The sequence below is a fragment of the Chiloscyllium plagiosum genome, unplaced genomic scaffold, assembly GCF_037043375.1.
Source record: "Chiloscyllium plagiosum isolate Xiang-an unplaced genomic scaffold, Cpla_swu_hap1 HiC_scaffold_40, whole genome shotgun sequence".
In the NCBI taxonomy this organism is placed as follows: Eukaryota; Metazoa; Chordata; class Chondrichthyes; order Orectolobiformes; family Hemiscylliidae; genus Chiloscyllium; species Chiloscyllium plagiosum.
In genome coordinates, this window is record NW_028270178.1 from 15,989,105 (window position 1) to 16,061,193 (window position 72,089).

The window sequence follows — 72,089 nt, forward strand, 5'->3', positions numbered from 1 at the left end:
AGTAATCAGCCACTCGCCCCCTCTAGCCTTATTTGCCATTCTATAGGACCATGGCTGATTAGAGACTCCTCATGTTCACTTTTCTCTCCTTCTCCCCACAAGCCGTGATTCCCCATCTGATCAACAATCTATCTGTTTCAGCCTTAAATATACACAAGGACACCACCCTCACAGCTATCTGGGAACAGTACTATCCCTGGGACAAGTAGTCATGAAGGTACAACAATAAGCGTAGCCATGCACCATCCAGTACTTTCAAAGGATGGTCACCACAATCGATAATCAATGACTCGATTGTTCATGACTAATCACATCTGTCTCTGTTACTGTCCAAACGAATAAGACGAAGGATGCTTAATGATTTGGCTCGTTAACTAGAACTGAAAGGAAGCCAAGACAATTACAAGGAATCATGAGTTATGTTTGTTCCTCTGTGGGTCTGCCAATCACTGTCGTTCTGTGATGTTATTCCATTTGTTCACTTTAGTGAAAGGTGTATCTCTTATTAAGCTGCGTCATCTCCTCATGAACACCTGAGTGAAATGGGGCAGCATAAATCTCTTCAGTGAACGTTGTTCTGGTAGTGTTGCATCACGTTTATTTTGTCCTCAACGGGGAACATGTTCACCTTTAAATAAGGACGATTGATTGCTCTCAGGAGCGTTGCAAGTGGATGCATCAATCTGGTTGCATTTCCAAACTTCTTCAGAGAATGATGCAGCCAACAATTATACAGATAAAGACAATTTACTATCCGATTCTAGCAGCCTTTGGCATTCCTGGTAAGTCAGTAATATTCTGTTGTTCATGCAATCATTGAATTGTCACAGCGCAGAAAGGGATGTCTGACACCCTGCTACGGCTTTGTGACAGTGTCTGACAATATGCGTGGTGAAGATCCGTTAGACACATGAAAAATAGGGGCAAGAAAGTTAATTCAGTCCTTCAAATTGGATTGCATTTGTAAACAAATTGGTGACCTCCAACTCGCAGGTCGAGTAGGCAGGCAATAAAGCAACTGGAAAATTCTCACTTATTGCTAAAGTGATGGAGTACCAAAATAGGGAGGTGACGCTGCAACTATACAAGGCATTAGAGAGTCTGCACATGGATCACTGCTTAACATTTCGGACCCCTTACCTAAGGAAGTGTGTCGTTACATTGGCGGCAGGTCAGAAGTGATTCACTCGATTGATGCCAGAGGGTTTGGTCATTAGAAGCGAAACTGAGTGGTTTAATCCGATACTCTCTTGAATTTAAAAGATTGAGGGGAGAACTAATTGAGGCATATCGAAAGTTAAACGGAATCAGCAGAGTAGTTGTCGATTGGATATTTTCTTGCTGGCACAGTCGAGAAGAGAGTCCACAGTTTCTGGACAAGTGGGGGATCAGTTTAAAACCACATGCGAAGGACTTCTTCCCTGAAAGAACCATGAATCAGTTTAATTCAGACTCACATTGCACAGTCGACGCTGGGACAAATAATATGTTTATGGAAGGGTTCGAAAGAACTTGCAGTGAGGAATGTGCTGCTGGGCTCAGGAGAGTAGGCCACAAAGTGAGACCGCGATGAATTAGATATCATGGTTAAAAATGTGGGAACATGATCGAGGAGCTGAATGGCCTCCACCTGCTCCTAGTACTTTTCTTGGAGTTTCTAATAACCTCTTCGGCTTCACATCCTTTTAACTGTACGGTAGATGTAAGTGAAGACTATATTCCAGCTGAGGCCGAAGTAGTGTCTTACACACCATGAACATAAATTCTTGCACTTGTACTCCCTGTCCATAGCAATTAACTGAGGTGACTCAGAAATCACTCTCTTGACCTTCTCTGCCAATGTCAGTGACACATGCACAGAACTTCCTCTTCATCAGCATTCCATGACAATACATTACTGAAACATATATGTCTTTGTGACAAATTAATCAATTTGTTTTGTACTATTCTTCACTGCTTGTTTAAATTCAAGATTTTCATGTTTAAAATACTTATGCAATGCAAGAGAGCAGAGTACGTGATGTTATGGTCGAGAGTGTCGTGCTGGACAGCAGGTGAGGCAGCTTCGGAGGAGCAGGAAAATCGATGTTTCGGGCAAAAACTCTTCAACATGAGGTTTTGGATAGGGGGAAAGTTAGAGGTACAGACTGGTATTTTTGATAAGACGTGTGAATTGACGGTCTTTGGATACATTTTGGGTGACGTGGGAATGGAGGTTTGGGCAGTTAAATGTTCCTTCTGCTGAATGTGGGAGGTAAGTGTCAAAACCAACGTCGCTGCATCTGTGGGAGTGCACCCAACTCCAGCTCCTCGAAAACTGTTGGATGGGGGGCTTACCAGAGGGAACCAATGAGTCTCAGGCATAGTGTCTGTCCCTGTTGCTCAGAAAGGAAGGGGGAAGAGATGCAGACCGTCAGTCATTGTGGAATCCACAGTTTGGGGGAAACAGGCAGAAGGTTTTGTGGGAACAAGAGAGATTCACGGTTGGTGTGTTGCCTCCTAGGTGCCAGGGTTTGTGATGCCTTTGATCGTCTTTTTGGGATCCTTGAGGGGGAGTGGGAACAGACCCAAGACGTGGTCTACAGAGGCAGCAACAACACAGGTAGGTCGAGAGATGGGAATTTAGGGCAGAAATTCGGAGATCTAGTTTGGAAGCACAGAGCTCAGACAAGGACGGTCGTTATCTGTGGTTTGTTGCTCGTACCACGTGCCATCAAGGCAAGGAACAGCGAGAGACAGGATTTTGAACACACAGCTATGGGAATGGTGCTGGTGGGAGGGTTTTGGACTTCTGGATAATTGGTGCTCTCTCTGGGCTCGGTGCGACCTCCCCAAAAGGTATTGTCTTCACCTGGGCCAGAGGGGTACCAATATCCAGTAGGTGTGGGGGGGTTGGGGGGACGGGCGTTGGGGGGCATGAAAGAATTTGTAATGCTTTCCGGGCTTGATTTATCGAATTCAGCGTTGGAATGGAATCCCAAATTGTAGTACGAGAAAACAGGATGTTGGAAGTAGTGAGGTCCGAATTAAGTTGTCCAGGTCGCAAGATGGCACCGACCAGCTAGAAATTGTTTTGAAGTGTGTCTACTTCAATGCCAGGAACATCCGGAATAAGGTGAGTGAACTTGGAACATGGATAGCTACCTGGGATTTCAATGTTCTGGCCTTTTCGGACACTTAGGTAAAGCAGAACCAGGAGTGGTTATTGCAGGTTCTGGAATTTAGATGTTTCATTAACAACAGTGAAGGTGATAAAAGAAGGGACGGGGTGTTTGGCATTGTTACTCAAGGACAGTGTTACATTTGGAGAAAGTACGTTTGAGGACAAGTCTACTGAGGTAATCTGAAATGAGGCTAGAAACACGAAAGGAGAGGTCACGCTTTTGGGAGTTTTCTAAGAACTCCAAGAAGTTCCAGAGTTAGAGAGGAAAGGATAGAAAAGACGATTCTCGATAGGAGCGAGAGTGACATACCAGTTGTTAATGGGGACTTTAATTTTCTAAATTATGACAGGTAATACCATAGTTAAAGTACTTTAGATCTGTCAGTTTTTGCACAATGTGTACAGGAGGTTTCCTTGACACTGTATGTAGAGAAATCATTAAGGGGCGAGGCCACTTTAGATTTGGTTCTGTGCAATGAACCCGGCCAGATGTTAGATTTGGAAGGAGGTGAGCTTTTGGTGGTAGTGACCACAATTTGTTTATGGTTACTTGAGTGATGGAAAGGGTTAGTTATATACCGTAGGGCAAGAGTTATACCTGCGGGAAAAGCAATTACAAAGCCATTAGGCAAGATTCAGGATGCAAAAGATGGGGATGGAAACTGTAGGGGGTGGGCACAATTGAAATACGGAGCTTTTTCCAAGGAACAGCTACTGCATGTCCTTGATAAGAATGTATCCGTCAGTCGGAGGAAGTTGTTGAGCGCGGGAGCAATAGTTAACGAAGGACGTTGAATGTCTTGTTAAGTGGAAGAAGAAGGCTTATGTTTGGATGAGACGTGAAGGCTCAGATATGGAACTTGAGAGTTATTGTTTAGCCAGTAAAGACCTGAAGAAAGAACAAAGAAGAGCCAGGAGGGGACATGACAACTCGTTGGCAGATAGGATCAAGGAAAACCCAATGGCTTTCCATTGGGTACAACAGGAACAATCGAATGGCGTGAGTAAGTGTTAGGGCCAATCAAGTATAGTCAGGGGAGGTTGTGTGTGGAGTCAGAAGAGATAGAGAAAGCGCTAAATGATTATTTTGTCCGTATTCACAACAGAAAAAGACAATGTTGTCGAAGAGAATACTGAGATACAGGCTATGAGACTAGTTAGGATTGAGTCAAGATTCGAGTAGTGCTGGAAATGCCCAGCGCGTCCAGGAAGCATCCGAGGAGCAGGAAAATTGATGTTTCGGGCAAAAGCATTCATCAGGTATGAGGTAGGGAGCCTCCAGGCTGTAGAGATAAATGGGAGGCGGGTGGGGCTGGGGAGAATGTAGCTGAGAATACAATAGGTGGATGGTCGTGGGGGTGAAGGTGATAGGTTGGAGACGAGGGTCGAGCGGGTAGTTGGACATGTGGGACAGGTCATGAGGACGGTGCTGAGCTGGAAGTTTGGAACACGGGTAAGGTGGGGGGGAGTTGAAATGAGAAAAACTGTGCAGTCCGCATTGATGCCATGGGGTTGAAAGGTTCTGAGGTGGAAGATGAGGAGTTCGTCCTCCAGGTTTTGGGTGGCAAGGAAGTGGCGGTAGAGGAGGCCAAGGACCGGCATGTCCTCGGCAGAGTGGGAAGGGTAATTGAAATGTTCAGCCATGGGGCAGAGAGGTTAATTGGTGCAGGTGTCGCAGAAATGTTCTCAGAAGTGTTCTGCGAGTAGGCATCCATTCTCCCCAATGTGGAGGAGACTGCATTGAGAGCAACGGATACAGTAAATGAACTGTGCAGGTGAAACTTCGGTTCATGTGGAAGGCTCATTTGGGGCTTTGTACGGAGGTGGAGTGGGAGATGTGGACGCAGGTTATGCAATTCCTGCAGTGGCAGCGGTAGGTGCTGGGAGGGGAGGGTGGACTGTCAAGGGCATGGACCTGACCAGGTAGTCGCAGACAGAACAGTCTTCATGGAAAGTATATAGGGGTGGGGAGGGAAGTCCGCTGTGTTGGTGGAACCCGTTGGAAGGTGGCAGAAGTATCGGCAGATGATGCAATATATACAGTTGTTCATGGGGTGGATGATGAGGGAATCTCCGTCCTTGTTGCAGTTGGAGGAGTGGGGTTCGAAGGTGGAGGTGCAGGGCATGGCTGAGATGCATTGGAGGGCATCTTCAACCACGTGGGAGGGGTAATTTTGGTCTTCAAAGAAGGAGGCCATCGGGTGTGTTCTGTGGTGGATCTGGTCCTCCTGGGAGCAAATGCGGTGGAGATGGAGGAATTGGGAATAAGGAATAGCATTTTTACAGGAGGTGGGTTGGAAGGAGGTGTAATCCATCTAGCTGTGTGGGTATGGAGGTTTGTAAAAAAATGTCAGTGTTGAGTCAATCACCTTTGATGGAGATTGTAGAAACAGCTAAAACAAGCTGACCGTTCAATTGCATTAGTGTGTTTTTCTTTTTCATTTATTCATAAATATGCCTGTTTGACTGTTTGTCTTGGCGCCACAGCACTAGCTGTAACTAGTGAGGATGAGGATAAAACTCAACCATTCGTTAGATCAGTTTGCTTTTAAAAAAATGCTCTGCTTAAGTTGATATATTATGAACAAATTGTTTAGTCTTTAGTTTGAAAAATAACACTTATGTATGGTATTGGTTATTCACAACGTGTAAGTCTGGCAATTCAAAGAGTCTGTTGAAGAACCATTGGAATCATTGAGCATATTAATTTTCTTGCATGGTAAATACAAGTAACTGCATAGGGACACTGATTTGATTTGGCTGCCAGTCTTAGTATCTGAACAAATGCAACGTCCATCATGGAGTTTCAATAAGTTGAAAGGAATTTACTGTAAAATGCTGGAAACAAGCCAACATAGCATGCTAATAGCATGCTGGCCTTCATAACAAGAGGAATTGAGTATAGAAGCAAAGAGGTCCTTCTGCATCTGTACAGGGCCCTGGTGAGACCGCATCTGAAATATTGTACGCGGTTTTGGTCTCCAAAGTTGTGGAAACACATTCTAGCTATTGTGGGGGTGCAGCGTAGGTTCATGAGGTCAATTCCCGGAATGGCGGGACTATCTTACGTTGAAAGATTGGAGCAACTGGGCTTGCATACCCTTGAGTTTAGAAGGCTGAGAGGGGATCTGATTGAGATGTATAAGATTATTAAAGGATTGGACACTCAGGAGGCAGGAAACATGTTTCCGATGATGGGTGAGGCCAAACCGGAGGACACAGTTAAAAAATAAGGGGTAGGCCACTTAGAACAGATTTGAGGAGAAACTTCTTCACCCAGAGAGTGGTGGGTGTATGGAATGCTCTGCCCCAGAAGGCTGTGGAGGCCAAGTCTCTGGATACTTTCAAGAAAGAGTTGGATAAATCTCTTAAAGATAGTGCAATCAAGGGTTATGGGGATAAGGCAGGTACAGGATACTGATTGAGGATGATCAGCCATGATCATAATAAATGGTGGTGCTGGCTCGAAGGGCAGAATGGCCTAATCCTGCACCTGTTATCTATTGTCTATATCAGTCCCTCCATTCTGACTATTCAATGATTTGTTATCCCATCGTGCACTTTTCATTACTCGTATGAGGAAAATGCATTGCATGAAATTCTGAGTCCCAAACATTTCCGTATTTCATCCCAAAATTTGCAGACTTTTGTTGCGATTGATTCCTTTTATGACTTTTATTCATTTATCTTACAGCAAACCTGATGACAATGATAATTCTCTCCAGGGGAAATTGTGGCCTTTCCAAATGTACCTCTGCCTATATGATGGCCATGGCAACAGCAGCTTTGCTGGTATTGATCATCAACATTACTGTGTATCATATTCTCAGTGATCACTTTCCAAATTCGTTCCTTTCCTACACTGGTTTTTGTAAGTTCAATAATTACATGAACTCAGTCAACCTGTACCTGGCAGTGTGGTCCACAATCTTGTTCACATTTGATCGATATGTAGCTATATGTTGCGAGAGGCTGAAAACAAAATATTGCAGAGTGAGGACAGCGTCTGCAGTTATAATGATCACCGCCACTCTGGTTTGCCTGGTAAACATACCGTTTTTATTTGCACATGAACCTGAAAAGGTAATTGATCAGTTAGAGTGGGGTTGTCGCACTAAGTTGAACTTCTTCACTTCTCCTTTGGGTACAGCATTCTCCTGGTTACAAAGTATTTTAAATACTTTGCTTCCATTTTCTTTGCTATTCACATTTAACTGCTTGACCATCAGGCGTATTCTACTCGCCAATAGGTCTCGCAGAGCTGTCCGGGGACACAATAGTCAGAGTCAAAGGGATCCAGAGATGGAAAGTCGAAGGAGGTCCATTATTTTACTCTTCACGATATCGGGAAGTTTTATTCTTCTCTGGCTGACAGCTGCTGTGAGCTTTTTATCTACGAGGATTACAAATACTACACATTATCGTGGTGGTTATGCAGCTCCTGCCTACATTGCCACTGAAACGGGCTACCTGCTCATGTACTTGAGTTCATGCAGTAACGTGTGTATTTATACTGTCACACAAAGGAAATTCAGGGAAGAACTGAAGATAGTGCTGACATTCCCTTTGTCATTTATTCTGGCGCTGGTCAGTCAAAACAAAATGTAATGGACAATAAACACTATCTCCAACTTCTTTGTACTTCTCTGCCTCCGAAAGTTCTGATGAGCATTTCTCTATGTCCAAACATCAAGAAAGAGTGAACAGTGCTCAGTTTTGCAACATATCTCATGCACGATGTTTTGTAAGTTACTCATATCAATGAAATAAAACGAGTCAAATTTGTTACCGTGTTTGTGCATCATTCAAGTCATCTTGACATGAAGGGGGAGGATTCTACTCTCATAAACTCAGACCTTCAGATTTCACATCAAGTCATTTCTCTTTCCAGCTTAGATTACCAAGAACGCCCTGCCGTCTAAAACTGTCCCCTTTCTGCAGCACAGTGAATCACAGAGTGATCTCAACCAGTGTGGGAGGAGCTGATGGCCCTCTGGGATGATGGTGAATTAAGCACTAAAGGGATTTTGTGGAATGGGTGCGTGAGACTGGGAGCAATTCAGATGAATATTCTGATATGGGACAGAGAATCATACAAATAAAATTGAGTACAACAGACGATTCAAACTGAAAGTGATTAAGTGAAGGAATAATGGTTCCTGCAGGAAATTATGTTGGCGAGATGCATGGTCATGTCAAGCTGATTTGAACGGTGCCCACACATTGAAGCTTTAGTAGAAAAGGTTGTGGAAACATTAAACAAACAGAATGTGGGACAGTAGATTACATTTGGATTCTCCATGGTGATACATGGTCCATGCAGATCGTACTTTTCAACTGGTCAGTCATGTTTTCCCATGTTGTCAAGCGAAGGCCAAGTGGTGCGCTGTTTAATCAATTCATGTCTCGGATCATGCTTTCAGGATTCTTAAGAGGGAGGGGGAGCAACCCCGAGTCGTGGTCCACATCGGCACTAACGACATAGGTAGGAAAGGGGATGGGGATTTAAATCAGAAAAGCAGGGAGCTAGGGTGGAAGCTTGAGTGAGACCAAACAGAGTTGTTATCTCTGGTTTGTTGCCTGTGTCATGTGCTAGTGAGGCGAGGAATAGAGAAAGTGGAGTTGAACATGTGGCTACAGAGATGGTGCAGGAGGAAGCGCTTCGGATATCTGGATAATTGGGGCTCATTGTGGGGGACATGGGACCTCTACAAACAGGATGGTCTACACCTGAACCAGAGGGCTACCTAATCCTGGGGGTGTGGGGTATATTTGCTAATGCTTTGCAGGAGGGTTTGCACTAATTTAGGAGTGGGATGGGAACGCAAATTGTAGTTCCATTAGATCTCGCAGCGCTGTGCGGGAACGCAACAGTGAGAGCCAAAGACATCCAGAGATGGAAGGTCGAAGAAGATCATTATTTTAGTCTTCACTATATCGGGAAGTTTGGGAGTAGTGTGGTCAGAAATATGACTTCGAGGTCACAAGTGCGCACTGGCAAACAAGAATGTGATTTGAAGTGTGCCTACTTCAATGCCAGGAGCATCTGGAACAAGATAATTAAACTTGCAGCATGGTTTGGTACCTGGGACATCGATGTTGTGGAACTTTCAGAGAGATGGATAGAGCAGGGACAGGAATGGTTGTTGCACGTTCTGGGATTTAGTTGTTTCTGTAAGACTAGAGAAGATGGTAAAAGAGGGGGAGGTGTAGCATTGTTAGTCAAGGACATTATTATGGGATCAGAAAGGATGTTTGAGGACTAGTCTACTCAGGTAGTATGGGCTGATGTTAGAAACAGGAAAGCAAAGGTCACCCGGTTGGCAGTTTTCCGTAAGCCTCTGAATAGTTCGAGGGATGTCAAGAAAAGGATAATAAAGATGATTCTGGATCGAAGTGAGAGTAACAGGGCAAGTCATATGGGGGATTAACTTTCCAAATATTGACTGGAAATACGACAGTTCGAGTTCTTTAGATGGGTCAGTTTTTGTCCAATGCGTTCAGCACAGTTTCCTGTTACAATATATAGATAAGCCAACAAGGGGCGAAGTCACATTAGATTTGGTACATGTTAATGAACCTGGCCAGGTGTTAGATTTGGAGGTAGATGAGCACTTTAGTAATAATACCCACAAATCAGTTGTTTTCTTTAGCATTGGAAAGGGATAACATATATTGCAGGGCAAGATTTATAGCTGGGGAAAGTCAATTATGATGCAGTTAGGCAAGGTTTAGTAAGCATAGGCTGGGGAAGGATACTGCAGGGAATGGGCATAACTGAACTGCGGTGCTTAATCAAGGGACAGTTATTATGTGTCCTTGATAAGTATGCACATATAAGGCAGGGAGGTAGTGGTCGAGTGAGGGAGCCATGGTTTACTAAAGAAATATAATCTCTTGTCAAGAGAAAGAAGAAGTCGTATGTTCAGATGAGATGTCAAGGCTCCATTTAGATGCTTGAGCTTTACAACCTAGCCAGGATACACCTGAATGTAGATCTAAGAAGAACAGGGGGTGGGGGTGGGGGAGGACATGCGAGTTCTTGGCAGACAGGATCAAGAAAACCTTAAAGATTTCTAAAGGTATGTCAGGAATAAAAGAATGACAAAAGTAAGATTAGTGCCAACCAAGGACAATAGCAGGGATTTGAGCGTGGAGTACAAGGAGATGGGGAGATGCTAACTGAATATTTTTTGTCGATATTCACAAAGTCGCTGAGGAGAATATGGTGATACAGGCTACAAGAGTAAATGCGTTTGAGGTTAACAAGGAAGTGGTGAAGGTAATTCTGGAAACTGGAAACTTAGATAAGTCCCTTGAGCCTGATGAGATTTATCCAAGGATTATCTGGGAAGCCAGGGAGGAGATTGCCGAGCGTTGGCTTTGATCCTTATGTCGTCATTGTCTACAAGATTAGTTCCAGAAGACTGGAGGATAGCAAATGCTGACCCCTTGTTCTATAACGGGAGCACAGATAACCCTGGTAATTATACACCAGAGAGTCCTACATTGGTTGTGAGTAAAGCGTTGGAAAATCTATGAGAGCTAGGATCTATAATGATCAAAAAATGAACAAGTTCATTTGGCATATTCATCCAGTTTTGTGAAGGGTAGGTCGTGCATCAATATCCTTGCTGAGTTTTTGAGAAGGTGACCATGCAAGTGGATGACAGTGAAGTGGTTGATGTGGTGTTTATGGATTTCAGAAATATATTTGATAAGGTTCACCACAGTAAGCTATTGCAAAACCATAGATGCATGGAATTGAGAGTGACCTAGCAGTTTGGATCAGAAATTAGCTAACTAAAAGATGTCAGAGGTTAGTGGTTGGTGGGAAATGCTCATCCTGGAATTCAGTTCCCCGTGGTGTAACGCAGTGCTGTATTTTGGGTCTACTGCGTTATTTTTTATAAATGCCCTGAATGAGGACATAGAAGGATGAGTCAGTAAAATTGCGGATTGGTTTAATTGTGGACAATGCCGAAGAATATTTCAGGCTACTGAGGGACATAGACAAACTGCAGAGTTGGGATATGAGGTGGCAAATGTAGTTTTAAGGTGAAAATTTCTGAGTTGATTCACTTTGGAAGGAGCATCAGGAACACAGAGTACTGGACAAATGGTAAGATTCTTGTTAGTGTAGATGAGCAGAAAGATCTCAGTTTCCATGTACATAGATCCTTGAAAGTTGCCACCCAGATTGATAGGGTTGTTAAAAAAGGCATACTGTGTGAGCTTTTATTGGTGGATGAATTAAGTTTCTGTACCATGGGTTCTCGTTGCAGCTGTATAAAACACTGATGCAGCCACACTTTGTGTATTGCGGACAGTTCGAGTCACCACATTATAGGAAGGACGTGGAAGCTTTGGAAAGAGTTCAGAGATAAGTTACTCCAATGGTGCCTTGTGTGGAGGGAAGACCTTACATGGAAAGGCTGAGGGATTGAGGCTGTTTTCATGCGACGGTAGAAGGTTGAGAGGTGACATAATTGAGACATATAAGGCAATGGGAGCGTAACATAGGGGGAATGTTACATCCTTTTTCCTCATATGATGATGGCTCAGATGAGTGGCCATTGCTTTAAATTGAGGAGTGACAGATATAGGACAGGGTTTCAGAGGTAGTTTATTTACTCAGAGAGTAGTAGAGGTGTGGAATGCACTGCCTGCAATAGTAGTAAACTCGCCAAATTTAAGGGCTTTTAAATGGATAAACACATGTATGAAAATGAAATAGTGGAGAATACATAGGTTTCAGATAGGTTCCAAAGTCAGCACAACATCGAAGGCCAAAGAACCTGTACTGTGCCCAGGCCCCGAGGAGATCGTCTGGGGACTTGGATCAAAATCACACCACGGTACATGGTGGAATATGAACTCACTAAAAACCTGGTGTTATGATGTGGGAGGGCCAACCCCCGTCACCCAGAAAAGCTCAACTCACCTCGTAAACTTTTAAAATCCAGAGAACTTCTAATTTCCTGTGTTCAAAGGAAACAAAAGTTAATTTATTGTCCTAACTCTAATAGTGAACACTAAACAATAACAATGAACAAATCCAACCTGCCTTATTAGTAACTATCTGACCCAAACGCTATAAAAACGATGTTCCAATAACACACTCATTAAACATTACATTAACTTCATCTCGATTCCAGACAGACTCTGTCTTTCCCGTTGTCTTCAGTCTTCCATCTACTGATCTCCCTGGGTCACCTTCTGTCTTCTTATGGTGAATATGCTTTACATGAAAAGGCAGCTTTGAAAGTGAGTGTTTTTATAATTTCTTTTGAGGGCAAGATATTGGAAGGGAAGTTAGCTCTACAGCTCTATGGCTATTGCATGACTGATCGATGGCAGTTGTTTTCTGATTGATTTTCAAAATTTCCATTTTTTAAAATTTGGCAGACATTGTACTATCTCATTGTTTCGCTGTTGTCAAAACAATAAATTCTAACTCGATTGGGTTTTAGTATCCTGGGCATAATTTAAACTAATCTTTAACTTTGGAATGTTGTCAAAACAGCAACCAAAATTCAATTTCACAGCCATTGGACCCATATCTGTATTTGGGAACCACCGTTCTCCCAGCCTTTCCATTCAGGCAGCTGACCCTGCACTTTATTTTTACTTTAATACTCAGAAAACACGCTCTATTTTGAAGTGAATGGACATTCACTCAACTTTGTAACACTGAAATGAACAGTGTAATGCGGACCTGCATTTGTGGTTGATGGACTGGAATACAATCTGAAAACAAAATATATCTACTTCACGAATGCCCCTTAAGAAAGGAAGATGGTCGTCTTTACCTGGTGATCGAAGCAGAGTCACTGAGTCTTACAGCACAGAGACAGGGCCTTGGCCCCAAACTGATCCATGCTGACCAGAATGTCCGTCCACCATAAGATTGTCCATGGCAATAACTGGATTTCCCTGCACTTGGCCCATATCCTTCTGACAATTTCTTATCCATGCATTTATCCAAATGTACATTTAAATGTTGTTATTGTACACGCCACAAACACCTCCGCTGGCAGTTCATTCCATAAGTGCCCCACATCTGTGTAAAAAAAAGTTCCCCCTCAGGTTCCCTTTTATTTTTTTCTCTCTAACCTTAAACTGATGTCGTCCAATCCTCGATTCCCCAAACCTGGGAAAAAAGACTGAGCACTTCCACCCTATCTATACCTCTCGTGATCTTATACACTTCTAGAAGATTTCCCCACAGTCTCATACTCTCTAAAGAAAAGAAGACCTTGCTTGACCAAACTCTCCCTATAACTCAGAACTTTGAGTCTTGACAACACCCTTGTGTGGTCTATATATAATTAATTACTTATGGCAATACAGCCGACAGTTAACTAACTAAAGGGAAAGTATATGCTGGGCTGGTCAGTGATAGCCACATCTCATCAAAGAAAAAAGAAATATTCCTTGAAGTTGTGATTCGCACTGCCGTTTGATGGGATATACTTGCAAAATATTCAATTGGAAATGACGACTAAGGATGGGTGATCAATGCTGGACAGCCATCACTGCACACATCCCACAGATAAATCAAAATGGACACGATAATTTACCGGTCATAGGCAATTGATGGAAAAGTTATACTAGGACAGTTTGGAAGGATCAAAATAGATCTGTGGTACAAAATTTGGGAAAATTATTTTCGGGCAATGAGGAATGTTTCTTTCTTTAACTGGTAAAGTGGTTGCAATTTTAAATAGAACGTGGAGATGTACGTACAAAGGAGATGACAAATTGAATTATTCCTTCAAGCAGATGCAATAAGCAACATCTCCTCATTGCTCTCTTTTCTTTAGAAAGGACAGCTGTGTCTATGCCAGTCAGAACGTCATTGTGGCAGAATCCAAGCAGGAAGGTGTAGAGCTTCCAGTCTGGCAGAAAGTGAGGACTGCAGATGCTGGAGATCCGAATCGACAGTGGCGTGCTGGAAAAGCACAGCAGGTCAGACAGCATCCGAGAAGAAGGAGAATATATGTTTCAGACAAGAGCCCTCCATCAGGAATGAGGTTTGTGAGTCGAGGATGTGGACAGATAAATCTCATTCCTGATGAAGGATTCTTGCCGAAATGCCGATTCTCCTGCTCGTCGGATGCTGCCTGACCTGCTGTGCTTTTTCAGCACCCACTTGAGCTTTTAATTTGTATGCTCCCTGACAAAACTGAAGGAATGGGGTTATAATTCCCAGGCATGGTGATGAGTGGCTTGGAAGGGAACTTGCAGTCAATGGTGTTCCGAAGAATCTGCTGTCCTTGTCCTTCTCGATGATAGTTGTTTTAGTTTTGCAAGGTGTCTTAAGAACCGTTGGTGTATCTTGTAGGCAGCGCACATTATAGTGAATGGGAAACTGAATGAAACTGTAAAATTCTCTGTCTGTTTCTGATAGACAAAGTGCACACAGCACTCAGCTACAACATCCTGCCTTATGATTTTATGGTTCGATACCATTTCTTGCTGCATTTTCGCTTTCTCCTCTTACATCGGTCCGCCACAGTCTTAATATGTAACTATTATGTTTCTTTCTTCTTAATGCCACCTCCAATCATTTTCTTGAGCGTGTTTGTACATTAATCAAGTAGCATTCGCATGTTGAACAGGTTTTGCGTTAAATGAATGCCCGTTGAACACATTCTCATCGATAACTGTAACTTTATCAAATTACATTTTGTGTCAGATTTCTATTTCCATGATCATTGCATCTTCCCACTACATTGAGCTTCGTTAACATGTGAAGTAGTCGGAACTGTTACTGCTTTGCCTTTTTACTAACACTCATTAATGGAATCAATAAAGTGTAGCACTGGAAAAGGCACAGCAAACGAGGCAGCATCTGTAGAGCAAGAGAATCGGTGATTCAGGGATAACCCTTCATTCTGATTTCTGCCATATTGAAGTTTCCTTGATCTTTCATCATACATACAGAGTTAAACTCATGTTTGCAGAAGATATCCTGTTCTCAGTCTCTAATTTTACTGAATTTCAATTTGGTTCAGTACAGATTCCTACCTTAAGGATCTTGAATATCTTTACCAAAATATCACAGCTTCTTTTCAAAGGGAACATTAAATCTAATGTTGTGATGATCTTTGCAAGAGTGAGGTTCGCTTGGTCTTTCATGATGGAATCAGTCTGTTTGACTGCTCCATGAGGAGTACACAATTGTCTGCCCTCTAGTGGATTAAGAGTATATTGCTGTAAGTCTGTTCGACAGCTCCATGCACAGTTCACAATAGTCTGCCATCTCGTGGATTGAGAGCATATTTCAGTAAGTCTGTTCGACAGCTCCATGCACAGTTCACAATAATCTGATCTCCAGTGGATTGAGAGCATACTGCTGTAAAATCTTCACTGGAAATCAATTGAAATTTAAAAAAGATTTCTTTCTGTTCTTCATTGTATTACTTGTAAACTGCAGTCTCTGCTCCCAGTCCAAATAAATCCAAAAAAACTGTGAGTGGATATGGAGAGGGATATATACACCCTCGATTGTGCTCTTTTCATTTATCTGTGCAAAACTTGTGATTATTTGTTTAAACTGTAAAAATGTGGTTTATATTCATGGTCACTCTGTGACAATGCATTTACAATAAAGAGAAAGCAAGTTCCTGATCCCTAAACAAATTGTCATATTGATTCTGAGGTATGGTCCTAGATGATAAGACTGACTGGGTGGTGAGACTGTTCGACATTAATACAGAGCACGAATTTTGTTCACTGGAGAATTCTCATCATTTACTGATTTTTGCTGTTGATGTTGAGGTTGTTCCAATGATAATCGGCGTGACTTTCAGGATTTGATGGAAACAGAAACAGTGTGCCAAACTGCAATACGTCAATATCAGATGGTCAACTGTCCTTTCACTGAACTGAACTTTGTCACATGTTCCAAGTCAGGCTGCACTCCCCGCTCATTGATTTAATCAATCAGATGCTAAACTGCAAATAAACTGTGATCAGTGGGAGAACAGATTTATCTTCATTTGGATAAGACTCATGCTCAACACGCTTCCTAATTTAGAGTGATAGAGCTGTTTAACAGAGAAACACACCCTTGGCACAATTCGTTCATGCCGGCCAGGCATCCTAAATTAATCCACTCCCACTTGCCAGCACTCGGCCCGAATCCCTCTAAACCCTTCCTATTCATTTTCCCATCTACATGCATTTTAAATGCTGTAATTGTACCCGCCTCCACTACTTTCTCTGGCAGCTAGTTCCGTACACGCCCCACCCCTTACGGAAAAAGTTGCCCCTTTGCTCCCTTTTAATTTTGAACACTCTCACCCAAAACTGAACCCCCTATTTCTGGACTCCCGCATCCCAGGGAAAGAGATTTTGTTTATGCACCCCATGCCCCTCATGATTTTATTCCCCTCTGTAAGGTCACCCCTGAGCCTCTGACACTCCAGGGACAACAACCACAATCCTGGAAACTTCCTTGTAAATCTTTTCTGAACCCTCACAAGTTTCACACCACCCTTCCACAGGAGGGAGAGCAGAATTGCACACAATATTCAAAAAGTGGCCTCGTAAATGTCTTGTCCAGATTCAGTATGATCTCCCAACTGCTGTACTCAATGGTCTGACCAATAAAGGGTGTTGTACCAAGTGATACAATTGATCTGTTTTCGAGGTTGGTCATCACAAATGGAAACAGACCGGAGACTAGGAACACAATGAGGAATTGATAATTGATGGGGTGTAACAACCCCATGGGGAAGGGAATCTCAGTGTGTACTGTAAAATGAATGGGGGATTGTTACTGAAATGGGAATGGCAATTCCATGAAAAAGGAAACCAGATGAAAAAGGAAAAGGGAATCACAGAATCTCTGCACTGTGTGAGAGACCGGTTGGCCCTTATTGTCCACACCAACCCTCCGAAGTGCATCAAACCTTGACCCCATCACCCTGCATTTCACAGTGTGAAGTTTCAAAATGTGAAACTTCACACAGTCAGTGATCAACGAGCTCGATTCCCTCATCCCATCCTGCCCTGACCTCCCTTCGTTCACTGGGACACAAGAACAATGCCGTGTTTGTATGTGTGAGAAAGGGAAGGAAAGAGAGAGAGAGAGAGCAAGAGATAGAATGTGTGTGGGAGAGAGTGATATTGAGATGGCATATGAGAGAGAGAGATCGTTAGAGTATTTGTGTGAGAGAGGGGAGAGAGCGAGATGGATTGATATAAGAGAGAGAGAGAGATTGCATTTGAGAGAGACCAATACTGAGATAGCGCATGTGAGCGGGGGGTGGGGGGGGAGGGGGGGGGGTGGTGGGGCGGGGGGGGGGGGTAGTGAGTGGAGATATAGATTGTGTATGGGAGAGAGAGAGAGAGAGATTGTTGATGAGAGAGTTGGCAAAACTGTGCAGACCGAGCGTGAGATTGCGTTTGAGAAAGGAAAAGATACTGACATTATGTTTGAGAGAGATGCGGAGAAAGAGGGAGATGGAAGTGGTGCTGGAAAAGCACAGCAGGTCAGGCAACATCCAAGGAGCAGGAAAATCGATGTTTTGGCAAAGGCCCTTCATCAGGAATAGAGGCCGGGATCCTGCAGAATGGAGAGATAAATGAGAGGGGGTGCCGGGGTGTGGAGAACGTAGCATAGACTACAATTGGTGATTGGGAATGGGAATTCAGGTGATAGGTCAGAGAGGAGGGTGGGGGAAGGTAGCAAGCAGTGCAATGGAGGTGGAGATGAAGGTGATAGGTCAGAGAGGAGGGTGGAGTGGATCGGTGGAAAGGAAGATAGGCAGGTAGGACAATTCATGAGGGTGGTGCTGAGCTGGAAGGTTGGAGCTGGGGTGAGGTGGAGGAAGGGGAAATGAGGAAACTGGTGAAATCCACATTGATGCCATGAGGTTGAAGTGTTCCAAGGCGGAAGATGAGGTGTTCTTCCTCCAGGCATCGGGTGGTGAGGGCGCGGTGGTGGAGGAGGCCCAGAACCTGCATGGCCTCTGCAGAGTGGGAGGGGGACTTGAAATGTTGAGCCACAGGGCGGTGGGATTGATTGGTGTGGGTGTCCCGCAGATGTTCCCTAAAGCACTCTGCTAGGAGGCGTCCAGTCTCCCCAATGTAGAGGAGACCGCATCGTGAGCAACGGATACAACTTACCACATCCCCTCATCATTCCTCTTTCTACTTCGAGTCATAGAGTCCTGCAATACGGAGACAGACCTTTTGGCCTAAACTGGTCCATGCCGACAAAAATGTCCATCCACACTTACCCCATTTCCCCACTCTCGGCCAATATCCTAATAATCTGTTCCTATCCATGTATTGGTCCAAAATGCCCTTTAAATGTTGCTAATGTACCCACGTTAACCACTTCCATTGGCATCTCATTCTATATGCGTAATTCCCACTGTGTAAAAAAGTTGCCCCTCAGCTTCCCCTTTATTCTATCCCCACTAATCTTAAACTGATGCCCTCTAATCCTCGCTTCTGCAACCTTGTGAAAAAGACGGGAGTGCATTCACCCAATCCATGCCTCGCATGGTCTTACACACTTCTGTGAACTCCCCCCTCAGTCACCTTCACTCTAAATCATAAAATGTTCGAGCTTGTCCAAACTCTCCCGAAAACCTATTCCCTTCAGTCTTGGCAACGTCTCTGTAAATTTCTTCTGCACTCTTTCCAGTTTACTAACAGCCTTCCTACAACAAGGTGAGCGAAACTCGACACAATAATCCAGGTGTGGCTTCACCAACGTCCTGTACAACTGCAACATTACTCCCCAACTTCTATACTCAATGCCCTGACTGATGAAGGTCAGTGTGCCAAAAGCCTTCCTCACTGCCCTCTCTACCTGGGACTCTCCCTTCAGAGAACCGTAAACCCGAACTCCAAGGTCCCTTTGTTCCACTACACTCCTTTAGGCCCGACCAGTCACCATGAAACTCCTACCTTGATTTGACTTTTCAAAATGCAAGACAACATGCCTATCGACATTAAACTTCCTTTCCTTTTTCTCGACCCACTTCCCCAGCTGATCACGGACCTGCTGCAGTTTCTCAGAACCTTCCTCACTATCCATGATATGGTTTATTTTAGTGACATCTGCAACCTTACTAATCATGCTTTGTCTATTCTCATCCAAATATTTATATCGATAACAAATAGCAATGGGCCCAGCACTGACCCCTGAGACACATCCTTCCACTATTACCTCTGCGTCCTACCATCAAGACAATTGTGAATCCAATTTACCATCTTCCCATGGATTCCATACCATCTCATCTTCCAGAGCAGCCTACCATGTGGAATCTTATCAAAGGCCTTACTGAAATCCGCATAGAACACGTCTACCAGCTGCTCTCATCAACCTTCCTGGTCACTTCAAAGAACTCGCTCATATTTGTGAAGTAAGATCGCCCACACACAAATCACTTTGTACTGAACCTTGTGCTATCCCTATCCTGAGAGTGTTCAATGTGGGCAATGCAGAGGGAGATTTACTCTGTACCTCACACCGTGCTGTTCCTATCCTGGGAGTGTTCAATTGGTACAGTGTAGAGGGAGCTTTACTCTGGATCTAACCTCACTGTCTACCTGCCCTAGAGATTTAGATGGGGATGATTTAAATATGGGGAGTCTGGTGAAATGGCCAGAGAACAGAAATGATGTGAGAAGTGAAGTGGTCCTTGTTGAACGTTAAACAAAATATAAGATAAACTAAATAGTCAAATGTTACGTTGGGAGCAGGAGCACAGAAAGCTGCTGGTTCATTTCTGTTCCTTTACATATCTCCAAGTTTCAGATCGGGGCTGAATTACTGTCATAATGGGGAATGTCTCATAAGCAGTTTACTGTTCTGCATTAATGCATCATCAAAATTCCCTTTGCAGAGTTAGTAAATGGAGACAGCTCTTTGAATGTGATTAAAATGCAAATTCCAGAAACTGATAACAGTGAATGCATGAGAAAATGTCACATTCCAGCAATGTCCTCATCACCTTCTAAGCCAGCAGAGGGCGAGGACTGAAGATGCTGGAGAACAGAGTCGAAGAATGTGGTGCTGGGAAAACAGAGCAGGTCAGGCCACTTCCGATGAGCAGGAGAGTCGATGTTTTGGCCGTAAGCCTTCATCAGGAATGACGCTTGTGGCCCAAGGGGACTGAGAGATATAGGGATGAGGGTTTGGAATGGGGGTGAGGGAAGGTAGCTTGGAATGTATTAGGTAGATGAAGGTAGGGCTGATGGTGAAAAGTCAGAGAGGAGGGTGGAGGGGATAGGTGGGGAGGGTGGTGCCGAGTTAGAAGGTTGGGACTGGGATAGGGTGGGGGAGGGGAAATGGGGCAACTGTTGCCAATCACATTGATCCCCTGTGATTGGAGAGTTTTACCCTCTCTTCTTTGCAACACACAGTCCTCCACTCCAAACCCAACCACACTGTCAAACCAGCAGACAAATGGGGGAGGGGGGTGGGCGGGAGTTGGGCTGTCTGCGCCGGTTTGGCAAACCGACCTCAAGACTGGTGAATCCAGGCACCAACTCACTGACACCTCCTCCTACCATCCAGCCCACCATGACCTCGCCTCCCATCACCAACCCATCATCTCCAAGACCATCCACAACCTCGTCATCTCTGGGGATCCCACATCTTCATAGCCCGGGGACGCCTCACTGCCCGAATCTACCTCTTACCTCAGATTCACAATCCTGACTGCCCCGGTCGACCAACTGTCTCAGCCTGTTCCTTACAACTGAACATATTTCTGCATGGCCTTCAAGCAGTCCTGTCCCCTTTAGTTCAGGAAATCCACACCGACGTCGGGACACCACCCACACCCTCCAATTCCTCCGTGAATTTCGTTCCCCTGTCCCCTAACTCCTTGGAGATGGGCATTCATGGACATGGACATGGACATCCAGTCCCTGTGCACATCGATCTGACATTACAAAAGCCTCAAATCCCTCCGTTTCTTCCTCTCATGCCTTCTCAACCCGAAACCTTCCACTGACAGTCTCATTCGTTTGGCTGAACTCGTCCTCACCTTAAACCATTTCTCCTTCCAATCCTCACACTTTCTCCAGATGGAAAAGGTAGTCATGGGCACCCACATGGGCCCCGCTATGTCTGCCTCTTCATCGGGTACATGGAACAGTCCATCTTCCGCAGCTACACTGGAACCATTCCCTACCTTGTCCTCCTCTACATTGATGACTGTATCAACGCCAGGTTGTGCTTCCACGAGGGTTTGAGCAGTTCATCGACTTCACCAACACCTTCCACCCCGACCTTAAGGACATCTGGACTCATCTCAGACACCACCGTCCTCTTCCAGGACCTCTCTATTTCCATTCCCAGCGACCGACCCAACATGGACACCCATGACAAACCCATGGAAACCCGGAGATACCTGGACTGCACCACTAGGATCCTGCCTCCGGTAAGAATGATGCTGTTTATTCCGACCTCGACTCCCTTGAGGACCAATTCCACCACAGAAGATTCCAGATGGCCTCCATCTTCAAAGATCACAACTGCCCTCCCACGTGGTTGAAGATGCCCTCCAGAGCATCTCCTTCACTTCTCACACCACAGCCCTTGATCTCCACCCCTCCAATTGCAATAAGGACAGATCCCTCTGGACCTCACCTTGCACCTCACAACTCTCTGGATGCAATGCATCATCCTCTGTCATTCCCACCACCAACAAACAGGCCCCACCATCAGAGATATCTTCCCCGTTCCCCCCCACCCCATTCCATCGGCGTTTCGGACACTACCTCCACGATCCCCCTGTCAGGTCCACACACCCCAATCAACCCACCCTCCCCTGCCACTGCAAGAAGTGCAAAACCTGTGCCCACACCCCACCCCTCACCTCCATCCAAGGCCCAAAGGATCCTTGTGCATCCGACAGAAATTTACTTGCACACCTACAAAACCTCATCCACTGTATCCGTTTCTCTCGATGTGGTCTCCTCCACATTGGGGAGACAGGACACCAATTTGTGGATCACTTCAGAGAACATCTCTGGGACACCCGCACCAACCCACCCCACTGCCCTCTGCCGGAACACTTCAACTCCCCCTCCCATTTCACCCAGGGCATGCAGGTCCTGGAACTCCCTGGTCAAATCCTAACCACCCAACGCCTGGAGAAAGAACATCTCATTTTCTGCCTTGGGATTCTGCAACTATACGTGATCAATGTGGATTTCACTAATTTCCCCATTTCCCCTCCTCCGACCTTATCCCAGTCCCAAACTTCCAAATCGTCACCGCACTCTTGTCCTTTCCTACCTGTCCATCTTCCTTCCCAACTTATCCCTCCATCCTCCTCTCCGACCTATCACCATCACCCCCACTTTCATCTACCTGTCGCATCCCTCGCTACCTTCCCCCCAGCTCCACCTCCCTCCCATTTATCTCTCAGCCACCTTGACCCACAAGTCTCATTCCTGATGAAGGGCTTTTGCCCGAAACGTTGATTATCCTGCTTCTCGGATGCTGCCTGCCCTGCTGTGCTTTTCCAGCACCACACTCTTCGAATCTTACTTTCCAAACTCCAAGTATCTGAGAGACTCAAATATACAAAGATTGAATCAGCTATCTGTTTTTCAATATCAAACAACCTCAAACCCCTTGATTACATTCTAGTCTGTAACTCACTCCCTGGTATCTGTTATTCTGTATGTAAATGACCCCGAACTCTTGTGTTAAATTCTAGTCTGTAACTCACACCTGGGTATCTATTTTTCCATATATAATCTTCCCCAAACCCCTTTATTCGATATCAGTCTGGAACTCATTTCCGGATACGTATTATGCTAGGTAAATACGCACCAAAACCTTTGATTAGATTTTAGACCTGAATAAGAAGTCAGCAGGGGCATGGGGGCACGGTGGCACAGTGGTTAGATCTGCTGTCTTACAGCATTAGGGTCCCAGGTTCGATTGCCATGCTCGGGCGAGTGCTTGCATGGCGTTTGCACATTCTCCCTGTGTCTGCGTGTATTCCTCCCATAGTCCAAAGATGTGCAGGCTAGGTGAATTGGCCGTGTCTAATTGCCCGGGGTGTTAGGTGACTCAGAGGGCGATGGGTTACTTTTCAGCAGGTTGGTGTGGACAGCTTGGGCCGAAGGGTTTGTTTCCACGTTGGAAGAAATCTAATCTAATCTAATCAATGTTTTACCTACTCACTTAGCATCCCGCCATCCAACCATCTTTCTCTCAAACACTGTCCCTTGGTCACTGTGAATGTGTATCTGTCTGTTTCTCTCTCCACTCCTGCAATATCTGCAAATTGTCACGTACATCTGTTAGACATTTTGAGTTGTTTCATGGTGTCTATGTCCCTTGCACAATCCCAGTAAGTCTTCCTCACTTCCCATGTTCCATCCCCTGGGAATAACTGGAAAATCATCGTGTTTCCTCCGAATATTTGATGACCCAATCATGTTAGCTTTCTGTGATTTGTAGTCATGGATCCAGACAATAATGCTTCATGTCTTAATAAGTACCACATTACCCGTGTAACTGACCCAACGATACAGGGCCCTAGTGAGACTGACACAAACACAGACACACACACACACATGCAAGCAGACAAACACAGTGATTACATGTGCTAGCGAAACAGAGTATGTGTGCGAGAGGGATATAGACAGTGTGAATACGCAAGAGAAATACTGTGAGTGAATGTGCGAGAGAGCGTGCATGTATGTGCAACCTGTCTCACATACCTCTGTCTCTCTCGCACACAGGCGTGGTCTCTCTCTCTCTCTCCCACAGACACATACACACACAGGTATGGTCTCTATCTCTCTCTCTCTTTCTCACACACACTTTTTTTTTTATTTCAAAAATATACTTTATTCATAAAATAATTTGATGGTCATGCCATACATATGTAAACATGTACATACAAAGATCAAACCTTATCATTTTTATACAGGACTGTACATTTTTTGATCATATGCCCATATAATTAGCTGAGGCGTCAGCAGAGCCCAAATGACTGCATGGGCCCCCTGTTCTTCGTTAGACAGGCAGACTTTACACAGTGGTCTTTCCCCACCGCGCCTTGGCGGCAGCTGCCCCAAGCTTCAGCGCGTCCCTCAACACGTCGTCCTGGACCATGGAATGTGCCAGTCTGCAACACTCAGTCGGGGTCAACTCCTTCAGCTGGAAGATCAGCAGGTTTCGGACCACCCAGAGAGTGTCCTTCACCGAGTTGATGATCCTCCAGGCACAGTTGATGTTCGTCTCGGTGTGCGTCGACAAACACCACTGCATTCCTCTCCAGACTTCCTATGCGTAGGCACATTCCAGAAGGAGGTGTGTGACAGTCTCGTCCCCGCCGCAGTCGCTTCGAGGGCAGCGTGCGGTGCGGCTGAGAGTCCGGGCGTGCATAAAGGATCTCACAGGCAGAGCCCTTCTCACCACCAGCCAAGCCATGTCTTGGTGCTTGTTGGAAAGTTCTGGCCATACACACACACACACACACACACACACACACACACACACACACACACACACACACACACACACACACACACACACACACACACACACACAGATACACACACACACACACACACAAACACATTTCAGTCACAGTAATTGAACACAGACCCTCACTGACATTATCGCTAACAAAACCTGTGTACACTGTCCATGATCTGGATTAGTGGTGCTGGAAGAGCACAGCAGTTCAGGCAACATCCGAGGTTTAGCAGTAAAATCGACGTTTCGGGCAAAATCCCTTCATCAGGAATAAAGGCAGAGAGCCTGAAGTGTGGAGAGATAAGCTCGAGGAGGGTGGGGGTGGGGAGAAAGTAGCATAGAGTACAATAGGTGAATGGGGGAGCGGATGAAGGTGATAGGTCGGAGGGGGAGGGTGGAGTGGATAGGTGGAAAAGAAGATAGGCAGGTAGGACAAGTCATGGGGACAGTGCTGAGCTGGAAGTATGGAACTGGGGTGAGGTGGTCGTCATTAATGGATATGGAGAGGTCCAGGAAGGGGAGGGAGGTGTCAGAGATGGTCCAGGTAAATTTAAGGTCAGGGTGGAAGGTGTTGGTGAAGTTGATGAATTGCTCAACCTCCTCGCATGAGCACGAGGTGGCGCCAATGCAGTCATCCATGCAGCGGAGGAAGATGTGGGGAGTGGTGCCGGTGTAATTACGGAAGATCGACTGTTCTATGTAGCCAACGAAGAGACAGGCATAGCTGGGGCCCATACGTGTGCCCATGGCTACCCAGGAAGTCGGAGGATTACTTCCTTCAGACCAAAGGGGGCCTGTACCTGGAGCTGGACCTCTCCATCTCCATTAATGATGACCGACTTGACACTGACATTTTTTACAAACCCACCGATTCCCACAGCTACCTGGATTACACCTCTTCCCACCCTACCTCTTGCAAAAATGCCACCCCATATTCCCAGTTCCTCTGCCTCCACCGTATCTGCTCCCAAGAGGACCAGTTCCACCATAGAACACACCAGATGGCCTCGTTATTTACAGACCACCATTTCCCTTCCCACGTGGTTAAAGATGCACTCCAACGCATCTCGCCCACATCCCGCACCTCCGCCCTCAGACCCCCCCTCCAACCGTAACAAGGATAAAACGCCCCTGGTGCTCACCTTCCACCCTACCAACCTTCGCATAAACCAAATCATCCGCCGACATTTCCACCTCCTCCAAACAGACCCCACCACCAGGGATATATTTCCCTCCCCACCCCTTCCCGCCTTCCACAAAGACCATTCCCTCCGTAACTACCTGGTCAGGTCCACGCCCCCCCTACAACCCACCCTCCGATCCTGGCACCTTTCACCTGCCACCGCAGGAATTGCAAAACCTGTGCCCACACCTCCTCCCTCCCCTCCATCCAAGGCCCTAAACAACCCTTCCACATCCATCAAGGTTGTACCTGCACATCCACCAATATCATTTATTGTATCCGTTGCTACAGATGCGGTCTCCTCTCCTTTGGGGAGACTGGGCGCCTCCTAGCAGAGTGCTTTAGGGAACATCTTCAGGACATCCACACCAATCAACCACACCGCCCTGTGTCCCAACATATCAACTCCCCCCTCCCACTCTGCCTAGGACATGGAGATCCTGGGCCTCCTTCACCGCCGCTCCCTCACCATCAGACGCCTGGAGGAAGAACGCCTCATCTTCCGCCTCGGAACACTTCAACCCCAGGGCATCAATGTGGATTTCAACAGTTTCCTCATTTCCCCTTCCCCCCACCTCACCCTAGTTCCAAACTTCCAGCTCAGCACTGTCCCCATGACTTGTCCTACCTGCCTATCTTCTTTTCCACCTATCCACTCCACCCTCCCCCCGCCTCTGTCCTATCACCTTCATCCCCTCCCTCACTCACCTATTGTACTATATGCTATTTTCTCCCCACCCCCACCCTCCTCTAGCTTATCTCTACACCCTTCAGGCTCTCTGCCTTTATTCCTGATGATGAAACGTTGATTTTACTGCTAAACCTCGGACGCTGCCTGAACTGCTGTGCTCTACCAGCACCACTGATCCAGAATCTGGTTTCCAGCATCTGCAGTCATTGTTTTCACCCAATGTCCATGATCTTCCCAGTCTTGTATTTGGCGAGTAAGGTGTGTGTCTATGTGTGTGTGTGTGTGTGTGTGGGGTGGGGGGGGGGGGGGGGGGGGGGGAGGTTGGCGGGCGGTGGTGGAGCAGAGAGGAAGAAATATGGGGGTTGAGGGACAGGCTTGTGATCTATGATTCAAATTCCCAAACTCTGCAGATATTTTTGAGAAACAGAAAAAAATTACGTGATTGAGGTCAAGTTAGACATGGCTGCATGTAGAGCAGGGGACGGAGAAACAGATAGAGACAGAGAGCCACAGGGACAGAGGGAGAGTGACAGAGAGAGAGAGAGATAGGAACAGAGATACACAGAGAGAAAGAGATATCGAGACTTTGATTCTGAAAACCACAAGTAAAGCAGGAACAACCTGAAAGATCCACAGCAAATATTCCTCCTTCCCAGCAAGGTGTGTGTCTTGAGTGTCTACAGTCAGGTTCTTAGATTCTCGATTAGCATGGTGCTGGAAAAGCACAGCAGTTCAGGCAGCATCCGAGGAGCAGGAACGTCGATTTTCCTGCTCCTCGGATGCTGCCTGAACTGCTGTGCTTTTCCAACACCACTCTAATGTATAATCTGGTTTCCAGCATCTGAAGTGCTTGATTTTACCGAGTCAGGCTCTTAGAAGCTGGTATGGACACAATGTTTAATATATTCAAACTGCACCAACATGACTAACAAGGCTTCAAGAAGAGTTTAACCAACTGGGAATGGTAAGTCTTAACTGCCCCAGAATTAACATCTCAATGGGCAGCAAGATCCAACAAGGCTCCTGTCCTGAGAATTAACATCTCAATCACACAGAGCCCTCCTCAGGGAGCAGACTGACAGACATTGCAAAGTGTCAGAGATTGCAGGGATTGGGTTCCACAAACCCGTCACCCAGAATAAATGTGGACAAGAAACCCTCAGACTGATTCTCAAATCCTGTTCTTTTTCTCTCCCTCGAAAGTGATCTCTTTTTCTGGGTGTGTGTGTGTGTGTGTGTGTGTGTGTGTGTTTATTAATGTTTCCATGATTTGTTTGTATTTTGATGTTGCAGTGATGTTATGCAATCTATTGGGGATGCAGTTGGTGAAGGGGGGCTGCTTTTAAACCCGGGATCTGGCTGTGCAATTTTGCATCAAAGTGTTCTCGTGACTCCTTTCAATTCACTTTTTCTCTCTTTTATCTCGAGGACTGTTCGTTGGAAAAGCTGCAAATTGAAAATAGGAACCAGGAAAACATTGAACAAGAACATCCTCCAGAGGGGGAGCTCAGGCCTGAGGCCTGTTCGCCAGGCTGCAGACCGTCGGGCCCAGGTGAGTGAAGGTCTGTTTATCACCCCGAGGGTAAGTCTCCTCTGGGGGCGTGGGGGAGTTTGGATTGTAAGGACCTCTGGTAAACTGGGTCCTCTCAGAACGTGCTCCTGTCCTTTTTAAACCAGTCTTGAGGCCTGGGCCGAAAGTAACTGGGGCCTTGGGATTGTGACACAAACAGGTTAACCCACAGGATCTGGGTGGCAGGACTCACTGAGGCAGGAATTAATATCTTAAATGAGAAAATCTCTCCAAAGGCTGTGTTCTAATATCATGGTAATCTGAGAAGTGTATAGGTCAGGAGGATAAAATGTGATAATCACAGTAATAAGACACAGCCTGGCCATTTCACTTGAATTCACTGAGTATTTGCAGGGTTGGGGTGGCTCTGTGTCATTCTTCCCAGTTTCTTTTGTTGAATTTTCAAACAAATAAAATCACCCCACAGGGTGAGCCATCGTTATTTAAGGGGGAGTGGGGTTGCGATAAGGATTAGAGTACAGGACTAAATCAGCCAGACAGTAAGAGTGAGATATCAGAGATGTTGAGAGTGCGAGGAGGGGAGGGACAGAGGGTGGGGGGAGTGGGGGGGGGGGGGAAGAGATAGCAAGAAGGGGAACAGAACAGCAATGGGTAAAGTTTGGCATTTGCCAAACAATAGGATTGCTCGTTCTGTGTCGTCTTGGAGACACAATCAAACTCTTAACTAGCGTCAGTGACACACACGTTCTGTGTGTGGTCACACTGCTGCTTGGGGTTTTGCTGTGCGTGTTTATTAATGTTTCTCGGCTGTGGTCAACGGCTCTATTGTGATTTCTGTGAATTTCGATGTCACTGTGATGTTCTGCAATGCATTAGTTATGAAATAATTAAACTGAACCAGTGTCACAGGATAAAGTGGGAGATTGTGAAAGGCAGAGAGATGTGGGATCTTCCTGTATTTTTGATGCAACTGTTGTATTGGCTGTTCCTCCCCTCCTGATCCGGAAAGTGAAACTCAGGAAGGTGCAGAAACAGAGAAAATCAAATCATTTCTGCCGTGATGAAGCATCAGACAAGAACTGGAACCAGAGAAAGACAGAGAGAGAGAGAGAGAGAGAGAAACAAAAATTGCCCTGTCTCCCTGTCATTCATTTACACACACGCAGAAAATAATTGTGGCGTTCAAGGTGTCTCTGGGATTTTTACCACAGAGGACGAGCTCTGGTCTGGGGTGGGGGAGACAAAGGGGCGAAAAGATGGAGGGGAGATGCTGCACAGTCTGATCCTACAGATGTTCCTGCCTCCCTCTCTCACTATAGCTCCCATCTCTACGTCTGTGCTCCCAGCTCAGTCTGTCTGCCTGTCTATCTCTCCCTCCCTTTCTGTCTGCTTATTGCCCCCTTTCCTCCCCCTCAATGTGTCTGTTATTTTATCTCTCTTTGTGAGTTCTCCCTCTTTCTCTGTTTTTCTGTCTCCAAAACTGGGTTATTTTTATTCTCTCTCTGTCTGTCTGTATCTCTCTCTCATTCCCTCATCTCCCTTGCTTTCTCTCCCTACCCCTACCTGACCCTCATCTCAGTGGCTTTCTCAAAGCCATCTATCCCTCATCTCCGTTGTTTTCTCACTGGGCGTGGTGGGGGGTACAGGGAAACCTGGGATCTTGCTGTGCATGCTAATAAACTCAGTTAAAAGATCAAGATCTTGTTGAAATCTGAGGTAACCCTCTTCGCTGTCCACTACACCTCCAATTTTGATGTCATCTGCAAACTTACGAACTGTACCTCTTATACTCACATCCAAATACTTTATGTAAATGACAAAAAGTAGAGGATGCAGCAACGATCCTTGTGGCACTCCAATGGTCATAGTCCTTCAGTCTGAAAAGCAACCCTCCACCACCACCCTCTGCCTTATACCTTTGAGACAGTGCTGTATCCAAATGCCTAGTTCTGCCAGCATTGCGTGAGATCCAACCTTTGCATTTACAAGGATGTTGCTAGGGTTGGAGGATTTGAGCTAAAGGGAGAGGCTGCACAGGTAGCTGCTGTATTCCCTGGAGCGTCAGAGGCTGAGGGGTGACCTTATAGAGGTTCACAAAATTATGAGGGGTATGGGTAGGGAAAATAGACAAAGTCATTTCCCCGGGGTCTGGGAGTCCAGAACTAGAGGGCATAGGTCTAAGGTGAGAGGGGAAAGATATACAAGAGACCTAAGAGGCAACTTTTTCACACAGAGGGGGGTACGAGCGAGGAATGAGCTGCCAGAGGAAGTGGTGGATGCTGGTACAATTGCAACATTTAAGAGGCATTTGGATGCCTATATGAATAGGAAGGGTTTGGAGGGATATGGGCCGGGTGCTGGCAGGTAGGACTAAATTGGGTTGGGATATCTGATCGACGGGTTGGACCGAAGGCTCTGTATCCATGCTGTACATCTCTGTGACCAGTCTGCCACTGCACACAGTCCCTTTGTCCCCACCCCTTCAGCCCAGGTGCAAGGACTCAGTGAGTGGAATTATTCTATACAATGGGGACACAGAGGGGCCTTTATATCCAGTGAGGGAAGAGCATGGAGGAACTACTGAAAGGGAGGGTTTTGGGGGGTGTGGGAAATTAGACCATAATAAGTGGTGAGGGGGAAATGTTTGCGGCAAGTGAAATATTTTTGGGTGAGGGTGACGGGGCAAATGTTGTGCGGGAATGCAAAACCTCTTGAGGGTTTGGGTGCAAAAATGCAGGGACTGGGAAAATGGGATGGGAGGCCAGATTCATAAATGGGGAAGGTTTAAAAACCTGATTAGGGCAGCAAATTGGAGGGAGACAAAATGATGGCAATTATGTTTCCCCCACTTTTAGCCAACTACCCCACATCCCCTGCAGCTCTGGGCTGGGACAGGGCAAAATTGTGGGGGCGTGGAAATTAGAGGTGTACCATTTGGATTGGGAGCAAAATTGAGAGATGCAAAATTTTGGGGACGGCAAGCTGAGGCAGACAAATATGGAGGGAGGGGAGACTCTATCCGGCCTGTCAGCTTTTGGAGGGGAATAAAGCAGCACCTGGAGTGGGGCAATTAGTCAGGAGGCCTTGGGGGTTGTGGGCAGATTCGGTGGGGACCGCAAAACTGGGGACAGATATAACATTGGTTTGAAGGTAATTGGGTGGGGGCAGTATTTGGGGAAAGGGACAACCTTGGTGGAGGGGTAAAGGAGATAAATTCTTTTTCTCAGTGATGATGGAGTGACAGGGAATGGCAAGAGACTGGGATCTTGATGGGCATCCCCGTGATCAGTCTCTGCATGCACTCACTGTGTGTGTGGGACAGAATGGGGTAGTAGGGAGGAGAGGTCTCCACAGGAAGGGGGATTTACTGAGGGCCAAGTCGGGGCAAATCCTGAGGAGGCCGGGACAGGATCCACATCATTTCATTGCGGGGAGGATTGCGGTTAGGCACGATTGTTTGAAGGTCCTCATCGGATCGTGATCGTGAAGTGTCAGGGATTCTGGGACTGGGAGGAGCGGGGAGCAGTCATGGGCTCGTCCACCCATACAGACTCATTTAATCAAAGGTCAGGGAGTCTGGCTCAGTGAGGATGTGGTATGTAGGACACGGAGGGCAGTGCAGAGCGGCTTTTATGTTGAGGCAGAATGGAGAGGGAGGGTTAGGGCCAAAAGGGACACTGCACAATCTGGGAGGTGCAAACATTCAGGGTGTGAAAAATAAGGAAGGGGTCACATAATTGAAGCAGATGAAAAACTTGGGGAAGGGCAGAAAAACGGGGTGGGGGTAACAAAATGAGGGCAATTATATTCCCACACCCCCATTTATGACCCCTCCCCCACAAATTCTAATGGTGGCTGAGAGTGGGGTGTATAAGGTGGGGGGCTGCCAAATTGGAGACAGTCACAAAATCTGGGGAAGTGGGTTCTAAATTTGGGTTGAGCACATACTTGTGGAGGTTGAATATTGGGTCAAACTGGGGAGTTGATGATACAGTGTCAGCTGATGTCCATCCCTCAGTTTGCGGTGTGAATGGGTGGGCGAGAGGGTGTGACAGGGAATGGCTGGAGCGTGGGATCTTGCTGTGTCCCTCCAACATTAGTCAAAATGTTACTGAGTATCTGCACGTGGTCACAATGTGGGGACCACGGCGCGTTATCAGGGAGGAGTGGAGGGTGGTTAAAGTCAAGGGGGCAAAGACAGATAGCGAAAGACTGTGTGAGAGAGAGAGAAAGACAGAGACAAAAATAACAAAAAATGACAGAAAGAGACAGAGAGAGGGAGAGAAAGAAAGACACACAGAGAAAAAGACAGACAGAGAGAGAGAAAGACATGGAGATAGTAAAAAGACAGAAAATGAGAGAAAAGAAAAATAGAAAGCCAGAGTGAAAGAAAACAGGTAGAGAGAGGCAGAGAGAGAGAGAGATATAGAGAGGAAAGAAAAAGAGAGATAGTCTGAGAGAAAGAAAGACAGAGAAAGGAGAAAACAAGCACACAAGCACGCACTCACAGAAAGAGATAGACAGAGAGAGAGGGAAAGGAAGAAAGACAGAGAGAGAGAAAGACGGACAAAGATAAAGATAGAGAAAGACAAATAGATGGAGAAAAACAGATGGAGAGATCGAGAGAGAGGGACAGAGAGAATGACAGGAAGAGAAAACTAAACAGAGACAGAGCGAGCCTGTCAGAAATAATCACAAGGTCTTTGCATAAAGGAACACAGATTATTTGAACCTAATAATAAAACTCAAACAAACACGTAAAGTAAGCAAACTGAATGAATTTTAGTGTTATACAAATGATTATAAGTGCATTATCTAACTGGACACAATATATTCATAGTTTAACACAAGACCAGAATACAGATGACGATAAGTTTATTGCAGAATTGAACATAAGTATCTGATAGAATTGAATTTGAGATTATGAAACAAATGTACGTCAATCCCAGCAAATTGTCAAGGCATATTAAATGGTTTCCATTTTTCCGACAATAACGGATCTGTCAGTGCTGGGAAGTTGTTGCATCTCACGCGTTGTGTTGAAGGTGTTCATTCTCAGGCCTTTGTCATTGACTGCACCAACAGCAGTCTCCCTCTGCTGGTCTCTGTCAGTATTACCCCTCACACACAGACCCCTGGGGGGTCGGGTAAGTTTTGGCGCCTATCATTTGGCCCCGCCGTTTTGGCTCCAAACTGTTTTGGCGCTCATTACTTCAGCACTGAGCTGTTTTGGCGCCAATTCAGAATAAAAATAGTCTTGCTTGGTTAAAGAAGAGAGGTTGACTAACGACACCGCCCACCCCGATATAATTTTCTCATCGAGCAAGAGTTGATAGTCAAAGCTGTAATGATCCACTGTAGGTTCAAATCTCGTTTTGTAATCATTTTCTCTTTTAACAATTGTTAATAGTCATCTACTGCCTTGATGTCTTCACATTGGAAAGCTGTAATATAATTTTCTTTCTATTTTCTTGTAGAGCCCATACCAGAAGTGCCTGAAACATTCTAAGCAAGAACGACAAACCAAAATTTTCACACGATGGTTATCAATATGTATTGACGCCAAAACAGCTCAGCGCCAATGTAATGAGCGCCAAAACAGTTTAGAGCCAAAACGGCGGGGCCAAATGATCGGCGCCAAATAGTCCCATTCCAACCCCAGGGAAATGTCAATGTTACACACACACCCACAACTCCACACTGACACACACACATCTCCGCACTCACACACACTCTCACACACTCACATCACATCACAGTTCTAACTGCGATGCTCCTTTATTAAGGTTATGCTGGCCTTGTGTTTTTTTTTTCCAAAGATGCCGTAAACGACACAGACTCCAAAAAGTCTGGGGTTGAAGGGTTTTAGGGCCAGTCAGTTTCTGTCAAAAAGAGACTGCCTCAGATCTTGCGTTTGCTTTAACCTTTTGTGCCAAAGGGTGTTTAGGGGGATTATTGCAAGCATTTGGAACAGCATCATTAAATTGGGATGATCTGTTGGTTTTTCAGAGAGGTGGTTATTTGGTATTTTATTCTTTTTTTTTGTTTTTCGTTTGGTAATCTTGTAAATAAATTCTGTTTTGTTTAAAACTACGTGGTTTGACCAACTACCTCCCTTCCGGAATATCCACGTTACACCTACATAGAACAACAAGCAAAGTTAGGGTTTGTGTTACCTTCTAGAAACGTTTTGTGGTGTCTGACCTGATCCATAACAGATTGGGGCCCTTTGCAGGATTTGTTCTACAGTTCCAATTTCATATTAGAATTGTTGGACTGAAAGGCAGCGGGTGATAGATGTTAATGTTTTTTGTTCAGAGTGGTGAATTCGGTTGGTTAAAGCAATGCATGGGTACCAATGGCTCTTTCATTCGCCAAGAGTTTTCTGGGGGTGGAAGAAGGGACCTTGGATGGTTTGCGAAAAGTGCTTAATGCCAAGCTGCTGGAATTAACAGACAAGCTCGAGTTGGGGAAGCCTCCTATCATGAGGAAAGGAGCGATCAATACAGCAATAGCTCAGTATTTACATTACCTGGAAACGCCATCAGAATCTTTAGAGAGGGCTAATAGTCAATTGAAAATTCAGATGGTTAGCTTAAGATTTCAGTTCTACAAATCTTTGCAATTGGCATCACAGTTTGAAAGTGTGGTCAAGGAGGTGTTTCGCATCTTAGATTCATTGCTTAGATTTTGAATATCACAATAGGGACATCAGGTTGAGGTATTACTGAATGTTAGTGAGTCATCTTCCATTGTACAATAAGACGTGCTGATCACAGTGTTATAGGAAGGATATCATTAATTGGAGAAGAGTGAGAAAAGACTTACCAGAATGTTAATAGGATTGAGTTGTAAAAATAAGCTGAATAGGTATGGAATTTGGGTGGTGATCCAATAGAAGGTCATAAACTCATGAGGAGCATAGATAAGCTTTCCTCTGGAGTGGAATCAGGCTATTTAGCCCAACAAATCCACACCATACACCCAGCTCAATTTCCCCTCCCTATATTTACCCATGACGAATGCACCTCACAGTATGGCGAACTAAAATGGCCATTACATCTGACCTGCACAGAATTGTATTTGGGGAGGAAATACAAAAATACATGGGGAGAATGTGCAAACTGCGCATAGATTGTCACCCAAGATTGGGGGGGGGATGCAGAAAGAGAATCAAACGAGAGTCCATTGCACTGTGAGGTAACATGGGCTGATAAGCGAGAGTCCTTTACTTGTTGTGTAAAATTTCAAAAATAATGGATATATTTTCAAAGTGAGAGGGGACAGTTTTATGGCCGACATTATGAAACCTCTTTTCACAGTGTCAGTTGTCTATGTAATGAATTACCAGAAGAAGTGATTGATGCAGGCATAGGTACAACTTTTAACTGATATTTGGATAATCTGGCAACAGGAAAGTTGGGAATAAGGTGGGTAGCCATGACAGAGAGGAACACAAAACCATGGGGTTATTGTGTGAAAGAATACAAAATCGTGGGAGACCTAACAATGTGAAGCCCTAATGGGTTGGGGGAATACAGTGATAAATAAACGTTGCTCAAAAAAGGGGCTGTGTGGAGGGGATGACAAGTTAACTCCACCCCTTCACCGTCTTAGATACGCGAAGCAACAGGGAGAAAGGAAAGGTCAGCCCATTCCATAGCTCCTTCCTGAATTTAGTCTGGGTCAGTGCATAGATGAAAGTATTAACACAGGAGCTCAGGAGCTTCAACATGATGCTACACTGGTTGAAAATCGCCAACGGGTGGGTGAAATTAGCCGGGCTGTAGTAAAGTTTAGCAACTCGGTCCAGGATGAAGTAGACGACAGTGGGTAGCCACAGCAGTATGAACGCAGCCGATATGGCGAAGAGTAAAACAATGGATTTCCTTCAGCTTTTCATCTCCTCATCACTGCTGGCAGCACTGGCCTGGTGTACAAGTCTTCGACGGGCCAAGCTAGCGAACAGGATGTGTTTGACTGTGAGACAGTTGAGAAGGAGTATGAGGAGGTACGGAATGAGTGGTGTAAGAATGTGGTTGAGCCAGTCATAGATGGACCATTCCAATAAATGTCCAAAGACCAATCGCACCCTACAGCCTCTACCTTGTCCGCCTATGGTGACGATGGGCTCGTATTTGAAGTAGTCCTCAAGATGCTCACCACCCAGATGGTTGCGAGGACGTTGACTGCCGTCCTCCATGTACAGTATTTCATTTTGAATCCATGGTGGCATATGGCAACGAAGCGATCAAAGGTGAAAACGACCGTGGACCAGACAGAGCAGTCCATGAAAGCAGACATCAGGAACTGGTTGAGGGCACACACTTGACTAAGAAAATAGATCAAAGACTTCACATAGTAATATGCAAGTTGATCGAAAATCACGCAAAAGGCGATAACAAGGAGATCCGAAAGAGCCATGGCCAACAGATATAGAGTCACTGATTTGGAAAGCCCGCAATTGCCTCGGCACAGGATTATAATAGTCACAAAATTTGCTGCAAAAATAAAGGAAAGCAAACATTAATAAAATATATCTCCAGGACGATAAAAGTTAGCTTGAACTAATTAGAAAAAATATTTGATAATGGAAGTCGTGTTTACTCTGCAGTATATTGAATTTTAAACCTTGAAGCATTGCTTTTGTTGAGATTTTGGAATGACGGAACCTTCATTCATGTACAGATCGCTGATTGGGAGATGGCATTCTCTAAGTCCCAGCGTTGGATGTTTATTCCATTCTCCTGGCTATCAAACTCAAGAGTTCTCTTGAGCTTCCAGTGTGCTACTGATGGAACGTGAATCCATCAGAACTCTCATACATGATCGAAGGGCAACGCTCTCCTTTCAATGAAAGCAAAGACAGTGGTTTCTGGACATCTGAAACAATCACAGAGTCTGCTGGAGAAACTCAGCAGGTCTGGCCGCACCTATGGAGAAATAAACAGAGTCCCCATATGACCTTATTGAGCAGAAGGAGGAAAAGGTGATGAAATCTAAAAGTAAATTTTCAATCAGTTTGGAAAGAAATTGCAGATGTTTGTACTTGCTATTAACTTGATTTATAATTCACTAGGAAAGACTCGAAGTGGGTCTCCGCATTTTGTATCAGTTGTTAAATCCATTTTAGAGTCACAGAGATAATCAGCACCCTTCGGTTCAACTCGTCCATGCTGATTAATATCCTACATTCATCTAGTCCTATTTGCCAGCACTTGTCCCATATCCCTCTAAACCCTTCCTTTCATTGACTCAACCAGACGCCTCTTAAAACGTTGTAACTATACCAGTTTCCACCACTTCCTCTGGCAGCTCGTCCTATACACATACTATTGAATAGTCTTCACCCATGATTTCCGATCATGCATTCCAAACTAGATGTTGCGTAAAAAGAGCCTCTGATATTCCCTGACATGTCTCTTCAAATTGCCTGCGATATATTCCCCTGCTTGTCAACTGTTTGGCAGTTTCTCCCTAAAAAACACCTCAATTGCAACATGCTAAAGTTATGAACGAAGTTATGAACAAATCCTGCTGTTTATGCAGAGATAGTTGCCATCTCTCCACCTGTTCTCTCTCGGTTTGGAATACAACGGTGACATGATTCCATACACACAACAAGAAACGGTGATTTTGTCAAATGCTTAGACGTTATGTACCTGGAATGCCAATACATGCAAGTACAAAGTAATAGTGTTCCTGAATACTCATCAGTAACAAGAACAGCTGGATATCCATTCCTGATGGAGAGTGATGGCTCCGATTGGCTTCGAGTGGAGAAAAAAAAGTAAGTGCACCAATATTCGATCCTGCACTGGGTGTTCATGTTTATAGTAATCGCGATATCCCATGGGATCATTCTTAATGATAATGACAAGGCTCCAGGACTCACGTTCACTGACAGATCACGCTTCCTGGGTCGGGAGCAGATTGTGTAATAAATTCCAGCGCTACACTGATAGGGCGACACGGTGGCTCAGTATTTATCACGGCCGCCTCACAGTGCCAGGGACCCGGGCATGATTCTAGCCTTGGGCGACTGCCTGCGTGAATATTGTCCTTATATTTGCGTAGGTTGCATCCACGTGCTCTGGTTTCCTCCCACAGTGCAAAGTTGTGTAGGTCAAGGTGGATTAGCCATGCTATGGTGTCCAGGCGTGTGCAGTTTAGATGTGATAATGCATGCATAGGGTGGGGAGATCTGGGAGGGATGTTTCTCGCAAGGTCGGGGTAACTCGATGGACTAAGTGGGCCTGTGCTACGGATTTGGGTGGAATACTTGTAGACTGGGAGGCAGTATGTTCGAATTAGTTTGTAAAGTGCTGGAGCATACGAAATGTTTTTGCGTGTTCCCTGGAAATTTCATATGCTTTGTGCTTAAAGATTTAAAATGGGCATCCGTGACCAGCTGCTTGAGTTTGTTTGGGCACAGAGAGCCCGTATGGAAAGATATTCTATGAACAGGCCATACAGTTAGTGGGCCAAAAAGCAGTTTTCTTTTTTAATTACATGACATGCTTTTGGGTTTAGCCAATCAATGAAAACCGGGTACTTAGATACCCAAAACCTATTGCATTTAAAACTGATGGTTTTGAGAACTTAGGACCAATCCTATTGCAAGAAACATTGGCATACCATCATGGGTATAAAAGGAAACATCAGTTGTACAGAGATCCCAGAGCAATTTTCTTGTACTCAAAACCACTGGTGATAAAGGTTACCTTACCATTAGCTTTGCTAATAACTTAGTACACCCGTATGTTAGCCTTCAGTGACTGGATGCCAAAGGCATTAAACTTCCTTTGTACATCTGGACTTCTCGACGTTCACCCTGATCTGTTAGGCAATGCTTCTGTTGTATGAACTTGGACATCATGTTGAGCTTGTACAGGACGTTGGTGAGGCATCTGCTGTAATACAGTGTACAGTTCTGATCACCCAATAGAATTTAGCATATTATTAAGCTGGAGAGGTGCAGAGGTGATTTACCGCGATGTTGCCGGGAACGGAGGTCTGGGGTTATAAGGAGAGGCTGGGACTTCTTTTCCTGCAGCACAGGAGGCTGAGGGGTGACCTTACAGAGGTTTATAAAACCATGAGGGGTGTAGATAGTGAACGGCAGGTGTCCTTTCCCGAGGTGAGGAATTTCAAGACTGGCGGCATATTTTGAAAGTGAGAGGAGAAAAAAATTGAAAGACACAGGGGGCAAGTTTTTTTTTTAAACACAGAAAGTACTGAAGAAAGGTTATACCCCAAACGTTGACTTCTCCACCTCCTGATGCTGCCTGCCTCGCTGTGTTCTTCCAGTCTCCTGCTTGTCTACAGCATCTGCAGTTTCTTTGTCTCTCTCGATGACTCTTTATCTATGACTGTATGTTCCATATCTCGAAATAAACATCCTATTCTGAAGAATACCAAAGAAATAGTCAAAAGAACAACTATATCACGACATCATCAACTTGCCTTCCATTTCGTGACATCCTCAGTGAGTTTCAATAAGGTCAAATAAGACGTTTGCTTTCCTATTGCAAAGCCGTGCTCTGCCCAATCAGATCTTTTTTTTATTCAAATGTCCATTAATCATGCCTTCCCTGACAGATTCCACCACTTTACCTATTACTGTGGCGAACAGTCTGTTGTTCCTGTGTATTTCTTTTCTCTAATTTCCCTGGCACGGAGGTTCAGTGGTTAACACCGTGGCTCCCTGGTTAACACGGCACCTCAGTGGTTACCACACAATGGTTCATGGTTAACATGATAGCTCAGTGGTTAGCACGGTGACTCAGTGAATAGCACGGCACCTCAGTAGTTAGCATGATGGTTCATGGTTAGCACGGTAGCTCAGTGGTTAACATGGTAACTCAATGGTTGGCACAATACCTCAGTGGTGAGAACGATGGCTCAGTGGTTAGCATTGTAGCTCAATGGTTAGCACGGTATCTCAGTGGTTAGCTGGGTAGCTCAGTGGTTAGCACAGCGGCTCAGCGGTTACAGGTCAGCTCAGAGATAAGCACCTTGGCTTGGTGCATATCACGTCAGATCAGTGGTTTGTGCGGTGGCTAGACAGTTAGCACAATAGCTCGGCGGTTAACAAAATAGGTCAATGGTTAGCAAACTGGCTCAGCGGTTAGCACAATGGCACACTGGTTAACACCGTAGATCAGTGGTTAACATGTTAGCTCAGTGGTTAGCACGGTGGCTCAGTGGTTAGCTTAGACACTCAGTGGATACCATGGTGGCTCAGTGGTTATCGCAGTGGTTCGATGACTAGCACTGTGGCCCAGTGGTTAGTTTAGTCTCTCAATGGTCAGCACGGTTGCTCAGTGGTTAGGTTAATCTCTCAGTGGTTAGTACGGTGGCTCAGTGTTTAGCCGGGTGGCTCGGCGGTTAGTTTTGTCTCTCAGTGGTTAGCAAGTTGTTCAGTGGTTAGCACAGTGGCTCTGTAGTTAGCCCAGTAACACAGTGGTCAGCACAATAGATGAGTACTTAGTTTAGTCTCTCAGTGGGTAGCACAGTGGCTCGGTGGTTAGTTCAGTCCCTCAGTGGTTAGCATGATGGCTCAATGGTTAGCACAGTAGCTCAGTGGTTAGCAAGGTGACTCAGTGGTTAACGCAGTTGCTCAGTAGTAAGCAAGATAGCTCAGTGGTTAGCATTGTAGGTCAGTCGAGAGTAAATATACTCAGTGAGTTATCACAGTAGGTCAGCAGTTAGCACGGTGGATCAGTAGTTAGTACTGTAGCTCAATGGTTAACACGGTGGCTCAGTTGTTAGCATGGTAGCTCAGTGGTTAGCACGATGGTTCACTGATTAGCACAACAGATCATGTTTAACATCGTAGTTAACTGATTTGAACGGTGGCTCAGTGGTAAGCACATCAGCTCAGGTTTTAGCACGGTGGTTATAACATTAGTTCTGTGGTTAGCATAGTGTCTCCCTGGTTAGCACAGAAGGTCAGCGGTTAACATATTAGCTCAGTGGTTAGCAAAGTGGTTCAGTGGGTAACACAGAAGCTCAGTGGTTAGCATGGTCTCTCAATGGTTAGCACGGTGCCTTAGTGGTTATTTCGTTATATCTGTGGTTAGCTCAGCGATTAACACATTAGCTCAGTGGTAAACAAATTAGCTCAATGTTTCACAAGGGGGCTCAGTGGTTAACACAAAAGTTCAGTGGTTAGCACGGTGGCTCAGTGGTCACTTTCGTCTCTCAGTGGTTAGCTCGGCTGTTTGGTGGTTAGCACAGTAGCTCAATGGTTAGTTCAGCCGTTATGTGTCCAGCACTGGTGTTTATAACATCAGTTCTGTGGTTATCACAGTTTCTCCTGGTTAGCACAGAAGGTCAGTGGTTAACATGTTGGCTTAGTGGTTAGCAAAGTGGTTCAGTGGGTAACAAAGTAGCTCAGTGGTTAGCATGGTCTCTCAATGGTTAGCACGGTGTCTTAGTGGTTATTTCGTTATATCTGTGGTTAGCTCAGCGATTAGCACATTAGCTCAATGGTTAACACATTAGCTCAGTGGTAAACACAGTAGTTCAGTGGTTAGCACAGTGCCTCAGTGGTTCGCACAGGCGCTCAGAGGTTCGGATGGTGTTTCGATGTTTATCAAAGTAGATCAGGTGTTACCACGAAGGCTCAGTGGTTAGCGCATGAGCTCATTGGTTAACATGTTAGATCAGTGGTTCGCACTGTGGCTCAGTGGTAAGCCCGGTAGCTTAGTGGTTCACACATTAATGAGTGATTATTACATGAGCTCAGTGGTAATCATGGACGCTTAGTGCATAGCAAGGTAGATAAGTGTTTCTCACAGCAACACAGTGGTTAGCACGGTGGCTCTTTAGTTAGCATGGTAGGACAGTAGTTAACACAGAAGTACAGTAGTTAGCAAGGTGGCTCAGTGGTTAGCACAAGAGGTCAGTTTTTATCATGGCAGCTCAGTGATGAACACAGTGGCGCAGTAGTTAGTACTGTTGCTCAATGATTAACATAATGGATCCATGGTTAGCACAATAGCTCAGTGGTTAACACGGTACCAAACTGATTATCATGTTAACTCAGCGGTTAGCACGGTAGCTCAGTGGGTAGCATGGTTGCTTGGTGGTTAGCACAGTACCTCACTGATTAGCATGGGAACTCAGGGGTTAGCACAGTGGCTTTGGTGAGCACGTCTGCTCAGATTTTAGCATGGTGGCCTGGTGGTTATCATATTAACTCAGTGGTTAGCATGGAGACTCCCTGGTAAGCACAGGAGCGCAGTTGTTCCCAGGGTAACACAGTTGTCAGCAAAATAGCTCAGTGGTTAGTACATTAGCTTAGTGGTTAGCACAGTAGGTCAATGGTTAGCACAATACATCAAGGATTATCACGTTAGCTCAGGGATTAGCGTGGTAGGTCAGTGGTTAGCAGGCTGGCCCAGCGTTGAGCCCAGTAGCTCAGTGGTTAGTACAATACCTCACTGATTACCATGTTAGATAAGGGATTAGTAAGGTGGCTCAGTGGTTAGGACGTTTGCTCAATAGTTAGCCCAGTACCCCTCTGATTACCATGGTAACACAGTGGTCAGCACGATCGCTGTGGTGAGCACGTTATCTCAGATTTAGCGTGGTGGCCTGGTGGTTATCATATTGACTCAGTGGTTAGCATGGAGGCTGTCTGGTTAGCACAGGAACTCAGTGTTTAACACGTTAGCTCAGTGATTAGTGCGGTAGCTCAGTCATTCACACAGTGGCTCAGTGGTCAGTTTAGTAGCTCAGTGGTTAGCACGGCGACACGGTGGTTAGTTCAACAGCTATGTGTTCAGCATTGTGGCTCAGTGGTTACCACAGTAGCTAGGTGGTTAACACGTTAGCTCAGTGGTTAGCACTGTAGCTCAGTTTTTAGTATGGTGGCGATAGGATTCGTGATTATTTTAGTTACTCAGCGGCAAGCACAATGCTCATTATTTATTCCATTAGCTCAGTGGTTAGCACATTAGCTCAGTGGTTAGCATGGTAGCTCAGTGAGTATCACGGTGATGCCGTCGTGAATGTTGTCGCTCAGTGGTTAACACGGTAGCTGAGTGTTTGTCACAGCAGTTCAGTGGTTAGCACGGTGTCTCAGTCTTTAGCAGAGTAGGTCAGTGGTTAACATGGTTACTCAATTGTGAGCACCATAGCTCAGTGGCTAGCACAGTGGGTGAGTAGTTAACTGAGTAGCTCATTGGTTAGCACGATGGCTCTGTGGTGAGCACTGCACCTCTGAGGTTAGCATATTATCTCAGTGTAGCATAGTAACTCAATGGTTAGTACGGTAACTCAGTGGCGAGCATGGAGGCTCGGTGGCAAGCACAGCATATCAGTGGTTTGCAGTTTAACTCAATGGTTATCAAGGTGGCTCAGTGCTTCACACAGAAGCTCAGTGGTTAACACTGTAGCTCAGTTGTTTGCACGGCATATCAGTGGTTAACATTAAGCCTCAGTGGTTAGCACAGTAGCTCAGTGTTTAGCATGTTGTCTCAGTGGTTGGCACTGCAGCTCAATGGTTAATAATGTAGCCCAGTGGTTTGTATGGTGACTCAGTGATTATCATGGTAAATCAATGGTTAGAACTGCTGCATTACATCACTAGGGACCTCCATTTGTTTCCACCCTTGTGTTGCTATCTCTGTGGAGTTTGCACATTCTGCTTGTGTCTGCATGTGTTTCTTTTGAGTTTACTTATTTTTCTTAGATGTACATAATACAGTGAAAAAACTGTTTTGCGAGCTGCATAGGCAGATCGTAGCAAGGACATCCAGAGCAGAGGTACTTGGACAGAGCGAAGGATAGCAAAGGACACATCACAACACTCAGGATCATTGACGTACAGAGGGAACCTGTGGTATAACTCCACAGCTCTGTGAAAGTGGCACTGCAAAGGCAAAAGGTGGTAAACAACATTGAACAGAAAAATCAAGAGCAGGAGTAGGCCATTTGACCCTTTGAACCTGCTCCTACATTCAATGAGATCAGGGCTAATCTTTTCAGGGGCTCAGCTCCACTTATCCACATCTCACCATAATGTTTAATTCCTTCACTATTCAAAAAATAATCGATTTTAACTTTACAAACATTTACTGAGGAACACTCAACTGCTTCATTGGGCTGCGATTCCACAGATTCGGTTGAATGTTGGGATGGTACACCATGCTTCCTTGTCTAGTAGTACAGACGGTACCAGAATTCCACAAGTACCCTTCCTAATGTTCCCGCCCAGGAAGGACAGGACTATAATCACATGCTTAATGTGGATACTCAAATGGTAACTCATCAGATGTCGATTGTGATATTTACACTGCGAGTTAGTTCGATGGTTTCTGTGTGTAATGAACTGAAATGAAACAGTATTTTACAATAATGTTGGAATAAATCAATAATAGACTTAATTAAACATGAACCTCATAACATTTTGGGGCAAGACAAAAGAAGACCTAATTGTGTGAGTATTGTACATTGATAATTGCAAATAAATGAATTAACTCCATGTGTTCAAAGCAGTTTGTCATATGAAGAAAAGAAAATTACAATTCTTATGCAGCACACATGAATTCGAAACATAAGACTTGGTCATTCAGTACGACTATTCAGCTGAAGAAAATTCCTTTCTTCCCAAAAATGTACGAATTCCAAGAATTCAACATTTACTCTGACTATTTAATGAAACAACAGAGATATACTTGTTTTGTCATTTCTCAAAGTCACAAGAATTCTTAATTTATTTTTTGGATGAAATAATGTTAAATCTTATTCAGATTAGAAATACAATAAATGCGAACATCGAAGTCACATTTAATCAAATAATTACAACAGATTCCATGGTTAAAACAGAAATTGATATTCACAATGATTGTACAAGAAGAATAGAAAGTGAGACAAGAGAGATGGGGGGGTGGAGTTTTTTGATAAGGGATAGCATGACTGCTGCACTTAAAGAAGATATTCCTGTGAATACATCCAAGGAAGTTATTTGGGTGGAACTGAGAAATAAGAACGGGATGATCACCTTATTGGGATTGCATTGTAGACTCCTTTATAGTCAGCGGGAAATTGAGGAACGAATTTGTACGGAGATCTCAGTTGTCTCTACGAATAATAGGATGGCTTTAGTAGTGGATTTTAACCTAACAACCACAGAGTTAAGGGTTTAGTTGGAAAAGAATTTCTTAAGTTCGTACAAGACAGTTTTCTGATTCACTATGCGGATGCTCCTACGAGAGAAGGTGCAAAACCTGACCTACACTTGGAAAATAACGCAGGACAGGTGACTTAGGATGGGGTGAGGGCACTTTGCACCAGTTACCATAATTCTATTCGTTTTAAAATAGTGATAGGAAAGGATAGACCGGATACAAAAGTTGAAGTTCTAAGTTGGAGGAAGGCAAGACATTTAAAAAGCTGATTGGGGACAGATTTTGGAAAGTGAGAAACCTTCAAAATTAAGATAACGACAGTTCAGAGACAGGATGTTCCTGTTCTGGTGAAAGGAAAGGCTGGATGACAAAAGAAATTGAGGTTTTGGTTCAGAAAAAGAAGGAAGCATAATTCAGGCATGAACAGGAGAGATCGAGTGAATCCTTAGAAGAGTATAAAAGAAGTAGGAGTATACCTGTGAGGGAAATCAAGAAGGTAAAATGGGGACATGAAATAGCATTGAGTAATAGAGTGAAGGAGAATCCAAAGGGTTTTTCCAAGTACGTTTGGACAAAATGGTAAGTAGGTAGAGAATAGGGTCCCTCAAAGATCAGCAAGGCAGTCTCTGTGTGGAACCATAGGAGATGGGGGAGATAGTAAACGAGTAGGTTGCATTAGTGTTTACTGTGGAGAAGACATGGAAGATATGGAATGTGGAGAATTAAATGGTGACATCTTTAAAACGTCCAAAAATGGAGAGGAGGTGGTGCTAGTGCCTTGAAAGGCAAAATATTGGATAAATCCCCAAGACCTTATCAGGTATTCCCTAGAACTCTACTGGAAGTGAGTATAGAGATTGCTGTGCACCTTGTGAAGATATTTTTATCAACGATAGTCACAGGTGAGGAAGACTGGAGGTTGGCTAACGTGGTGACGTAATTTTGAGTGGCACGGTGGCTCAGTGGTTCGCGCTATTGCCTCACAACACCAGAGACCCAGGTCCAATTCGTGCCATGTGCAACTGTCTGTGTGGAGTTTGCATATTCTCCATGTGTTCTCTTGAGTTTCCTCAGGGTACCCCGGTTTCCTCCCACTGTCCAAAGCTGTCCAGGTCAGATGAATTGGCCATGTTAAATTGCCCCATAATGTAGGTGCATTCGTCAGGAGTAAATGCAGGGAAATTGATCTGTTTGGGTTATCCGTCGGAGGGTCGGTGTGGACTTGTTGGGTCAAATGGCCTGTTTGCTCACTGTAAGGAAACTAATCAATTTAAGAACGGTCTAAAGGAAAAGGTAACTGTAGAGTGTTGAGCCGGACATTGGAGCAGGACTAGTTGCTGGGGAGGAAATCCTGTGCGACAGGATTTATGTGCATTTGGAGAGGCAAAGACTGACTAGTGATAGTCAGCGTGACTTTGTGTGTAGGAAGTCATATCTCACTAACTTGATTGAGCTTTGTGAAGAAATAAGAAAGAGGACTTATGAGGGCAGAGCGGTAGATGTGATCTATATGGACTTCAGTAAGGCGTTCGACAAGGTTGCACCTGGGAGACTGGTTAGCAAGGTTAGATCTCACGGAATAGAGGGAGACCTAGCCATTTGAATACATTGTGTTGAATATTGGCTCGAAGGTAGAATACAGAGGGTGCCGTTTGAGGCTTGTTTTCCTCACTGGAAGCCTGTGACCAGTGGTGTGCCACAAGGATATAAATGTGAACATCCAAGGTATACATCGTAAGTTTTCAGATGCCACCAAAATTGGAGGGGTAGTGGACAGCGAAGAAGGCTACCTCAGAGTCCAATGGGATCTTGATCTGAAAGGCCAATGGGCTGAGGAGTGGCAGATGAATTTTAATTTAGATGAATGTGAGGTGCAGCATTTTGGAAAGGCAAATTAGGGCAGGACTTATACACTTCATGGTCAGGTCCTGGGGAGTGTTGCTAAACAAAGAGACCGTGGAGTACAGTTTATTAGTTCCTTTGAAGTAGGGTCTCAGTTAGATAGGAGCGTGAAGAAGACATTTGGTCAGACCATTGATTATAGGAGCTGAGAGGTCATGTTGTGGCTGTACTTGGCATTGGTTCCACCACATTAAGAATATTGCGTGCAATTCTAGTCTCCTTCCTATCGAAAGGATGTTGTGAAACTTGAAAGGGTTCAGAATAGATTTCCAAGGATGTTGTCCGGGCTGGAGAATTTAAATAAGATGGACAGGGTGAATAGGTTAGGGCTGTTTTCCATGGAGCGTAGGGGGCTGAGGGGTGACCTTATAGGTGTTTATAAAATCATGAGGGGCATGTATAGGATAAATGGAGAAAGTCTTTTCCCTGGGGTGGCAGAGTCCAGACCTAGAGGGCATAGATTTAGGAAGAGATGGGAAAGATATAAAAGGGACCTTTTATATCTTTCATGCGTGGGTGTTGCGTATATGGAATGAGCTGCCAGAGGAACTAGTGGAGGTTGGTAAAATTACAGCATTTAAAAAGCATCTAAATGGGTATATGAATAGGAAGGATTTGGAGAGAGATGGGCAATATTCTCACAAATGGGGCTAGATAATTTGGGAACCACAGAATGGTCAGTTTCCGTGCTGTACATCTCTATGACTCTTTGCATTAGATCACATACTGAGCCATAATTCCACATTTATACCCCTGGCTAGATTCAATACTTATTAGATATTAGCAACAATTAGATTTTTCAAAATGTTGTGAGTGAATTTAAGAATTACGAGAAATCACGTATTGCTGTTCTACTGAGCAATTTGTGGCAATGACCAAGATTAATTGCAGTGAAAACTAATTAGACTTCTCTGAATATCTTAAGCCGAGATTACTGATCACAAACAGTCCAACAACGGCATCTCCAAATCGAGATTAATGTGGTCATGCAACTGAGCAAAAATCAAATATTGACAATAAGTGTTGGATGGAAATTGTTGGTTCCGTTATGGGATAGTTGTCCCCAAAATAAAGGAATTTTATATTGCAGTGTTGGTGCTAAGAAATAATGACTCAAATAAAAATGGAACCCTCACTATGCTTGTTAGAGAGACTAAATCAAATTATGAATTAATTATTCTAATGACAATTAATTGATGCTTGATATTAGAATCCAAATAAATTCAAGATTCTGAAATCACTTTGTTTTGATGCTGATTGGATATTCATTAAAATCAGTAAAACGAGGAATAAAATAGCTTGATAGATGAGAAATTCAGTGATTATTAAACATAATTGATTTTTGCTCAAAAATGAAGGCGATACAAGTGGCACGGTGGCACAGTGGTTAGCACTGCTGCCTCACAGCGCCAGAGACCTGGGTTCAATTCCCGCCTCAGGCGACTGACTGTGTGGAGTTTGCACATTCTCCCCGTGTCAGCGTGGGTTTCCTCCGGGTGCTCCGGTTTCCTCCCACAGTCCAAAGATGTGCAGGACAGGTGAATTGGCCATGCTAAATTGCCTGTTTCCACACTGTAATGTAATCTAATCTAAAAAAATCTAATCTAAGCATTATATATTTCCTTCCAGTGGTTTTCTTGTCGAGATGTCCAAGTTTATTTGATGTAATTTCTATTTCCTCTCCGAGGACATTGTAGCTTTGCTCTATTTTCAACGCCCTTATCTTGCCTCAGGCGACTGTTGGCACATTCTCCCCGTGTCTGCGTGTGATTCCTCCGGGTGCTCCGGTTTCCTCCCACAGTCGAAAACTGTGCAGGTTAGGTGAATTGGCCATGCTAAATTGCTCGTAGTGTTAGATGCAGGGGTAAATGTAGGGGAATGGGTCTGGGTAGGTTGCGCTTCAGCGGGTTGGTGTGGACGTGTTGGGCCGAAAGGCCTGTTTCCATATTGGAAGTAATCTAATCTTATCTATCTATCGAAATTACTTTGTTTGATCCTTTCAAACTTAATATAGGTTAGACCAGGGTCCCTCCTTCGATTCCTGAAACGTTGCCTACAGGCCTATGGTACAAGCTCATATGAACTTAAGATGGATCTTTCACCTCGTCGTCCACCCCAGACACCTCCTCTGATCGTGATGCGAAGACATCTTTTGCTTGACCCACAAGTTTTGTTTGGATCAACAAAATCCACATGGTCACTGGCTACTGCACTTGTTTAGCCACTTTTTGAAATTAAATGAAAAAGGTTTCCACTTACTTCTCATCACATGCAGGAAATGCTTGAACATGCTCAAACAGTTTCTCTTCAGGCTTTCGCCCATCATAGGTTTGCTGATCCTCATTCTCTTCCTCACCAGACCTGCCTTCAGCCTTCATCTCCATCCTTTTTAGCTGACTTTGCTTTCGGAGCGTCAGATTTTGAAGTTCAGACTCTCTTTCTTTTTATTTTACTTTTCCTTCTGTTAAAGCCATTCGTTCATCTTATTTCTCTTCTGATTTTACTCTTAATTGAAACGGTTTCATTCCTGCTGTCCTTTCCTTCTCTCTCGACTGTAACTCAAGTTGTTCATTTGCAATTGAATTCTTGCCATCTCTATAGATCCTGATGGTGTTACCAGCAAATTTAATGGCTGAGCTACTGCTTGAATCAGCGCATCTTTCCTCCATTAGAAGAAAGCTAAATACCAGCTTGTCTTCAATCACCTGCAGCTTGATCTTATTCACCTTCTGTCAAACTTCCAAAGTCACATCGTCCACCTCCAGATACCTCTTGCCGAAGGGAAGAGTCATTGCTATCCCAATCTTTGTTTACCTAACCAAACTGAAATTCGAAATAAAGACACGAGCAACTACCACTTGCTGTTTAAATCTAACATGAGACCCAATCTTTAAAGACCAAGACAGATCATTCAAAACATTCTTAAGGAGGCAGCCCAGAACGTACGTCTTGTATTTGTTTTGGTAAGTGTACAGTGAAAATTATCTGGAATAAGTTAGCTATGTTAACTAACAGGTTTTGAAAGAAAACACCCAAGAGAGTGACTTCTCCTTTCCTTTTTCTAACGTTAGCCCATACTACCTAAGTAGACGAATCATCAAATGTGCTTTCTGCCACTATAGTACTGTCCGTGATTAACAAAGCCACCACCCACCTGACCCTTTTACCATCTTCTCAGTTCTTTCTGACTCCTCAGGCAGTTTATCCAAATTGTCAATGAAAAATAATTTTCACTCACCAGGGACACTGATGATTGCAAGAACTGGATAATAAATCTTCTTTATCACGAGAATAGTTGATTGGTCCATTATTATTTTTCCTGAAAGAAGGATGCATTGTGTTTTAGGTGTTATCCTCAGAGCAGCACCTGGGCACAGCAATGGAAGGATACCAGAACTGAAACAGAGAACTGCGGATAATGGAGGTCTCAACCTAACACTGAAAATGCTGGAGATTCTTGGCAGCTTTGGCAACGCTTGTGAAGATAGAAACAACTTTAACATTTCCAGACAAATGACCCTTCATCAGAACTGAAAGGAGCTGAGGAAGAAGGGTAAGGAGTCAATATCAGCCATGGAGAGGGTGCAGATAGCGACTTTAAAAAACGTACGAGAGGTAAGCAAAGGGATTGCTGATGCTGAGCCAAGAGATCAAAGCTGTGTAGGGCGCTGGCGCGAATTTTGAATGGTTGAATCTGGATTGGCTTCGGTGGTGGCACACAGAACAGGATCGACCAGCATTGCAGAGATTAATGAAAATGAGGGAGAAATATTACACTCCCCAACTGTCATGTTGATTAACAGATAATCCCTCAAAGGAATCCATGAGGTAATTGATCATTAATGTTATTGACAGTCTTTTAACGAATTGGTTCTGAAGTGTTGTTCTTGCTTGATGTGCCAGATGAAAGTGCATCATTAATCTTGCAATTGTAAAGTTTCTGGAAAGGGATTTCCCTGTTTCCATGTGGACTGGGATATTGCTCCATTCCAGCTCATGGTAAATAAACAGAAAACAGTGTCCCTTGTTTCCTAGTTTCCTTTTTCTTGAAAAGATTAAGGAGTGATTGATTGGAAACCGTCAAGAAGTTAACAGCCTTTCTGATGTCAAGGCTGCACCAGGGTGAGTTCCAACCTCATCTAAATCGGATCATCGTCTCATACCTGCACTTGATGGTTTGAAGGACCTTTTTGTTGGGCTGCAGACCTCAGGGACAGCAGAATCTGTTCAGCATGGTTCAGAAGTAGAGGCCACTTGTGTTCATTCACTTTCCACTTCGGTCGCTGTCAGTGTGCAACAGGTGCAGTTGTTCAAACAGGAGCACAGGTTACTCTTCCTACTTTCGGACATTTGTGACTTATTGGCAGTATCGGTACACCTGAGCGACGAGTCCTGGGTTCAAGTCTCTCCTGCTCTGCCGTTGTGTAATAACAGATTGATGAGAAATCTTTGATGTGCTCGATGTTGCAGCATTGACCAGTCTGGAACTGCTTGGTTCAACTCCATAACAGCACGATCCTATTGTGTGCATGGCAGAGGGGATTGTGGGACACATAAATAGCATCACAGCTGTTGGAAGTGCACGGTCCCAGGAGTAATGGGTGAGCATTTGCAACATTATGATGAGTGTAGGCTTCCAGCATTGTTTGGCTTCCAGTTTCATAACTTGAGTAAATGACGAGTCATCATTCGGTATAACTGCTCTTATAACAGTGTATCAGCAGCAGGTTAGGGGAACAGAGATCCCAATGGTGTGACATGGGGTTCCCCAAATACCAAATATGTTGAGAGTGCGCCGAAGACAAATGTGGAATTGTTAATTCAAGCAACATAGGAGATTTGAAACTGGAGGAGGCCATTCAGCCTCCTGAGCCTGTACTTTCCTTCAATGAGGTCATGGCCATTTTAATGTTGATTTTGATCTATGGCCTAATTACATGTACTTGACTTTGGCTCAACTCCCTTGGTACCTTTGCTGAACAAAAAAGTCTTCCTCTGATTTACAATGAGCAATTGATCTCGCACCCACTGCGGTTTGTGAAAGACTTTTTGTCTTCTCCCCTTTGTGTATAGAAGTGCTTTCTAACATTTTCCTGAATGCTCTGACCCCAATTCGAAGACAATGTATCCTCGTTATGGAATCCTTAATCGTGAAAGTTGATTATCTAATCTACTCATTACTCTATGACGAATAGAAATTCTCAGTATTGTCATTTTGTTTGGGATAGTATGGAGCAGAGTCTGTGAGTGTTAAAGTGACTGCTCCTCGGATGCTGCCTGAACTGCTGTGCTTTTCCAGTACCACTCTAATCTAGACTCTGGTTTCCAGCATCTGCAGTCATTGTTTTTACCTACATGCTAGTGTGGTAGTTAGTGAGTAAGAGTGTTAGAGTACTTTATTTAGTCAGAGCAATAGTCAGTGTGTTAGTGTTTGCAATAGTGTGCTTTAGAATGTATGTTTGTATGGGTGCATTATGGAGGGGCAAGGAGATATCATGCTCAGTCATCAAATGCAGTGATTACCTTTGTGAGAAGTTTATAATTTGCCTACAGATGAGTCTGACAAAGTTAATAACCTTGGTCAAGCCATGACTTTCCTTCTCAAAATTGAGGTAAACACGTTCCACTATCGATATCATCAGGATTAAAGTGTTGCCAGTCGTGCAATAGATACTTGGGAATGACATCAGATATTGCTAAGATTTTAGTAATTTACAATTATCAATAAAATATTCATTGATATAATTGTATCATTGCTGTGTCTCTCCTAAATCATTTAATTACGTTCCATTGAAAAGCTTTGAGTTGAACTTGATCAGTTAATTATCCTTGAAAAAAATGGATTTAGAATATTTATCTTACATTCAATTAAGCTGGTGTCTCTGGAAAGCGTTGAAGAAACACATAATATAGAGTTTCTGCCTTTTCCACGCCAAGCATTATTCTGTATAAGTCTCTTTTTTTCTATATTGCTCGACATCTTTTGTCTTGTCCTTATTTGTATTTTAATTTCATTGCAGGAGCAATTCAAGAGCGTTCCATATCAGAAGGCTGTAAGAAATAGCAACAGCAATCAGCCACTCGCCCCCTCTAGCCTTATTTGCCATTCTATAGGACCACGGCTGATTAGAGACTCCTCATGTTCACTTTTCTCTCCTTCTCCCCACAAGCCGTGATTCCCCATCTGATCAACAATCTATCTGTTTCAGCCTTAAATATACACAAGGACACCACCCTCACAGCTATCTGGGAACAGTACTATCCCTGGGACAAGTAGTCACCAAGGTACAACAATAAGCGTAGCCATGCACCATCCAGTACTTTCAAAGGATGGTCACCACAATCGATAATCAATGACTCGATTGTTCATGACTAATCACATCTGTCTATGTTACTGTCCAAACGAATAAGACAAAGGATGCTTAATGATTTGGCTCGTTAACTAGAACTGAAAGGAAGCCAAGACAATTACAAGGAATCATGAGTTATGTCTGTTCCTCTGTGGGTATGCCAATCACTGTCGTTCTGTGATGTTATTCCATTTGTTCACTTTAGTGAAAGGTGTATCTCTTATTAAGCTGCGTCATCTCCTCATGAACACCTGAGTGAAATGGGGCAGCATAAATCTCTTCAGTGAACGTTGTTCTGGTAGTGTTGCATCACGTTTATTTTGTCCTCAACGGGGAACATGTTCACCTTTAAATAAGGACGATTGATTGCTCTCAAGTGCGTTGCAAGTGGATGCAACAATCTGGTTGCATTTCCAAACTTCTTCCGAGAATGGTGCAGCCAACAATTATACAGATCAAGACAATTTACTATCCGATTCTAGCAGCCTTTGGCATTCCTGGTAAGTCAGTAATATTCTGTTGTTCATGCAATCATTGAATTGTCACAGCGCAGAAAGGGATGTCTGACACCCTGCTACTGCTTTGTGACAGTCTCTGACAATATGCGTGGTGAAGATCCGTTAGACACATGAAAAATAGGGGCAAGAAAGTTAATTCAGTCCTTCAAATTGGATTGCATTTGTAAACAAATTGGTGACCTCCAACTCGCAGGTCGAGCAGGCAGGCAATAAAGCAACTGGAAAATTCTCACTTATTGCTAAAGTGATGGAGTACCAAAATAGGGAGGTGATGCTGCAACTATACAAGGCATTAGAGAGTCTGCACATGGATCACTGCTTAACATTTCGGACCCCTTACCTAAGGAAGTGTGTCGTTGCTTTGGCGGCAGGTCAGAAGTGATTCACTCGATTGATGCCAGAGGGTTTGGTCATTAGAAGCGAAACTGAGTGGTTCAATCTGATACTCTCTTGAATTTAAAAGATTGAGGGGAGAACTAATTGAGGCATATCGAAAGTTAAATGGAATCAGCAGAGTAGTTGTCGATTGGATATTTTCTTGCTGGCACAGTCGAGAAGAGAGTCCACAGTTTCTGGACAAGTGGGGGATCAGTTTAAAACCACATGCGAAGGACTTCTTCCCTGAAAGAACCATGAATCAGTTTAATTCAGACTCACATTGCACAGTCGACGCTGGGACAAATAATATGTTTATGGAAGGGTTCGAAAGAAGTTGCAGTGAGGAATGTGCTGCTGGGCTCAGGAGAGTAGGCCGCAAAGTGAGACAGCGATGAATTAGATATCATGGTTAAAAATGTGGGAACATGATCGAGGAGCTGAATGGCCTCCACCTGCTCCTAGTACTTTTCTTGGAGTTTCTAATAACCTCTTCGGCTTCACATCCTTTTAACAGTACGGTAGATGTAAGTGAAGACTATATTCCAGCTGAGGCCGAAGTAGTGTCTTACACACCATGAACATAACCTGCTTGCACTTGTACTCCCTGTCCATAGCAATTAACTGAGGTGACTTAGAAATCACTCTCTTGACCTTCTCTGCCAATGTCAGTGACACATGCACAGAACTTCCTCTTCATCAGCATTCCATGACAATACATTACTGAAACATATATGGCTTTGTGACAAATTAATCAATTTGTTTTGTACTATTCTTCACTGCTTGTTTTAATTCACAATTTTCATGTTTAAAATACTTATGCAATGCAAGAGAGCAGAGTACGTGATGTTATGCTTGAGAGTGTAGTGCTGGACAGCAGGTGAGGAGGAGCAGGAAAATCGATGTTTCGGGCAACATGAGGTTATGGATAGGGGGAAAGTTAGAGGTACAGACTGGTATTTTTGATAATACGTGTGAATTGACGGTTTTTGGATAAATTTTGGGTGATGTGGGAATGGAGGTTTGGGCAGTTAAATGTTCCTTCTGCTGAATGTGGGAGATAAGTGTCAAAACCAATGTCGCTGCATCTGTGGGAGTGCACCCAACTCCAGCTCCTCGAACTGTTGGGTGGGGGGCTTACCAGAGGGAACCAATGAGTCTCAGGCATAGTGTCTGTCCCTGTTGCTCAGAAGGGAAGGGGGAAGAGGTGCAGAACGTCAGTCATTGTGGAATCCACAGTTAGGGGGAAACAGGCAGAAGGTTTTGTGGGAACAAGAGAGACTCACGGTTGGTGTGTTGCCTCCTAGATGCCAGGGTTTGTGATGCCTTTGATCGTCTTTTTGGGATCCTTGAGGGGGAGTGGGAACAGACCCAAGACGTGGTCTACAGAGGCAGCAACAACACAGGTAGGTAGAGAGATGGGAATTTAGGGCAGAAATTCGGAGATCTAGTTTGGAAGCACAGAGCTCAGACAAGGACGGTCGTTATCTCTGGTTTGTTGCTCGTACCACGTGCCATCAAGGCAAGGAACAGCGCGAGAGAGGATTTTGAACACACAGCAATGGGAATGGTGCTGGTGGGAGGGTTTTGGACTTCTGGATAATTGGTGCTCTCTCTGGTCTCGGTGCGACCTCCACAAAAGGTATTGTCTTCACCTGGGCCAGAGGGGTACCAATATCCAGTAGGCGGGGGGGGAGGGGCGTTGGGGAGCATGAAAGAATTTGTAACGCTTTCCGGGCTTGATTTATCAAATTCAGCGTTGGAATGGAATCCCAAATTGTAGTACGAGAAAACAGGATGTTGGAAGTAGTGAGGTCCGAATTAAGTTGTCCAGGTCGCAAGGTGGCACCGACAAGCTCGAAATTGTTTTGAAGTGTGTCTACTTCAATGCCAGGAACATCCGGAATAAGGTGAGTGAACTTTGAACATGGATAGGTACCTGGAATTTCAATGTTCTGGCCTTTTCGGACACTTGGGTAAAGCAGAACCAGGAGTGGTTATTGCAGGTTCTGGAATTTAGATGTTTCATTAACAACAGTGAAGGTGATAAAAGAGGGGACGGGGTGTTTGGCATTGTTACTCAAGGACAGTGTTACATTTGGAGAAAGTACGTTTGAGGACAAGTCTACTGAGGTAATCTGAAATGAGGCTAGAAACACAAAAGGAGAGGTCACGCTTTTGGGAGTTTTCTAATGAACTCCAAGAAGTTCCAGAGTTAGAGAGGAAAGCATAGAAAAGACGATTCTCGATAGGAGCGAGAGTGACATACCAGTTGTTAATGGGGACTTTAATTTTCTAAATTATTACAGGTAATAGCATCGTTAAAGTACTTTAGATCTGTCAGTTTTTGCACAATGTGTACAGGAGGTTTCCTTGACACTGTATGTAGAGAAATCATGAAGGGGCGAGGCCACTTTAGATTTGGTTCTGTGCAATGAACCCGGCCAGGTGTTAGATTTGGAGGGAGGTGAGCTTTTGGTGGTAGTGACCACAATTTGTTTATGGTTACTTGAGTGATGGAAAGGGTTAGTTATATACCGTAGGGCAAGAGTTATACCTGGGGGAAAAGCAATTACAAAGCCATTAGGCAAGATTCAGGATGCAAAAGATGGGGATGGAAACTGTAGAGGAACAGCTACTGCATGTCCTTGATAAGTATGTGTCCGTCAGTCGGAGGAAGTTGTTGAGCGTGGGAGCAATAGTTAATGAAGGACGTTGAATGTCTTGTTAAGTGGAAGAAGAAGGCTTTTGTTTGGATGAGACGTAAAGGCTCAGATATGAAACTTGAGAGTTATTGTTTAGCCAGTAAAGACCTGAAGAAAGAACAAAGAAGAGCCAGGAGGGGACATGACAACTCGTTGGCAGATATGATCAAGGAAAACCCAATGGCTTTCCATTGGGTATAACAGGAACAATCGAATGGCGTGAGTAAGTGTTAGGGCCAATCAAGTATAGTCAGGGGAGGTTGTGTGTGGAGTCAGAAGAGATAGAGAAAGCGCTAAATGATTTTTTTTGTCCGTATTCACAACAGAAAAAGACAATATTGTCGAGGAGAATACTGAGATACAGGCTATGAGACTAGTTAGGATTGAGTCAAGATTCGAGTAGTGCTGGAAGCGCCCAGCGGGCCAGGAAGCATCCGAGGAGCAGGAAAATTGATGTTTCGGGCAAAAGCATTCATCAGGTATGAGGTAGGGAGCCTCCAGGCTGTAGAGATAAATGGGAGGTGGGTGGGGCTGGGGAGAATGTAGCTGAGAATACAATAGGTGGATGGACGTGGGCGTGAAGGTGATAGGTTGGAGAAGAGGGTCGATCGGGTAGTTGGACATGTGGAACAGGTCATGAGGACGGTGCTGAGCTGGAAGTTTGGAACACGGGTAAGGTGGCGGGGGGGAGTTGAAATGAGAAAAACTGTGCAGTCCGCATTGATGCCGTGGGGTTGAAAGGTTCTGAGGTGGAAGATGAGGAGTTCGTCCTCCAGGTTTTGGGTGGCAAGGAAGTGGCGGTAGAGGAAGCTAAGGACCGGCATGTCCTCGGCAGAGTGGGAAGGGTAATTGAAATGTTCAGCCATGGGGCGGAGGGGTTAATTGGTGCAGGTGTCGCAGAAATGTTCTCAGAAGTGTTCTGCGAGTAGGCATCCATTCTCCCCAATGTAGAGGAGACTGCATTGAGAGCAACGGATACAGTAAATGAACTGTGCAGGTGAAACTTCGGTTCATGTGGAAGGCTCATTTGGGCCTTTGTACGGAGGTGGAGTGGGAGATGTGGACGCAGGTTATGCAATTCTTGCAGTGGCAGCGGTAGGTGCTGGGAGGGGAGGGTGGACTGTTCAAGGACATGGACCTGACCAGGTAATCGCAGACAGAACAGTCTTCATGGAAAGTATATAGGGGTGGGGAGGGAAGTCCGCTGTGTTGGTGGAGCCCGTTGGAAGGTGGCAGAAGTATCGGCGGATGATGCAATATATACAGTGGTTCGTGGGGTGGAAGATGAGGAAATCTCCATCCTTGTTGCGGTTGGAGGAGTGGGGTTCAAAGGTGGAGGTGCAGGGCATGGCTGAGATGCATTGGAGGGCATCTTCAACCACGTGGGAGGGGTAATTTTGGTCTTCAAAGAAGGAGGCCATCGGGTGTGTTCTGTGGTGGATCTGGTCCTCCTGGGAGCAAATGCGGTGGAGGTGGAGGAATTGGGAATAAGGAATAGCATTTTTACAGGAGGTGGGTTGGAAGGAGGTGTAATCCATCTAGCTGTGTGGGTATGGAGGTTTGTAAAAAATGTCAGTGTTGAGTCAATCACCTTTGATGGAGATTGTAGAAACAGCTAAAACAAGCTGACCATTCAATTGCATTAGTGTGTTTTTCTTTTTCATTTATTCATTAATATGCCTGTTTGACTGTTTGTCTTGGCATCACAGCACTAGCTGTAACTAGAGAGGATGGGAATAAAACTCAACCATTAGTTAGATCAGTTCGTTTAAAAAAATGCTCTGCTTAAGTTGATATATTATTAACAAATTGTTTAGTCTTTAGTTTGAAGAATAACATTTATATATGGTATTGGTTATTCACAACGTGTAAGTCTGGCGATTCAAAGAGTCTGTTTAAGAACCATTGGAATCAATTTTGTGATGCATTGAGCATATTAATTTTCCAGCATGGTAAATACAAGTAACTGCATAGGGACACTGATTTGATTTGGCTGTCAGTCTTAGTATCTGAACAAATGCAACGTCCATCATGGAGTTTCAATAAGTTGAAAGAAATTTACTGTAAGATGCTGGAAACAAGCCAACATAGCATGCTAACAGCATGCTGGCCTTCATAACAAGAGGAATTGAGTATAGAAGCAAAGAGGTCCTTCTGCATCTGTACAGGGCCCTGGTGAGACCGCATCTGGAATATTGTACGCAGTTTTGGTCTCCAAAGTTGTGGAAACACATTCTAGCTATTGTGGGGGTGCAGCGTAGGTTCATGAGGTCAATTCCCGGAATGGCGGGACTATCTTACGTTGAAAGATTGGAGCAACTGGGCTTGCATACCCTTGAGTTTAGAAGGCTGAGAGGGGATCTGATTGAGATGTATAAGATTATTAAAGGATTGGACAGTCTGGAGGCAGGAAACATGTTTCCGATGATGGGTGAGCTCCAAACCGGAGGACACAGTTTAAAAAATAAGGGGTAGGCCACTTAGAACAGAGTTGAAGAGAAACTTCTTCACCCAGAGAGTGGTGGGTGTATGGAATGCTCTGCCCCAGAAGGCTGTGGAGGCCAAGTCTCTGGATACTTTCAAGAAATAGTTGGATAAATCTCTTAAAGATAGTGCAATCAAGGGTTATGGGGATAAGGCAGGTACAGGATACTGATTGAGGATGATCAGCCATGATCATAATAAATGGTGGTGCTGGCTCGAAGGGCAGAATGGCCTAATCCTGCACCTGTTATCTATTGTCTATATCAGTCCCTCCATTCTGAGTATTCAATGATTTGTTATCCCATAGTGCACTTTTCATTACTCATATGAGGAAAATGCATTGCATGAAATTCTGAGTCCCAAACATTTCCGTATTTCATCCCAAAATTTGCAGACTTTTGTTGCGATTGATTCCTTTTATGACTTTTATTCATTTATCTTACAGCAAACCTGATGACAATGATAATTCTCTCCAGGGGAAATTGTGGCCTTTCCAAATGTACCTCTGCCTATATGATGGCCATGGCAACAGCAGCTTTGCTGGTATTGATCATCAACATTACTGTCTATCATATTCTCAGTGATCACTTTCCAAATTCGTTCCTTTCCTACACTGGTTTTTGTAAGTTCAATAATTACATGAACTCAGTCAACCTGTACCTGGCAGTGTGGTCCACAATCTTGTTCACATTTGATCGATATGTAGCTATATGTTGTGAGAGTCTGAAAAGAAAATATTGCAGAGTGAGAACAGCGTCTGCAGTTATAATGATCACCGCCGCCCTGGTTTGCCTGGAGAACATACCCTATTTGTTTGCACATGAACCTGAAAAGGTAATTGATCAGTTCGAGTGGGGTTGTCGCACTAAGTTGAACTTCTTCACTTCTCCTTTGGGTACAGCATTCTCCTGGTTACAAAGTATTTTAACTACTTTGCTTCCATTTTCTTTGCTATTCACATTTAATTGTTTGACCATCAGGCGTATTATACTCGCCAATAGATCTCGCAGAGCTGTCCGGGGACACAATAGTCAGAGTCAAAGGGATCCAGAGATGGAAAGTCGAAGAAGGTCCATTATTTTACTCTTCACGATATCGGGAAGTTTTATTCTTCTCTGGCTGACAGCTGCTGTGAGCTTTTTATCTACGAGGATTACAAATACTACACATTATCGAGGTGATTATGCAGCTCCTGCCTACATTGCCACTGAAACGGGCTACCTGCTCATGTACTTGAGTTCATGCAGTAACGTGTGTATTTATACTGTCACACAAAGGAAATTCAGGGAAGAACTGAAGAAAGTGATGACGCTCCCTTGGTCATTTATCCTGTGTTTGGTCAGTCAAAACAAAATGTAATGGAAAGTAAACACTATCTCCAACTCCTTTGTACTTCTCTGCCTCCGAAAGTTCTGATGATCCGAAATAAAAGTCCCTTATATTTTAATTTCTCTATGTCCAAGCTGGATACTTCAAGAAAGAGTGAACATTGTTTAGTTATGCAACATATCTCATGAATGATGTTTTGTAAATTAATCATATCAATGAAATAAAACAAGTCAAATTTGTTACCGTGTTTGTGCATCATTCAAGTCACCTTGACATGAAGGGGTAGGATTCTACTCTCATAAACTCAGACCCTCGGATTTGACATCAAGCCATTGCTCTTTCCAGCTTAGATTACCAAGAACGCCCTGCCGTCTAAAACTGTCCCCTGTCTGCAGCACAGTGAATCACAGAGTGATCTCAACCAGTGTGGGAGGAGCTGATGGCCCTCTGGGATGATGGTGAATTAAGCACTAAAGGGATTTTGTGGAATGGGTGCGTGAGACTGGGAGCAATTCAGATGAATATTCTGATATGGGACAGAGAATCATGCAAATAAAACTGAGTACAACAGACGATTCAATCCGAAAGTGAATAATTGCAAGAATAATGGTTCCTGCAGGAAATTATGTGGGCGAGGTACATGGTCATGTCAAGGTGATTTGAATGGTGCCCACGCATTGAAGCTTTAGCAGAAAAGGATTTTGAAACGTTACACGAACAGAATGAGGGACAGTAGATTGCATTGGGATTCTCCATGGTGATACATGGACCGTGCAGATCGTACTTTTCAACTGGTCAGTCATATTTTCCCATGTTGTCAGACGAAGGCCCAGTGGTGCTTTGTTTCATCGATTCATGTCTCAGATCATGCTTTCAGGATCCTTGAGATGGAGGGGGAGCAGCCCCAAGTCGTGGTCCACATAGGCACTAATGACATAGGTAGGAAAGGGGATGGGCGATTTAGATCAGAAGAGCAGGGAGCTAGGGTAGGGGTTTCAGTGAGAGCAGAGTTGTTATCTCTGGTTTGTTGCCTGTGTCATGTGCCAGTGAGGCGAGGAATAGAGAGAGTGGAGTTGAACATGTGGCTACAGAGATGGTGCAGGAGGAAGGGCTTTGGATATCTGGATAATTGGGGCTCGTTGTGGGGGACATGGGACCTCTACAAACAGGATGGTCTACACCTGATCCAGAGGGCTACCTAATCCTGGGTGGATGGGGTATGTTTGCTCATGCTCTTCAGGAGGGCTAATACTAATTTAGCAGTGGGATGGGAACGTATATTGTAGTTCCATTAGATCTCACAGAGCTGTCCGGGAACGAAATAGTGACAGCCAAAGACATCCATAAATGAAAGCTTGAAGAAGGTCATTATTTTAGTCTTCACTATATCAGGATGTTTGGGAGTATTGTGGTCAGAAATATGGCTTCAAGGTTACAAGTGCGCACTGGCAAGCAGGAATATGATTTGAAGTGTGTCTACTTCAAAGCCAGTAGCATCTGGAACAAGATACTTAAACTTGCAGCATTGTTTTGTACCTGGGACTTCGATGTTGTGGACCTTTCAGAGAGGTGGATAGAGCAGGGACAGGAATGGTTGTTGCACGTTCTGGGACTCAGATGTTTCTGTAAGAATAGAGAAGATGGTAAAAGAGGGGAGGTGTAGCATTGTTCGTCAAGGACTATATTACGGGAGCAGATAGGATGCTTGAGGACTAGTCTACTCAGGTAGTATGGGCTGATGTTAGAAACACGAAAGGAGAGGTCACCCTGTTGGCAGTTTTCCATAAGCCTCTGAATAGTTTCACAGATGTCAAGGGAAGGATAATAAAGATGATTCTGGATTGGAGTGAGAGTAACAGGGTTGTTGTTATGGGGGAAGAACTTTCCAAACAATGACTGGAAATGCTAAAGTTCGATTTCATTAGATGTGCCAGTTTTTGTCCATGTGTGCAGTACAGTTTCCTGTTACAATATGTAGACAGGCCAACAAGGGACGAAGTCACATTAGATTTTGTAATTGTTAATCAACCTGACCAGGTGTTGGATTTGATAATAATGACCACAATTCGGTTATGTTTACTTTAGCATTGGAAAGGGGTAGTATATACTGCAGGGCAAGATATAAAGCTGGACAAAGTCAATTTTGATGTAGTTAGGCAAGGTTTAGGAAGCATAGGATGGGGAAGGAAACTGCAGGGGATGGGCACAACTGAAATGTGGAGCTTAATCAAGGTTCAGTTGATGTGTGTGCTTGATAAGTATGCACATGTAAGGGAGGAAAGAAGTCGTGCAGTGAGGGAGACATGGTTTACTAAAGAAGTTTAATCTCTCGTCAAGAGGAAGATAAAGTCTTATGTTCGGATGAGATGTGAAGGTTCCGTTTGGGTGCTTGAGCGTTACAAGCTAGCCAGGACAGACCTAAAGGTAGATCTAAGAAGAACCGGGGGTGGGGGTGGGGAGGATATGAGAGTAGTTTGCAGACGGGATCAACAAAACCTTAAAGATTTGTATAGGTATGTCTGGAATAAGCAATGACAAAAGTAAGATTAGTGCCAATCAAGGACAATAGCAGGAATTTGAGTGTGGAGTCCAAGGCGAGAGGGGAGACACTAAATGATTTTTTTTGTCGGTATTTACATTGGAAAGAGACAATGCTGTCGAGGAGAATACTGAAACACAGGTTACTCGAGTAAACGGGATTGAGGTTAACATGGAAGATGTGTTGGCAATTCTGAAACTGCAAACATAGATATGTCCCTTGGGCCAGATGAGATTTATCCTAGGATTCTCAAGGAAGCCAGGAAGGAGATTGCAGAGCCTTTGGCGTTGATCTTTATGTTGTCATCGTCTACAGCAATAGTGCCAGAAGACTGGAGGGTAGCACATTGACCAAGAAGGGGAGTAGAGACAACCCTGGTAAGTATACACCAGTGAGCCTTACATTGGTTGTGAGTAAAGTGTTGGAAAAGTCTATAAGAGATACGATTTATTATGATCTAAAAAGGAATAAGTTGATTTGGCGTATTCAGCCAGTTTTGTGAAGAGTAGGTCGTGCCTCATTAAACTTGTTGATTTTTTGAGAAGGTGACCAAGGAAGTAGATGAAAGTGAAGTGGTTGATGTGGTGTTTATGGATTTCAGAAATATGCTTGATGAGTTTCACCACAGTAAGCTATTGCACAAACATGGGATTGAGGGGGATTTGGCAGTTTAGATCAGAATTTGGCTAAGTGAAAGATGGCAGAGGGTGGTGGTTGATGGGAAATGATCATCCTGGAATTCAGCCCCTGATGGTGTAACGCAAGGATCTATTCTGGGTCCACTGCTGTTTTTTTATATATAAATGACTTGGATGAGGACGTAGAAGGATGGGTCATTAAAATTGCGGATTGGTTGCATTGTGGACTTTGCCAAAGAATATTTCAGGTTACAGTAGAGACAAACTGCAGAGTTGGGATAAGAGGAGGCAAATGGAGTTTTAAGGTGGAAAATTCGGAGGTGATTCACTTTGGAAGGAGCAACAGGAATAAAGGGTACTGGACTAATGGTAAGATTCTTAGTAGTGTAGATGAGCAAAAAGATCTCAGTGCCCATGTACATAGATCCCTGAAAGCTGTCACCCAAGTTGATAAGGTGGTGAAAAAAAAGGCATGCTGCGTGAGCTTTTATTGGTAGACGGATTAAGTTTCTAGACCATGGGATCACGTTGCAGCTGGATAAAACTCTGGTGTGGCCACACTTGAAGTACTGCTTACAGTTCTGGTCACCACATTATAGGAAGGATGTGGAAGCTTTGGAAAGAGTTCAGAGATGATTTACTCTGATGGTGCCTTGTGTGGAGGGAAGACCTTACGAGGAAAGGCTGAGGGATTGAGGCTGTTTTCATGCGAGGTTGAGAGGTGACTTAATTGAGACATATAAGACAATGGGAGGGTTTGACAGGGTGGACAGTGAGAGTCTTTTTCCTCGGATGGCTTTAAATTGAGGAGTGGTAGATATAGGACAGGTTTCAGAGGTAGTTTCTTTTCTCAGAGATAGTAAAGGTGTGGAATGCCCTGCCTGCAAGTGTACTGGACTCGCCAAATTTAATGGCATTTAAATGGTTGTTGGATAAACATATGTATGAAAACGAAATATTGTAGAATAGATAGGTTTCAGATTGGTTCCAAATTCAGCACAACATCAAGGACCGAAGGCCTTGTACTGCACTATAATGTTCTATGCTTTATGTTCAGTTCAGGTCCCGACGGCATCGTTTTGGGACTTGGATCAAAATCACTCCACGGCACATTGTGAAATATGAACTCACTAAAAACCTGGTGTTACGATGCGGGAGGTCCAACCTCTGTCACCCAGAAAAGCTCAACTCACCTCGTAAACTTTTAAAATGTGAGTGAGACAGAACTCCTAATTTCCACTGCTTAAAGGAAACAAAAGTCAAATTATTATCCTAACTCTAATAGTGAACAGTAAACAACAACAATGAACAAATCCAACTCCTCCTTGTTTTTGACTATCTGATCTGAACGCTATAAAAATACTGTTCCAATAACACACTTATTTAATATTACATTAACTTCATCTCGATTTCACATAGTCTCTGTCTTGCCCGCTGTCTTCAATCTTCCATCTGCTGATCTCTTAGGTTCATCTTCTGTCTTCTTACTGTAAATATGTTTTACATGAAAAGGTAATTTTGATAGTGAGTGTTTTCTAATTTCTTTTGAGGGCAAGATATTGGAAGGGCAGTTCGCTCGACAGCTCTACGGCTGTCGCACGACTGGTCAATGGCAGTTGCTTTCTGATTGCTTTTTAAAATGCCCACGTTTCTTAATACAGCGGACATTGTACTATCTCATTGTTTTGATGTTGTCAAAACAATAAATTCTAACTCTATTTGGTTTTAGTATCCTGGGCATAACGTAAACAAATCTTTACATACGGATTGTTATCAAAACAGCAACCAAAACTCAGGTATCCATTTCACAGCCATTTAACCAAATGTATGTATTTGGAAACCACCCAATTCCCAGACTTTCCATTCAGGCAGCTGACCCTGCACTTTATTTGTACTTCAATACTTAGAAAACACTGTCTATTTAGTGAACGTACATTCATTCAACTTTTTAACCCTGAAATTAACAGTATAACGGGGACCAGCAGTTGTTGTTCATGGACTGGAATGCAGTCTGAAAACAAAATATATCATGCCCCATGAATGTCCTTCAAGGAAGGAAAATTGTCGTCCTTGACTGTTGATAAAAGCAGAGTTACAGAGTCTTACAGCACTGCGACATGTCCTTGGACTCAAACTGGTCCATGCTGACCGAAATGTCCATCCACAATGATATTGTCCACGAAAATAATTGGATTTCCCTGCACTTGGCCCATATCCTTCTAATCCTTTCCTATCCATGTATTTGTCCATATATCCTTGGAAATGTTATTCTACACGCCACAACCACTTCTGCTGGCAGTTCATTCCAAAAGTGTATCACCTCTGCTTAAAAAAAGTTCCCCCTCAGGTTCCCTTTTATTCTTTTCTCTCTAAACATAAACGGATGTCATCCAATCCTCGATTCACCAAACCTGGGAAAAGGACTGAGCACTTTCACCCCATCCATACCTCTCTTGATCTTATGCACTTCTAGAAGGTTTCCCCACAGTCTCATACGCTCTAAAGAAAAGAAGACCTTGCTTGACCAAACTCTCCCTATAACTCAGAACATTGAGTCCTAACAACACGGGCGGCACGGTGGCCCAGTGGTTAGCACTGCTGCCTCACAGTGCTAGAGACCCGGGTTCAATTCCCGCCTCAGGCAACTGACTGTGGGGAGTTTGCACGTTCTCCCCGTGTCAGCGTGGGTTTCCTCCGGGTGCTCTGGTTTCCTCCCACAGTCCAAAGATGTGCAGGTCAGGTGAATTGGCCATACTAAATTGTCCGTAGTGTTAGGTAAGGGGTAAATGTAGGGGTATGGGTGGGTTGCGCTTCGGCGGGGCGGTGTGGACTTGTTGGGCCGAAGGGCCTGTTTCCACACTGGAAGTAATCTAATCTAATCTAAACACCCTTGTCTGGTCTACATATAATTAGAGACTTATGATAATACAGCAGAAAGTTAACTTACCAAAGGGAAATTATATGCTGGGCTGGTCAGTGATTCCCACATCTTATAAAAAAAGAAATATTTCTTGCAGTTGTGGTTCGCACTGCCCTTAAAACGATTTACTTGCAAAATATTCAATTGGAAATTACGACTAAGGATGGGTGATCAATGCTGGACAGCCAGCACTGTACACATCCCACAAGTAAGTCAAAACGGACACGGTAATTTACTGGTCAAGGGCAATTGATGGAAAAGTTATACAAGTACGGTTTGGTAAGGACCAAAATAGTTCTGTTTGTGTATGGTAAAAATTTTGGGAAAATCATTGTCTAGCAGTGAGGAATGTTTCTTGCTTTAACTGGTAAAGTGGCTGCAATTTTAAATAGAATGTGGAGATATCCGTACAAAGGAGATGACAAATTGAATTAGTCCTTCAAGCAGATGCAATAAACAACATCTCCTCATTGCTCCCTTTTCTTTAGAAAGGACAGCTGCCAGTCAGAACTTCATTGTGGCAGAATCCAAGCAGGAAGGTTTTGAGCTTCCAATCTGGCAGAAAGTGAGGACAGCAGATGCTGGAGATTAGAGTCGAAAGTGGTGTGCTGGAAAAGCACAGCAGGTCAGACAGCATCCGAGAAGGAGAATCTATGTTTCAGACAAGAGCCCTCCATCAGGAATGAGGTTTGTGAGCCGAGGGTGTGGACAGATAAATCTTATCTCTCAAGCCTCATACCTGATGAAGGATTCTTGCTGAAAAGTCGATTCTCCTGCTCGTCGGATGCTGCCTGACCTGCTGTGCTTTTTCAGCACACAGTCTTGAGCTTTTACTCTGTCTGCTCCCTGACAAACCTGAAGGAACTGTGTTATATCTTTCGGGCAGGATGATGAGTGACTTGGAAGGAAACTTGCAGTCAATGGTATTCCCATGTATCTACTGTCCTTGTCCTTCTAGATGATCGTTGTTTTAGTTTCCAAGGTGTCTTAAGAACCCTTGGTCTATCTTGTAGGCAGCGCACACTGTAGTGAATAGGAAACTGAGTCAAACCACAAAATTCTCTATCCATTTGTGATACACAAAGTGCACACAGCACTCAACTACAATATTCTGCCTTATGATTTTATGATTCGATACAATTTCTTCCTGCATTTTAACATTCTCCACTGCTTTAGGTCTGCCACAGTCTTGATATGCAAATATTACGTTTCTTTCCTCTTAATGTCACCTCCAATCATTTTCTAGAGCATTTTTGTTCATGAATCAAGTAGCATTCGCATGTCAAACTAGTTTTGCGTTAAATGAATGCCTGTTGAACACATTCTCATGTAAATCTGTAATTTTATCGAATTACATTTTGTTTCAGATTTCTGTATTCATGATCATTGCATCTTCCCACCACATTGAGATTCATTAAGATGTGAAATAGTAGGAACTGTTACTGCTTTGCCTTATAATAACACTCATTAATGGAATCAATTAAGTGTAGCACTGCAAAAGGCACAGCAAGCGAGGCAGCATCTGTGGAGCAAGAGAGTCGACGTTTCAAGGATAGCCCTTGATCCTGATTTCTGCCAGATTAAAGTTTCCTTGATATTTCATCATACGTGCTGAGTTAAACTAATGTTTGCAAAAGATATCCTGTTCTCAGTCTATAATTTCACCTAATTTCAATTTGGTTCAGTTTAGATTCCTACCTTAAGGATTTTGAAATCTTCCCACCGTTGTTATCTTTACAAAAATATCACAACTTCTTTTCAAAGGAAACATTAAATCTAATGTCGTGATGATCTTTGCAAGAGTGTGGTTTGCTTAGCCTTTCATTCTATGGTAAGTCTGTTTGACTGCTCCATGTGGAGTTCACAGTAGTCTGCCCTCTATTGGATTGAGAGCACATTGCTGTAAGTCGGTTTGACTGCTCCACGTGGAGTTTGCAACAGTCTGCCCTGTCGTGGATTGAGAACACATTGCTGTGAGTCTGTCTGAATTGCTCCATGCGCAGTTCCCAATAGTCAGCCCTCTAGTGGGTTGAGAGCATACTGCTTCATAATCTTCAATGGAAATCAATTGAAATATATAAAGAAAATCCTTCTGTTCATTGTATTACTTGTGAACTGCAGTCCCTGCTCCCAGTCCACATAAATACAAAAAAAGCTGCGAGTGGATATGGGGATGGATATATACACCGTAGATTGTTCTCTCTTTCTTTGTCTGTGCAAAACTTGTGATTATTTGTTTAAACTGTAAAAAATGTGATTTATTTTCATGATCACTCTGTGATAATGCATTTACAGTAAAGAGAAAGCAAGTTCCAGATCCCGAAACAAATTGTCATATTGACTCTGAGGTATGGTCCTTAATTATAAGACTGTCTGACTGGGTGGTGAGACTGTTCAATATTGGTTTTGTTCATTGGAGAATTCTCATCATTTACTGCTTCTAGCTGTTGTTGCTGAGGTTGTTCCAATGATATGTGGGGGAGACTTTCGGGATTTGATGGGAAACAGATACAATGTGCCAAGCTGCAATATCAGATGGTCAGCTGTTGTTTCACTGAAGTGAACTTTGTTACATGTTCCACGTCAGGCTGCACTCCCTCTTCATTTGTTTAATCCATCAGGTGTTAAACCGGAAATAAACCGTGTTTAGTGGGAGAACAGATTTCCCCTCATTTGGATAAGATTCACGCTCAGCAAGCTTACTAGAGTGATAGAGCTGTATTACACGAAAACAGACCCTTCGGCCTAATTCGTCCATGCTGGCCATGTATCCTAAATTATTCCACTCCCACTTGCCAGCACTCGGCCCGAATCTCTCTAACCCCTTCCTGCTCATTTTCCCATCTACATACCTTTTAAATGCTGTAATTGTACCTGCCTCCATTATTTTCTCTGGCAGCTAGTTCCGTACACGCACCACTCCTTGCATGAAAAAATTGCCCCTTTGCTCCCTTTTAATTTTTAACTATCTCACCCTAAAATTGTACCCTCGATTTCTGGACTCCAGCATCCCAGGGAAAGAGACCTTGTTTATGCACCCCATGTCCCTCATGATTTTATAAAACTCTGTAAGGTCACCCCGAGCCTCTGACACTCCAGGGAAAACAACCGCAGCCTATTCAGCCTCCCCCTCTAGCTCAAACCTTCCAATCCTGGCATCATCCTCATAAATCTTTTCTGAACCCTTTCAAGTTTCACATCACCCTTCCACAGTAGGGAGGGCAAAATTGCACACAATATTCCTAAAAGTGGCCTCGTAAATGTTCTTTTCAGCCTCAGTATGATCTCCTAACTCCTGTACACAATGGGTCTGACCAATAAAGGGTGTTGTACCAAGTGATACAATTGATCTGTTTTCAAACATGTTCATCACAAATGGAAACAGACCGGAGAATGGGAACACAATGAGGAATAGATAATTGGTAGGGCATAACGACCCCATGAGGAAGGGGAGCTGAACGAGGAATGGAAAATAAATGGGGGATTGTAACTGAAATTGGAATGGTATGTCTATGAAAAACGAAACCAAATGAGAAAGGAAAACGGCATCGCAGAATCTCTGCACTGTGCGAGAGGCCGTTCGGCCTTTCATTCCATACCATCCCTCCGAATGGCATCCAAGACAGACCCCATCTCCCTGAATTTCACATGGCTAGCCCATCCAACCTGCATGTCACCGGACACACTATGGGCAATTTCCCATGGCTAATCCACCCAACCCATTCATTGCTGGACTGTGGGAGGAAACCGGGGCACCCAGAGGAATCCACCCACACAACACAAGGAGAATATGTAAACTTCATACAGACAATTAATGATCAATGAGCTCGATTCCACCCTCCCATCCTCCGCTGACGTCCCTTGGTTCACTGAGACACAAGAAAAAAGCCGGGTTTGTATGTGTGAGTGTGTGAGAGAGAGATTGAGAGAGAGAGTGAGGGAGAGAGAGAACAAGAGATAGATTGTGTATGGGAGAGAGTGATGGTGTGATGGTGCATGAGAAAGAGAGATCAATAGATTAGATGTGAGAGAGGGGAGAGAGAGCGATAGATTGATATAAGACAGACAGAGAGAGATTGCGTATGAGAGAGAGCAATACTGAGATGGTGCACGGGAGGGAGAGAGAGATAGATTGTGTAAGAGAAAGAGAGATTGTTGATGAGAAAGTTGGTTAAACTGTGTAGAGAGAGTATGAGATAGCGTTTGAGAAAGGAAGGGAGATTGACATTATGTATGAGACAGATGCTGAGAGGGAGATAGGGAGATTGTACATGGGAGGGAAAAAGAAATTGTGAGATTTTACATGAGAGAGAGAAACAGTGAGACCGCAAATGAGACAGAAAGAGAGAGAGTTTGTACGTGAGAGAGATTCACTGACACTGGTTCAGAAGCAGCAATCTAACAGGGAATCAGAACAGAACAGAGAGAATCAAACAAACAATTTTGGACACAGGTAATCACACATGCAAACAGTCATTCTCACAGAAAGGTGCACAAACACGGTAACTCTGTCACATACATAGTCATTCACACATACACACGGTCTCTCTCCGCACCCCCCCCCCCCCCCCCCCCCCCGACACACACACAGATGTGCACTTGTGAAAAAGTGTGTGCAAGGCAGAGAACAAGTGTATATGAGAGTGATTGTGATCATTATGCTCAATTCCATTATCCATTTTCCTCTTATCTCATTCAGACTCAAGAACGAGCTATAGAGAGGGATAGATTATGCATGGGAGAGAGACAGAGAGAGAGAGAGATTGTGTACAACATAATGATTGTGAGATTGTACGTGAGAGAGACTGACATTTCCCATGACACTGAGGGGCTCCTGTGTCACACCAGAATGAAATCAGATGCTGTGTTTGGAACATGATATAGCCCATGGAGTTAGGGCATCTGTCCATGTGAATGTTCAGAACCCGGAAGCTAGCAGAGAATGAAAACAGTACACAGAGAATCAAACAAAGATCTTGGTGTTAAATTTGAGGAAGACTTCAGTTCCTGTTCAGAATGCAGACGCTGTTGATGCTGTTGTCCCACAGTCGAGAGTTCAGGACTGTGACTTTGTGTGTGTCTGGTGTGAGGTTGTGTGATGGAGACAGTTTAAATTGTGTTTAACTTTGTGCCTTT

General features: G+C 44.2%; 2 protein-coding genes across 2 annotated transcripts; both read left to right on the forward strand.

Annotated features, from left to right (window-relative positions):
- The first annotated feature begins 712 nt into the window (after positions 1-712).
- Positions 713-33,697, forward strand: LOC148138356 (putative G protein-coupled receptor 139). The gene is made up of 4 exons (XM_087981648.1): positions 713-782; positions 6,858-7,767; positions 27,950-28,073; positions 33,530-33,697. The coding sequence occupies exons 1-4, from the start codon at positions 713-715 to the stop codon at positions 33,695-33,697; spliced, it is 1,272 nt and encodes a 423-aa protein (XP_087837774.1).
- Positions 33,698-53,875: 20,178 nt separating this feature from the next.
- Positions 53,876-60,886, forward strand: LOC148138357 (putative G protein-coupled receptor 139). The gene is made up of 2 exons (XM_087981649.1): positions 53,876-53,945; positions 59,973-60,886. Exons 1-2 carry the CDS (start codon positions 53,876-53,878, stop codon positions 60,884-60,886), a joined length of 984 nt encoding a protein of 327 aa, XP_087837775.1.
- Positions 60,887-72,089: the final 11,203 nt, after the last annotated feature.

Bases quoted from the DNA above. Each gene is read 5' to 3' on its own strand.
- LOC148138357 (XM_087981649.1), top strand. From the start codon at position 53,876: ATGGTGCAGCCAACAATTATACAGATCAAGACAATTTACTATCCGATT. The intron at 53,946-59,972 runs GTAAGTCAGTAA...TTTATCTTACAG, and splicing joins AGCAGCCTTTGGCATTCCTG to CAAACCTGATGACAATGATA.
- LOC148138356 (XM_087981648.1), top strand. From the start codon at position 713: ATGATGCAGCCAACAATTATACAGATAAAGACAATTTACTATCCGATT. The intron at 783-6,857 runs GTAAGTCAGTAA...TTTATCTTACAG, and splicing joins AGCAGCCTTTGGCATTCCTG to CAAACCTGATGACAATGATA. The intron at 28,074-33,529 runs GTGAGTGAAGGT...ATTTTCTTGTAG, and splicing joins CTGCAGACCGTCGGGCCCAG to AGCCCATACCAGAAGTGCCT.